Here is a 72,089-nt window from a genome sequence, read left to right on the forward strand (position 1 = left end):
GATCTCTAGGAAAGAAATTCAAACCCAAATACACACACAGAATGTTAGATTTCTATGGTCTCTGTTGCAAAAAGAGGAAGATGATGAAAAGCAATATATCTCAAAAAAAACCTACAAACATAAAATCTGTAAACAGGGCATAAAACACGGACCCCCGGAAATTCCAGAGGTAGGATCAGGTACCTAGGAGGAGTATGCATCTCCTGTCCACCAGGTCACACCCGCCGTTACCCCTATGTATTACTCAGACAGAATATTCAGTTGTCAAATCTCTATCTTATGTTTATATTTTTATACATTTTTTGCGAGGTTCATAATTCAGTAAAATAATTGTAGGCGATTGATTGCTAATCTATCATCGTATGTAAATAACAAAAGGTCAAACTATTGAGTGATCATCAATATTTTCCATCTGTTTTATACAAAAAAGTATTCTATATTAAACATATAATGTCCATATGGAGTGTCCAATCATATCTCAAATCGAACAAAATCAATAAATCCTCTGTTCCCTCTTTACTAATATCTTGCAGAATATGTTCCATTAAGCTAAAGCTTAAAAACGAGGGTAAAAATAAATGTTGAGTAAAAATAAATCAAGTTAAAGACAGTTGACACAACAACGATACATTTACAACATTGTATGTCAATTATTCCCTAAACAATTGTCTAATTCATCATTGTATACATTCTCGAAGGTAAAATACTGTAATTCCTTCAATGAATAAATTAAAGATATCGTAGAAATGAGCTATTTTCACGCTATGACTGAATACAATAAGTGTAATTTTAACATTGTCGGGAAAAAAGCAACTGAAACTACTCATTTAATAGGTCAAGGGGAAAACTTCAGAAAATGTTATTTACAGAAAAATATGTTTTGTAGTTGAATTAATTTCAATCGTGAGACAGACTTTTTTTATATTTTCTCCCGTGCTTCGTATTCATAAATAAGATGTGTTTTTGAAACTCTGATGCCCTCGTATGGCAGCTAATGGTGAAGGTTAAAGTTTCTCAAATGCAAGTCAAACTCCAAGGTCAAGAGATCAATAATGTTGTTACCCAGAGAAAGGACTTGTGTCAATGGATATACCTGGTAAATATGAAAGCCTAAGCACAAACCATTCAATACGTATGGCAAAGGTTAATGTTTTCTGAAAGTGGGTCAAACTCCAAGGTCAAAGGGTCAAAATTAATGGTACGCAGAAGAAGACGTTGTCATAAGAAATACATCTGCAAAATATAAAAGCCCTAGCTCCAACTGTTCAAAAGTTACGGCCAAGGTAGAAGTTTTTTTTTTCAAAAGTAGGTCAAACTCCAAGGTCAAAGGTCAAAATTGTTGGTTTCCAAGGGAAGGTGTTGTCACAAGGAATATACCTGTGTATTTGGAAAGCCCTAGTTCTAACTGTTCGAAAGCTATGGCCAAGGTTAAAGTTTTTTTTTTTTTTTTTTTTTTTTTAAAAGTGGGTCAGACTTCAAGGTCAAGATCAAAAGGTAAAAAAAATTATACCCATGGAAAGGTCTTGCCACGAGTAATACACATGTGAAATATAATAGCCCTAGCACCAACTCTTTAAAAGTTATAATGACGTGTATTTCTTATGACAAGCCTTTCCTTGGGTACCAGTACACATGTATTTGATTTGAACCTGGGCCAAAACTTTTGAATAATTGGAGCTAGGGCTTTTATATTTAACATGAATATTTCATGTTTTCTGACTTTTCTTTGGGTGCCAACATTTTTTACTTCTCGATCTTGACCTTCGACTTTGACCTACTTTTTAAAAACTTTAATCTTGGCCATACCTTTTGAACGGTTGGTGCTAAGACTTTCATATATCACATGTATATATCTTGTGACAAGCCCTTTCTCTGGATACCAATATTTTTTACCTTTGACCTTGGAGTTTGACCTAGATTTGAAAAAAGTTTGATATGTCTATAACTTCTGAACAGTTGCAGATAGTGCTTTCGTATTTCACTTATGCATTCCTTGTGACAAGACCTTTCCTCTACTACCGCTACGTGACATTGACCTTAGAGTATGACCTACTATTTGAAAAATTTAACCTTGGTCATACTTTTAGAATGGTTAGAACTAGGGTTTTTATATTTAATATACGCATTCCTTGCTATAAGATCATTCTTTGGGTATCAACATTTTTAAAACTCTTGACCTCGGAGTTTGACTTACATTTGAAAAACTTTAACCTTGGCCTCGAGCTTCTATATGGGGGCATCAGTGTTTCACAAACATCTTGTTTTCAAAAGGTTTATCATACATATGCTTAATTATTCAGTTAGTTATAATATATTTTTTCTAAATTTTGAAATACGATGGAATGGTATTCAAGATATAGGGAAAATACTCATTTAAATTTTGAAACGATCATTATTGTCATGCCAAGAAACTTGCTAAGAACTTATATTTTATTGGTTGAAAAATATTAATAATACTAGTACATTCAAATAGAGGCATTTATACATTTATACATTTAACCATACTTAGGATTTTTTCTTTCTACTCTAGTGAGTGTGGTTGGTGTGTGAATTACCAAGATTTCACAGACATATTTCATGAATCACGCTAGCAAATGTTAATATTTAATTTATCTTTTCATTATGAATATATAAATCGTAAAATTCTGATTAATTTCATCACTTACATGTGCTTTTCAATTTTTTCAAAGCATTTTCTTTTCTTGTAAATAACGCTAAAAAATTAAGTACAGATTGGATTTAAATTTAAGACTTCTTTCTTTACATTACAAGTGCAACGTACCAGAAAGTCCTTTGGAACACGAAAAACATAAGTTTTAACATAATTTGGACCCATTTGCGGGAAAAAGGATGAAAAAATTCAAAAGTAATTTTTAACCAAATAATTATAACTAGCTAGTATGGTTAGACAAAAGATGTCTGTTGGATCAAAATACCAGTGGATATTTTGGAATATTTATACTGCAAAACACATGATGAGATCAACAAGCATTTGTAATAATGACCAGCAAGAGTACAAAGACTCCCATGCAGCGAAGAAACTATCCGTGCGCACCGATCTTTCTTTATTTTATATTTAGTGTGATAAAAAATCAAAGCTTTTCTGACATTCCCTTCCTTTAAATACAAGTACCTTCTGCCATAAATCAATCGACTTTGAATTCTTTTTATAAACATGTGTGTAAAGATGTAATTTGCTGCACTCCTTTTATATAGCTTTTAAATGTCATCAATCATAATTTTCACATATAAAAAGCCTAATATTACCTAGGGTTTTTTTTATTTAGCCAAATCCTGTCTTTGTCCATTTTTAAACCCCTCTTTCTGAGTGGTCTCCGTAGATGCCTGAAAAATTTTAAAACTTTAAATTGGTCCATCATTGTTTGCATACTGGTCAAAATTTGGTTTTGCGAGGATTCGAACGCTTTTTTGACTTCAGAACTAATGACTCTCTGTATATCAGGATTAATACCGGCTTCCCCGAGATCTTCCATGATAAAGTTTGATGTGTCTTCTTCGAACACTTCTCATAGACTCATACCACGTGACTTTATACTCCAATTTCATTGGATAACTTATTTTCCAATCTATAAGACAATCATTTTCCGCTAATCTCCGTACCAAAGAAAATATTAATTATCCAGAGAAAAGTTTTGTCTCGGGGAAAATAACTATGAAAAATGAAAGCCCTAGCACCACACATTGAAAAGTTATGGCGAAGATTAAAGAAGGTTTAAGTTTTCTTTTAAAAGAAAGTTTAATGGCAAGGTCAAAGTCCAATGGTCAAAAATTAATGGTGCCCAAGGGACGGTCTTGTTACAAGAAATACACTTGTGAAATATGGAAGCCCCAAGTACACTTACCTACATATCCGTCATATATACTTATCTAAAAAAAAATAACGGCCTCGCATTCGTGCTCGGTCGATATCCTTATTTGTGAAGTCGATATATCTATGGATCGACCTCATTAAAGGGATAAATATATAAATATACATATATATATATATATATATATATATATATATATATATATATATATATATATAATATATATATATATATATATATATATATATATATATATATATATATATATATATGCAGGAAGTTTTTAAAACAACGCGTTCATGGTAGGACGAGAACCTAATATAGAACAATGCACTATTTATTATGGTTATGGTCTTCTCCATATGACCTGTGCAATATTTTTTTTTCGATTAATTGTCCATATTTGAAATATATCTTTAGCTTTTTTTTTAATATTTATATATATTCAAAATTTTGTGACTTTACAGCTGTTTGTGCAGAGATATATTTTGTAATATTATTTTATTTAAGGGGAAAAAAGTTTTACTTCCACACATATTGCTCCTACCTCGGAGGAAGAAAATATAAAACTCAGAATGTCCAAGATAGTTAAACATAATTTCATATTGTAAGTTTGCTCTATGACTAGAATGCTTATGAGCAAGTGAATGATACTGTAAATAAGTTCTCCATTCAGAAATACATAACTGTATTGTCTGCCCTGTAATGGTTAGCTTGGGATAAAGGTAGACTTTTATGACACGATTTTGAAATAGAAATCACTTTACATGAATTATTCCTTACTCTGCATTGCATATACAATTCTGAAATAATGCCAAAGTCTCCGAAAGCGTTCTCAAAAAATAACCATATTTGCTATTAATAGTGGACAATCGCATTATATATTCATAGACATAAAATTAATAAAGGGACAACAGGACTTGGGAGATGTAAGGTGCGTCATCGGTAAGAGTGAACTAGATGTAATGAAATTAATTGCCATAACAATGTATAGGTCAGCATCTAAGTCATAGTTAAGAAAAATACTCACGAAGATTGGACTGAATCAGTAGACCTCTCCGCCACAAACGATATACACCATGCTTTTGACAGGTTTGCTCATGGCCGTTACCATTGGTCTTTCATTTGGTGAACCAGCTGAATCGGAGAAACCAGTCAATTGTTTCCCAAAAAGATGGTTGTCCATGGAAGAGATTCTATTCCTGTCTGATGTGGTGGTTTGGGGAAAGGACACGGTTCACGCTAAATTGCGCCATCCAAAAGCTCTGGACAGCCGGTTTGAAGTTTTCTGTGTTCTAAAAGGTGAGAACTACCAAATACCCAGTGAACTTATAATTGAAGACATCGACGCCAAACATCCCTGTTCCGCAGTGACTTTGCAAACTGAGGTGGGCCAAGAATACATCATAGGTCTCACTCTCATGACCAGCGGCTTTATGACGTATGCCAACATCAATAAAATGCAGAAATCTGCTTTCCCACCTTCACCTGCAAATTTCGATCGTATGATGAAGAGTTGCGAGTTAGCCAACTGGAGACCACCGGAAAAATCACAAGAAGACATTTGTCCATTTATCCCAGCTAATCTGACGTGTGATAGCTTGACTACGACACCGGTGCCCCCTTCGGATGATAGGCCTTCTTTCTTTGATATGTTGTTCGGGGTATCTGAATCAAATGGAGGGAACGAAGCACTATCAGGGTGGATTACATTGGTGATAGGGGCGGGCATTTCTGTTTTCTATGTCATCGAAATTGAGTTAAATTAGCATGATTTGCAACAATTCAACAAAATACTGGTTTTGAATCCAGACATTCTGGAGAATGTACCCAGTAAATGGTTCAGGAACTAAAATATTTACAAAGCAATGAGTATACTTATATGATCCTCGATTGAATACGTTTAAGACATCGTCGGGAATTATATTTTACCAAGAATCAGAATGATATATTCATAGTTATAAAGTGTGAACACAGAATAAAAGATTGGACCATGGTGATCAAGTGATTAAACGATTTCTGAACGTTTATAGTATTTTCAGTATCGGAAAATTAACGAAAGTCAACAAACATTCTTGAAAACAAATTAAAACGCTTAACTTTATCAATGATGTTGTTTTCATCTTTTAATTTTGTTGAGATTTTTTTATTTCAGTGCAAGAATTTGTAAATTGATTTTGTTCTACTTAATTAACAAAATTAAGGTTTTACAATTTGTCAATTCATTCATGAGATGTTTGGAATGAAGATCGTATATCATTTTCAAAAAGAATGAGTGGACTTAACGCCCTATTTAGGATATTTCTGCGTTTCTGCGAATTCCTCTTCCAAGCTGTAAATGAAGTGAATCCAAAATAATTTACAAGTATATAATAGAAATATCTACAAATACATGATTATATTAGGTAGAACATTTGTTTAAAAAAAAAAAAGCAAAGCCTTGGTGACATGAACCAAAATTGAAGCGTTGTCGTCTTGAATTTGACATGTACCCGGAGTGGTTTTAGGTCACATAATCAATATTAATAGGAGGCTGGGATATCGATCTGCGTCTCTCTCTCTCTCTCTCTCTCTCTCTCTCTCTCCATTCGAATACGTGTATGGTATATTACAGCAATGTCAGTAAAAAAATTAAAAGATTTCTCTGGTATAAATTTTGTGAGGACACGCAAAACTATAAGATTTTAATTTTCTAAATTCTGCAAATGGAAGACCAACCAAACACGCTCTAAGATGTGATTTAGATTGAGGTCATGTTTAAGAATAATTGTTCCTACAGGTGTACACTCGCAGATGGATACCACGAGATGAATTGTAATATTCATCAGGTCAATCGCAATCAAATCAAGTTTAATACATAGAGATAACAGAGAGGTCACAGAGCCGGTAAGTCCTGTTGTTTTGGGCTCCGGTGAAAAAAAATTGAAAAAAAACTGTTTCCAAAATGTTTTGAAGAGGATTGAAGTAAGTGAATATTGAATAACGTGGTTTTAATACCCTTATCTATTGATATTCAAGAAATCTTCGGGCCCCATGCCTTCGATATTTATTTGGTTTTCCTCGAAAAGAGTGTTTTCTAAATTCATATCTGTAGCAAGAACACACAGTTAAGATATCGGTGATTTATATATCGTGGAAAGAAATAAACTTTTTATAAAACTTCAATTTACGTTTTAAGGACACTTCAGCCCAACCATTTTTTGGTAAATTCGTATACAGCTATGGGATAAAGTACTGTTGCAAAAATTAATATAAATTTATTTAGAAGATTTTAATGAATTCAGAAAATTCAAATTCAACAATTTTTCCTGGTGTTTACATTCATAATTTTCTTTCAAAAATACGTTATGGATAGACATTTGGTTTCTTTGTAGGATTGGTGAGCTTAGCTATTGATTGATAAAAAAATCCAATGTGTGTTTTGTGATTAGCTATACTTAAAGAATGCATGGGGATAATTTGGGTCAGGAAATGTCAGACTTGTGATAAATCCAAACATCTTAACAAAGAGGAATAACTTCTGAAAACAGATTTTTAAAATGTGACGTTTCTATGACATCGCCATTAGTTCTGTATCCATAAATTGGCTTCTGATGGAACAATGTTCCGAAAAAAGGCGGGCATTAATGTACATTTTCATTTTTTTTTTCCCAAAAAGAAATGTCATCTAATGTAAGGTTTGAATTACGTTCAACAGAAAGAATTTTAACACCTAAGCAAACAATTTAATCCCTATTTTAAATCTCTGTAAATTAGTGTAAAACATCCTCTATCAGGGCAGTAGCAGTCTAAGAAGGTCCGGTTTTGGCTTTATTATGCCCTAAAAATTTGATGTTTTCAAAAAGATTTGCAATTAATTTGCCTAAATATAATTTCAATAAATGAATGTGATAAATCATGAAAGAGAATTTATCATAAAGAAGGACCGTTCTGGAAATATGACACAATTAACTTGTTAATTTCTAAGTTTTAAACAGAAGAAGACTCAAATCGACTCGAATAAAGATTATTTTCGTTAAGAAAATAATGTCCAAAGTCGTCGCCACTACAATTTTCGGATATGTTTTGTAAAAATCTTTGAGAAATCACATTTCTTTATGTCTTTGTGGGCGATGCATGTGGACGATATTGTCTGAACGAAAATTCCACTGAAAAGTGATGTCTTCTGCAACTTTTAAAGAAAATACAGGAAAATACACAAGAATTGGCATTAGGAAGTCATTTAAGAAAAACGATTTGCATGGTACTGCATGAATTCAGAAAGCATGAGTTTTAATTTTTCACAACTTCATATTTCAAAATAAAAGGGGAGGCTAGATTTTTAGTTGAAACTGTACCCTCTTCTTTGAAGTTGGAAGCTTTAAGGGGCCAAAAAGTGGTGTGAAACATACTATTGGCTCAAAGGTCATAAATTATATCAGTTTTAGGAAAGTTGACGAAAAAATTGGGAGTACCCCCATCCCTCACTCACCGCCATCCCGCCGAGTACCAAGAACGAGTCTGTACTTGAATTCTACAAATTCAAATATCGAACTACATAATCGGATCAGGCAGATTGAAACAGAAGATGAGTTTTATTTCCTACACAGCAGTTTATGGACAATGTCATTTTATTATTTATAAACAAAAAGCACATATGTGGCATTAGTCATAGAGTACAAGTATATTCTATAAAATGATAAATAAATCATTCAACTTATTCATGTAATCATGCCAGTTGTTATCGAAATATGACTGACACAGCAGCAAATATTCTGTAAATGGTCAATTTTGTGTAAAATTAACACTATCGTAGTGTATAATCCAATTGCAAGTCATGAACTAGCTCGCAAATCAAATTACGTTTACTGATAAGATTTGTCGCAAAATGGACATCAAATAACATTTTTTTATGAAAGTAATCAACTCCTATACATGCAATAACTGTAATACCGCTAAATATTTAACGATAATCCTTTAGACATTTTGCTTACACACCTACTGTCGTCCTCGTGTGTTTTCCCGCCAAATGTCTAGCATTGGTTAACTACAGAAAATATCACTCGATCTTGGTTTCATTTGCATTAATGACATACTGACCACAACTTGACCTGGTTTTCTAAGGCCTATCGTTGGGTGAAGGTCCTTAAGTGCTCTTCATCGGATGAGCGAAACTCAGGAATGCTTGTGGGATTTTGCGTGATATTTCGCGCGGAACGAGGCTTTAGGAAGGTCTCTAGATTTTACTGCATTGTATACGATTCTGACCTATTTACGCATGGTTTATGTGGGTCGAATTCTACAGCTGACTTTAAAAAAATGTTTCATTCATAGATTTTTACAATGGTTTGATCATCGTGGGTGATTTCATGTGCATGGTAGCAAGTAAATGAAATATTGACGTTCTAAGGTGAAATCACGTGAGGTATTCTTTCTGGCATTTGTTTGAAGAATGGAGGGGGGAGAAGGTAGCAGTAAGGAGGATACAGCCACAGAAGAACCCCAGAAGAGGGGCCGAGGAAGACCCCGAAAGGAAAAGACAGAAGAGGTAAGGTTCTCTTCGTTATGTCTGATCCCCATGGATATCAATGGCGTTTAACGTGCTTACGCTCTGTACAACAAAGGCACCGAGAGATAGAAGATAACATTACCAATGAACCCGGGATATCTGTTTCGCTGGGTGGTCACATTGCCATACAGTTTTGTCGTCAGAGTTGTAACAAATACATTTATTCATATATTGCCGAGTTTCCAGTTTCCCTTCGTATCTTCCACGCAATGTGGACTTTATTGTAAATTAACATAAAAGAAAATATTTGTCTTCAATGGGAATTAATTAATTAGCTGTTTCTTATTATTTTACTGTACAATTAATTTTCTGACTTTTATTTTTACAAAAAAAGTACAATGATAAAGCACACCTATTTTGTTGTGCGTCCGGACATCTCCATGAAACAACAAAGCGCAGCAATGAGCACGCTGCAGTGTTGCAGCGTGGTCCTTTGTTCATGGGGAAATAGATTTTGTCTTTGTGTTTGCAGCCTGAAGACGCGGAACCCAAGCCCAAACGTCCAAGAGGGCGACCAAAAGGCAGCTTTAAAAAACCTCGATCCACGGTACGAAAGTAAAAGTTATTAAAAAAAGATTTTTAAAATTCCCCCACACATTTCGAAAAAATGGAATTTCTAGGTATTTGACCTACTGAACAAGCACTCAGAGATAAACATCCGTTGTTATCTGGGTCAGATTAACGGGGGCAAGTCTTTGTACTGCAATGCTTGTCAACACAGAAACTAAAGTTGTTTGTTATGAGTTCTATCATGTGCACACTGAGAGAGAGAGAAAACTTGTTCAAAGAACGGCTAGGAAGGAAATTTTCTTTTTTCATTTAATTATAAAGAAATGGTGGTAGCATTTGGTGGATATCTATATTCCTCTTTTTAAAAAAAAGTTTCACAGATGTACAGGGCAAGGAATGTGTGCAAGTGTCTTTCTTAAACAAAACTGCTTTGGATACCCCTCTTTTAAGTATGCCATAAAGCTCTCTCTCTCTCTCTCTCTCTCTCTCTCTCTCTCTCTCTCTCTGGTGTAGAGAATATATAAAACCTTTAGAAAATTAACTCAGACAAACTGAAAAAACACCTTTCACTGTTTTGATTTGTAAGAAAAATTTTTACATGGCACTCAATATTTCAGCTAATTTGTTTATGTATTTTCATGCTACAGGAGGAAAAACCCAAAGGGACCCGGGGAAGACCTCGAAAGGTGAGTTACATAAACTTTGTTTTACATTTATAAATCCATTATAAAATGGTAGCATAACATTTCAATTCAATAGACTCAAAATATACACATTTGTAATTGTTTAGTACAAAAGAGGGTACACTGAAATGGAGAGGGGGTATAAATATATTCTTATTTATACCGAGTTTTTTTTTAAAATTTATTAGATCCGCCATTTACTTTCACTTTTTCTTCTGTTGCAGACTCCTCCCTCATCTCCAACAAAGGAGGAAAAGAAATCAAAATGAGATCAGAGATTTAGGACATCAGTTCCTAAATAATGTACAGCATTGATATTCTTTGTGCTGCCGTTACTGTTTTAATGTGTTCAAAAACTGAATCTGAATTTTAGTCAATGTAGTTCAGTTTATTTTTTTTATTGGAAGATAGCACTTCCCACAATGCCTCAAACATTTACTTCCTGTATCCATGTATTCCCTGTTCATATTTCATTTTTACTGCATATTCCACTCGTCTGCACATATAGCCATTTCTCTCATTTCCATCATTTAATAAATATATACATTCTTTTGCCAAACTGATTTAGTGAGTCTTTTTATGCGTTTAATATAATCATTTGGGTTTATTCGCAGCAGTGTTAATTTGATCAAGCATTTAAATCTGACAAAAGCTTTGGCATTACTTTCGCATTGTCTGATAATCTTCAACATCATCATCATCCCTCGAAAAATAATACGTTGTCTTATTTTTGGAATGGGAAGTGGAAATGCTATAGGATGTTGACATGGCTTTACAGACCGACGACAGAAACCCAAGAAGTTGTCTTGATACATACAATTCAAAAGATCCGCCTACGAAGGATTTTACATATCGTCGGACGTCAGTCATCGGAACTTAGAGTACTTAAACACTATACTTCATAATTTTGAACTGCATTAAACATTTTTTGGGGGAAAAAGGTATTTTCAGTGTATTCAAGTTTGAAAAAATTGCCTTTGAAAAAAATAACCTTTTTGTCGTTGAAAGTTGAACTGTGTTGTATTATTTTGATCTGTACTATTCGATGGAACAACTGCGCAAATATGTGATGTACGAGCTACTATATCTTAGTTTTGACATCCTCAACTATATAATGATGTACATATATATAATGGTACATACGTATTTGCGTTGCAGAACAAGGGTGACATTCAACCTAATCTTTTTTTTTATAATACAGCCACATAGTAAATTCAAATTAATTTTACAACATGTTAGTAATAATTCATAATTTCTACAAAGTACTTATCTATTCATATATATATAACAAAATTGAACCAAAAATGTTTACTACTATATGATCAAGTATTTGGACTACTTTATATCGTTCCACAATTCAAATCCATTCTCAAAGCAGATGATTAGCTCTATTTTAAAACAATGTATACTTGTATATGATCAAAGAAACCACAATATGAAGATCTTCAGGTGCACATTTGCTTCGTATTGTTCCATTAATTTACTTGCTTTCCATTTTTTTTTTTTTTTTTTTTTTTTTTTTTTTTTTTTTTGGTCTCGCCATATTTGCTAATCTAGCTTTGATCTGACGATCGAAGTGCGCAATCTGCAAATAAAACGGATGATGTTGCGTTCGATATTCATACAATCTCTACGATAACTGAACTCACCCCTTTCCTCCTTGACACTATTTTTTGACATTCTGAGGAAACCACTTGGTGTGCAGATATATTTATGGAGGAAGGTTTTTTTTTTATGAATAAAAAGTTCCAAGAGGTACAATAAGTAGTTCTAAGCGTATCTTAATGTTCTTCGGTCTTCCAATTGTCTCCCAGATCTTAAAGGAAATTGATAACCCCCCACCCCACCCCACATAAATATATACATACATACATACATACATACATACATACATACATACATATATATATATATATATATATATATATATATATATATATATATATATATATATATATATATATATATATATATATATATATAAAAGAATAACGTGTCAATTTTAACCGAATAAACTATGTTGCAATTAATCATGGATCCGCTCCTATGAGACTCGATTTCACTCAGTTTTACTGATGCAGGTCCTCAACTTGGATGGTAACTCCAGCACATGAAGGAATCTACAGTTGACGAACCTTAAGCATTATGACTGTTTATAAGTTCAAATTCACAGCATATTTTTATCATTACCAGTCAGATAAAGTCAGTAAGGCGTTTGATGTTTTTGTTTCGCTTCAGATAGCAATATGACAGTGACGGTGGAAAGACCTTATCACATGCGAATAATTTTATACAATCCCCTTTTGAACACCTCTTCAAAATTCTTAATTTTGTGACCATCTTTGTGTCATCCAGTACTCTTGTGTGATTCTGTGTAAACTCTTTCACAGAAAATAAAAATTCAACGAAATTTCTTCAGTAATATATTATTTATTATATTGGTATACCAATAAACACATAATAGGTATCTTAATTTCTTTCAGGCAAGTTATATTTAATTATAAATAACGTTGACATTGTCATAGTTAAGTGCGTGTAGAACATTATAATTTACTTGAGGAAGCCAATTGAAAGTGGGCATATGTAGAAACTACAGACTCGTATGTGTAGGTTTTCAGTAGTTCAAAACTGTAGAGATTATTTTTCTTTTAATACAGCTGAAGTTCATATGATTGATATTTCCTCTATATTCTCATTAATTCGTGTTTTTCTGTTCTCTAGATTTTTCGAAGAGTCGGTGAATTTTAAGTTAAAGATGCGATGTAGAGAAAACTAAATAAAGAATCGATTAAATTTTTAAAATGAATGTAGAAATTATGAACGTGGTGGTGAAAGAAGGGGCAGGAAAAGTTGCACCATGGAGTAACAATGGCAAGAAATATAAAACCAGACACCAAACTTCAGTTTCTAAATTTTATAAAAACTTGTAGAAAAGTCAGCTTAATTCGTGACTAAGTCAGATGCTTTAGTTCAGAGGAAATATTTGATTTGACAATAAGTAAGTTTGGAGGATGGGGCCTATGCACAAAAGTAATTGACTAGACATCTTAGAAAATCTGCCACAAAAACAAACCAAAACAAGATGTGTTTGTGAAACACTGATGCCCTCGTATGGCAGCTTATGGCGAAGGTTAAAGTTTCTCAAATGCAAGTCAAACTCCAGGTCAAAAGATCAAAAATGTTGGTACCCAAAGAAAGGTCTTGTCTCGAGGAATATACCTGTGAAATATGAAAGCCTCAATACCAACCCTTAAAACGTTATGGCGAAGTTTAAAATTTTTCAAAAGTAAAACATCAAGGTCAAGGTCCAATGGTGCCCAACGGAAGGTCTTGTCACATGCATTTGATACACATGTACATGAAATATGAAAGCCCTAGAACCAGATGTTCAAATGTTATGGCCAAGGTTAAAGTTTTTTTTTTTTAAAGTAGGTCAAACTCCAAGGTCAATGGGCCAAAATTGTTGGTATCCAAAGGAAGGCCTTGTCACAAGGAATATACATGTGAAGAATGAAAGCCCTAGAACCAACTGTTCAAAAGTTGTGGCCAAGGTTAAAATTTTTCAAAAGTAGGTCAAACTCCAAGGTCAAGGATCAAAGTTATTGGTATCCATAAGAAGGTATTGTCACAAAGAATACACATGTGAAGTATGAAAGCCCTAACACCATCTGTTCAAACGTTACGGCCAAGGTTAAAGTTTTTACCAAAGTAGGACAAACTCCAAGGTCAAACGGTCAAAGTTGTTGATATACAAAGGAAGATCTTGTCACAAGGAATGCACATGTGAAGTTTGAAAGTCCTAGCACCAAATGTTCAAAAGTTATGGCCAAGGTTAAAGTTTGACAAAATTTAGCAAAAGTGGGTCAAACTCCAAGGTTAAGGTCAAAGGTCAAATAAGATGGTACCCAAAAGCTCTTGTCACAAGGAATACACATGTGAAATATTAAAGCCATAGCTCTAACCAATCAAATGAACAAGGTTAAAGTTTTTCCGGACAAACAGACAAACCGCCAGACAGATAGACAGCTAGACAGACGGACAGGGCAAAAACTATATGCCCCCGAATCTTCTATTACGGGGGCATAAAAGGGGGCGGTGATTGTTTAGACTCGTAAATCCTATTTCGGGAGGGGGGGGGCTTGTAACGTCCCCACTTTATTTTTTTTGACGCGAAAAAACTAGGATACATATAAAGGTGGGAGGATTTAAAAAAAAAACTGCAATAAAAATTCGGGGGGGGGGGTGCCTTTCATGCTATGAAAATTTAGAATACTAAATTAAAAGTAAAAGATTAAGAAGTTGGGGACCCCGTCCCATCCACCCCAGTATACTATGTACTTGCCTGTATATGGATTTTCAATTAATGTTTTTGGAGAAGGTCTGTCCTGAAACATGAATCAAAGATTTTGAAATTGATTCAATATATGATACAGATGCATGCTTGAATTATTTTTTCTTTTGAAGAACACACTTACAAGACAACTCGTGATTGTGTGTTTTTATGTAATAATTTATTCAGTTTGATGACTTCAGGTTACTTGTGATTACTTGGTAATGCGACAATGTATAGCTACACGGAATTAGATATCATAAGCTCAGGCGATGACAATGAAAAGAGTTTTGATCTAAAAAAAAATGTAAATTGTATTAGAATTTGCTTTTATTTACATGGAGGAATTCAATTCTAGTGAAATTTCCAGAATTTCTGTTTTTGTGAATTATTTGTTAATCGCACACAAATCAATTTTGTATCAATATGTATATATGAAAAAGAATACAGGTGTCCAAATTTTAATTTAATTAACTGCTTATTTTACACGAACAGGTAATTCACACGCATTTTTTGTCGTAGCAGACCCCCCCCCCTTTTAATTTAACTCGCTCAAACAGATACTCGCTAATCACGAATTAATATAATCTGTAACGTAAAGTGGTCATCCATGCAAGTACTCTCGATCCATACTCGCTTTAGCTTAACCTTTGTCTTGAGTGTTTCGGGCCTCTTCGGTAACGGCGTTCACGGGCGATGGTCTTTTCTGACATATTTCATCTTGTCAAATAAAATCTGTAACATGACTATTTTGTAGATAGTGACCCCCCTCTCCGGAAGACTGGTATATTGTGAGCCTTTCCCCGGAAGATTAGCTATATATTGAGCCTTCTCCCTGGGAAGTCTCATTATATAGCCATTCTCCCGGTAGGGAATTTAAGACTCACTCTATAGCCAGTCTCCCATCCCAACCCTACCCCCTTCCTAGCGAGGCTTCGATCCCTTCCTCTATAGTTTGCGGGGGAAAAAAAACATTTCGGTCTTCATTTTGTATATGAATACTTTTGCTGCCGCTCCTTAAGTTTTGCAAAATATCCTTCTCTAGATCTGGAAATAGCCTTTGAAAGGGAACAAAGATATTAGGCGTTAATTATAACTTTACATACAATATACATGTAGTACACAAACGTTATATTTCAGTTCAAAATTACATGTAAATGTCATTATGATATTGTTAGTTTTCATGCAGAATTCCATTCCCGATACAGCTAGAATAAATATAATTCAGGCCATCTTTAAAAACTTGCCTGTTTGCCCTCTTCCGACCGACTGAGTAAAAATGACCCGAGCTCCATTTTTATTTAAAACTTCTAGAAAAGGATCAATTTGTTTTATTCACTCTGGAATTTCCTCATCCCGTCAACAATTATTTTAATTAACTAATACCTTCAATTTCAATAAATTTTGAAAAGTAAACTTTGATTTTGAAAATTTCTGGAAAAAATATTTTACTTATCTACTTATTCTATTCTTTTATCTTGAGTCGGGAGACGGCAATTTTTTTTTTCTCGATCTGTAACGTAAGTCAAATGTGTCAACTAGAATTGATTCCCTCTCCATTTCAAAGTCATCAGATGTGATATATTTTAGCTACATTTCATTATGATGGAAATCTGAGGGTTTTTTCCAGACATCTACTAGTAATTCATTATTTTTTTTTCGTCAATTTATCCACGGATAAGTCCTAGCAATAGGACAAACCAAACACCAGTCACTGCCACCAATTTTGAACATGTAACATGAGTCTGTTATCCATCCAATGATACAAATTATGGACTTAATTATTATTTATTTATTTATTTATTTATTTATTTATTTATTTATTTATTTATTCATTTATTTATTTATTTATTTATTTTTCAGAAATGTTTGTGTTTTCGTGGCCCCATGCCAGCCCTAGGGCCATCGTTTTTACAAATTTTAATCTATGTACACTTTGAAGTGATGCTTGCATACTAATTTTAGCTAGACTCTAGTTAATTTTAAGGATTTTTTTTCTAATTATTCAAATGTTGACTTGATCCATATTGTGGCTACATCACACATGATTTGAATAAAAAATGAATCTACTTTATATTAGGAAGCTTGCATACCAAGGCGACTATAATTGCGGTTCTTTTTTTTTTCTTAAGAAGATTTCCATTTTGCTCCCCTATATATATATATATATATATATATATATATATATATATATATATATATATATATTCAAAACTTTAATCACCTATATTGACCTCACTCCAGGCCTGGGGACCATGTACGATCTGAAGAAATTGAAGTTGCACTAAATGGCAATGCTATTGATTTGACTTATCATGGTCCTGCTGTTCTAAAAAAAAGATTTCTGCGAAATCCTAATATATTTCGATGAATAACGTTGTTTCCTTACCTTCTTCAGAGGACCATGGTTTAAACAAACTTAACTACAATATAGGAGATGCTTCCATGACATTACAACCATTTATGGCCCTGCTGTCCAGGAGAAGAAATTTGAAGATTTTTTCTATATATATTGAAGATGAATTTCATTTTTTATTCATTTGTCCAGTTTTTCATGATTTAAGAGACAAATTCATCAAACATTACTACTCCTGAAGACCAAGTGTCTTTAAACTAATACAACTATTTTGTAGTACAAATACCAAAAAAGGGAAATATAAATATCATGCTAATAAATTACGATTAGAATGTTTAAAACAATTAGCTAAATAATAGAATGCATGTATCACAAGTTTGTAAGTGTATATCATGTTATACTATGTATGTAATTGTACAATATATAATATTGTACTGTAATGCTTATGGGATGTACGTTCCACGGAATAAAGAACTGAACAGAACATATACACCAGTATACTTATATGGTAAACTTTCACCTATACGATTGAGGTCCAGTCCCAAGGTCCATAATTTGAAGAAATTTGATTCTACACCTAAAAAGGAGGCCTCCCTGGGTAGTGTCTTTTCTGACTGGGTGGCTTTCGAGGAGAAGATTTTAAATCCCACCCTAATTTTACTAACTTCATAATCATCTCTCGATCCTTGAAAAGGGAAAGAGTCCTTCATTTAACAAATTTAACAAATAGTCGTTACGGTCTTACGTAACGTACCTTGTAATAACTGTACAATCTACCTTGCCAATTGCTAGTTTTTCAAGATTTTTTTCTAATATAAATTCATATACTACGGTCTGATGTTGTTCTTAGACAAAAATTAAGCATACATAACATAGGTTTTAAATAGATATCAAATGGTGAAAATTCTTGCGTTATTCATTTCCAAACGTATAGTTTTATTCTATTTATTGTTATTTCCTCAAAATTTTCTTTTATAAGAGGTGCACAACATCTTTAGGCACTATGAAACAGTCTCACAAAGTTCCTTCTATCATTGGAAGTCATCAATTATACAGGGAATAAAAAAATAAAGCTCAAAACTAATGTCCTGTATACGTATGTCCTTTGGTTCGGGGGTGCTGGGAAGAAGTAAAAAATGTGAAAGCTACGACAGATAAACAGACAGGCGACTGGCAAATTTCGATCAGTAATAGCTCACCTAAGCCTTAAACTCAGGAGAGCAAAATATTTAACATAATTTAATCAGAAGATACACATCAGGCATGTAGTACCCCCGAAACTACGTGCCTGCACATGTATGATTTTCTTGTTCCAGATTGAAAGATTATCCATCCTCTTTTTACCGAAACTGTGAAAACATATATTGATTTTTTTTCCTTTCCCAAAAGTTTTCCTCTTAAAGATTCAATGAAAACTGTAATAAAAAAAAACTTTTTTGAAATATCTTGTGGATAGCTGATAAAGGGAAAATGTATAATTTTAAGAATTGTTCCATGGCCGAGCTGGATAATTTGCAATCTAAACCACTTTGCATGGTGTCTTATGAAAACCTCAACGTAACCACTCTCTTTACAAAATATCAATCTATAATGGGAAAATTTAAAAGCAGGCACATCGTATCAGGGGGTCCCCCCTTTTTCCGTCATAACTTTTTACCATTGGAAATGTTCATTGAAAGGCTGGTTGCCCCTCTCCCCTTTTTTGTTAAATGACATCCCCCCCCCCCCCCCCCACGAAATAGAATTTTAACAATCCCTCCCTTAATTTCTTCAGGTAAGTTGTCAACCCCCCTTCCTACTTTCAGAAACGACATTATATTACAATGCAAAGTGAAAAAGCGTACATGTAATAACGCGAAAAAAAGGCGTAATTCTCAAATTGCTGGTAGCAAAACTGTGTACATGTATATGTAATACAGTGAGCTGTGTTTTTTTCCCCTGAAAAAGTCAATGTTAGCTATTAAAGGGGCTTGGACGCAGATCTGAAGTTAATATTTTCTAGAATTTTTAATATTCAATATCATGACTTATATGTTGCTAGAGCATTTCAAAATATAATAAAGGAGTGTTTAGAAACTTATTTTATCTGGATATTATTTAATGTACGAATTTCAGGACGCGTTTTATTGACACGTGTCCTTGCACTTACATGAAGTAAACTTTATCCTTAATTCTTAAAAAACTAAAAATTTTGTTGTGTATTAATGAAAAATATTAAAACTATAGTCAAGAAGATTCAAATTAGAAATGTGCGAAAGCAAAACCAAATCACCAGTATTGTCAGTTCGTGCTCAGTGATGTCTGCAGAATAACCAAATTAAACACACCTGGTAAAACGTAACTATTAACGATACATGTTCAAAGGCCGAGAGAGGCCAATGTGAGAGGTAATAATATGAGATTTAAAAAAGATATTTTGTTAATAGTCTACATGGTAATAGTGATAAAAAAACAGAGCTCGTGCCCTTTTTACGAATACAGATGTTTAACGCGATGTAAAGAAGAATGTCTTTGTCATGGAATTCTGAGAATATTCATGTAGGTTCAATTCATTACACTGAAGTTATTTTTTTTTTTAATAAACGTAGAAAATTAAAATGTAAACAATGCAACTATGACCAGGCCCCTTTAATGATGCTCAAATGACAACCATGCAGGGCCCTGAAATAATAGGACACATAAATTCTCGACAGCTAAGATTTAGCAATATTATGTCAGTGTTTTTATATATTTTTGGAAAGCTCAAGAGAATATTTAAAAAAGTAAGCAAATTACAGTACGTAGATGGTTGATATATACCCCCCCCCCCCCCCCCACACACACACACACAAACACAAAACTAGTACATGTAGTAATGATAGTAAATCTAAGCGGTCATTCATTTTTACCGGTACTTGTCTGGTAGAAAAAAATCTTTTGTTTTGAGGGAAAATAACAAAGAAAATAAAAACACGTGAGCATTATGGTCCTTAGGCCTATATTTGTACCATTTGATCCGCGCACTGAACATGCTGAACATGGATCCACCCATTCAAATATTAATGTTTTTATATTGAATAGAGTTCAGAATCAGTGAAAGTATCTCATTGTTTTTGTAATAACAAACACGGTATAATATGGTGGAAGTATTTAGAAAATAACTGGCAGATTTCGAGGATTATGTTTTACGACAACTATGAGGTTGGTGGCATTTTGCGCATGCGCAGTTCATTGTATACTTCGTAATGTTTTGAATGTAGGGCGGAAGATTAAGTGATTTTTATCCCCTTTCCTATTATTTTTTGTATTCCTCACAGGTGTTTATGATTTTTTAATAAGTACTTTGATTTTCCTTGTTGTTTGTTACGCCATTTTTGGTAAGAAATATGTGATATTTAAATGCTTATCTTTGGACGATGTACCCCCTATGCAGTTTTCATGGAGAAAATCCGAGTGCTAGCTGTCAAAGGTATTTCATCTTATTATGATGCTTCGGTACTTAGAGGGCGATTGTGCATGCTGAAAAAATGTCTTATCCTAATTCCAACGCCTATACAAATAAGCCTCCTCCTGTAGCAATACCACCGAAAATACGAAGAGAGCAGAGGCATTGGTCTCAAAGTATTAATGAGACCGTAGTGTCCACGGGGACAGGACAGGAGGATGGATTAGGGATCACGTTGTGCGGTGGGGCGGATAATGGACAGTTCGTGTGGATAGAGACTATAAAGTCTGACCAGCTTACATATCATAGTGGAAAACTTTACACCGATGATCTGATATTAGAAATACAGGGACAGAAAATTGCAGGATACACCTTGAGAGATGCTAATATTTGGTTAAAACAGGTCAGCCAGAATGGTGCACCTGTAATGATAAAAAGTATTAAAATAGGTAAGACTTTGCTTGATGATATAGCATTGTGTTTTGTTTACAAAAATGTACTGTTATATGTTTCATTAAAATGATATTGTCCTGTGGACCTGGTTTAAGGTTAGAATTAGTTAGAATAATCTAACTGTGTCTTGGGACAAGCCCTCACCACAGTCAGAATATGTCCCATATAGTTGCAGTGTAGAAATTGGAGCAGATCCGCTCCAAAATAATTTTGAAGAATACAAAAAGGAGTTGCACTGAAAATAACTACCAAATTAATCATAAAGAACCTTTTTGAGATTGTATATGCCTTTTCACCTAAAAAATAATCCATATTAAGATGAAAATTCAACTCATTTTCTCAACGTTTTTTCTCGCTTCAAATTTACATGCCATGGCAGGGTTTTTTTTAGGGGTCGTAGGGGGCCTGAAATAGACCCCATTCCCAATGGTAAAAAGTGTGTGTTTTTCTCAATTTCATCAAAGAAAATTCCCAAAAGATGATTTGAAGCATGACATTAAAGTCAAATAATTCTAAATATTATAGAAAGAAAAGCAATTTCAAGTTAAACTGATTTTCAATAAGATTTATTAAATGTAAATAAGTCAATAAATGCCTTACAAGTAAGGAAATGGCTCTTATTTGAATTTTTTCTAGAAAAATGTGAATTATGATATTTTTCCCAATTTTAATTAAATGTTGCTAATTTTTCCCTAATGGAAAGGCCCAGGCCCTTGATTTTAAGACCTAAAAAAAACCTGCATGGTGACATTCCTCACTCTCTGACTTGTTCATAGTAAATGCACTGAGTTAGAGTTATCGCCCGTGTTTATTTTGCTACATTTCCAATACACGGAACAAATTCTATAGTTAAACCGAGCCTGTAGGACAATATCATTTTAATGTAAGATAGAATGTTCTGTCTACATGGTCTAGGTTAGAATTTGTTCGGTGTATTGGCAGTGTAGCAAAGTAAAGGGCAGATAATTCTAATTTACAAGTATACTATGAACAGTGCAGAAAGGTCCAAATGTCAACATGGTTATAATTTGAAGTGAGAAAAAAAACATAACAATGTGTTGAATTTTTCCTAGTGGTGTTCCGATCATCGATTATAATCCAAAATCGTCTGATTGCTGGCATAATCCAAGTGCTCGATTACAAAATTTTTATTCCGATTAATCAGGTTATATTTTTTTAGTTTACAAACGTAATAGTTTTTAAGCCGAATATTCCAGCCGCGACGTATCTATTAACTTATTTGCATATCATAATGGCACAGACAAACAGCATTCATACCTGGGTAACAACGCTCATTCCCGGGTATGGATGAACTATGGATTCTTCAAATTGAAAGAAGAACCATCTGGACAACCACAGAAAGTAGTTATTCTCCCATTCTTACCATTTGATAAACTTTAATAATTGAAAGACTTTGTAAATGTCCAATTATAATTGATAATTAGTTAGTCACAGCAGCCGATTATCGATTATGAAATTCTTACTGATTCCTATCACTAATTTTTCCTTTATATCGATAAAATTTTGAGGTGGAAGGTATATACAAACTCAAAAGTATTTGTTATGATTAATTTGATCACTGTTATCCCCTTGCAACAAAGTTGGAGGTGATATAGTAACATGCTTGTGAGTAAGCTTCTGGATCAATGTGCTCTTTTGCGAGGGGATGCTCTGCATTGCAGTGCCCTTGTTTTCATTGCAACTCCATTTGCATTTTCCAAAATTGTGCCTGAGCAGATCCACTCCATTCTGATAAAATGAATCCATATAAGACATATTCAAACTGTGGTGAGAGCCAATCTCGAGACTCAGATTATTCTAATTAATCTGTTTGCTGTGATAGTGAAAATCATTTGGAATACATATTCAAAGAGATTGGCAAAGGAGACATCTTTGTGTTTAGTACAGTATATATTTTGGAATGTGTACAATAAAGTCATAATATTATATAAGAAGGTTATTTTATTAATTATCATTGGCTGAAAGGACGTCACATGATAATCGTCCTTTTGTGATATGGACGCAAAAGTGTGTCCGTTGAATATGATATCACATGACTCACATTTGACTGCACCAAAGTTACGTAGAATTTGGCGTCATAATGTAAGAAGCATGTTTTTATCATTGTGATGTAATGACTGCCAAGTCTTTTCAGTTAGAATTGTTTTAGATTATTCTGATTGAGTGATTATATAATATAAATAATTGATTATGGACTTCAGTGAATGGTCAGTATGTGGTTATAAGGACCCATGTCGAGTGATATTGACCTCAGACACGGAAAATTATAGCATCCTTGCAAGCTTGGTTGCTATCACTTACTGTGTCTTTGGTCAATAACCTAGGGGTTTTTTTTAATGATTTTCCACCAGATTTACTAGTCAGGTTTTTCAGGTTTACTGCCAAAAGATCTACGTCAGTTTTTGACATCAAGATTTCCAAAGGGTTCTGTTGACCATGAACTACAGCAGACAATTCGTGATAATTTGTATCTTAGAACTGTTCCTTGTAAGTACTATAAAAAGCATTTCTAAATTCTAATGAAAGTTTATAATTGCCAAGAAACTTTCTATGATCATAGTGCATTTATGTACAAAATGTACCTGTATATTGCAGCAACGTGAATTTATAGAGTAAGACATTGTAGATTTATCCCTTCCATGATAACTGGGGTTCTGCTCTTTAGTGATGTTTTAGTTGGCAGATAATTAAATGATATTTACGAATCAATTGCTGTTACATCATTTTCACCATCAGTCTATAGCACATAAATGAACTAATTTAGAAGTTAATGAACATGTCAGAGGAACTGTAGTACAAATTTTGATTGTTTCCATCAGGTACCACTAGACAACCAAGGCCAGGGGAGGTTAATGGAGTGGACTACACATTCCTGTCTATGGAAGAGTTTAATCAGCTGGAGAAGAGTGGCTGCCTGCTAGAGAGTGGATTGTATGATGGTAAGTCAACTGTATGGGTTTGAATACACACGCTAACTCTGTCCTGAAATGAGTACACTAGAAAGGAAAACCTTGCTTGTTGTTCTCTGTACAATGTGTTTATGCAGTATTTGTACATATAAAACAGACTTTTCCCCCATAATTTTGTGTTTTAGCCAAAAGAATGACAATCAATATGTGATATAAGCAGGTGTGCTCATTCAGCAATCTTTCATTAAAGGTTTAATACAGATGTTGAGAAAACGAATTTTTCGTCTTTTTTTTTTTTTTTAAGATATTGTGACGTGATTTTTACTTTCTGATCATAAAAAGAAATTCATTTTATCACTTCTCAAGAGAAAGAAATCGTGACATGAATTCATGTGGAAGTGATAATGAGTTGACGTTCAGTGTTGCTGATCAATCCCTATTTTGCATGTAAATGTCTTCTATCTTAATTATGAGTCTGGTCAATGACCTCAGAGACTCACTGAAAAGAGGATACAACTCTCTGATTGACTGACAATGTCTTTTGAATATCAAGAAAGGTTTATTTCCATATTGAAGTAAAGAGGAAGAAAAAGCAGGAAAAAAAATCTTCTGTTTGTCTGATAAAAAAAAAGTAATTGAAAGACTTTAGATAATGTTATTTCTTTCAACATGTCAACAGGATTATTCATGTTATTATCTTTGTACAAATTCATACTTCTGGCATAGGTACTAAGGTAGCTTCAGAGCAAATAGATTGAAAATAAAATTGTTTATTTCCATAGCAAATAATTTGGGTGTGCATTAGGTGCCCAGTTTGTTTTTATCTTTTCATCATCATTTTTATGTGAGGAGATAAAGCTTAATTTTTACATAAATTGAGGGTGATTGATAGAGCTTCCTATTGATTTTTGGGTAACTTGGTCATCAATATCAAGGTCAAAAGGTCAAGATTTTGATATGAGAATGCTGATAGGCCTTGGCTTGTGATGTCTTACATGAAAACTCTATCAAAGGAAATTGATTCTAATGTTTCTTAATTACTGTTTTTTAATGTTGCATTTTTGCAGATTAGGTAGAATTTAAACCTTGCATTTTAAATGTATAAAATCAATGTTATATTTTAGGTGTTTTAAAAGTTTTTACATAAGTTTATTCACAATCTGAACAAGGAAAAGACAAAGATTGTAGATTTCATAGACATAGCAGTTTGTAATTTTATATTTTGTGGATTAAACTCTTCAAAAAGTTTTCTTCGTATCCTAAGTATAAGAAGTCTTGTTTTAGTAAAATTAAATGGCTCATACTGGTAATCATTCTGTTTTTGCTTATATAGGAAACCACTATGGTACCCCCAAGCCCCCTAGTGAACCAAAGGGAGCTAATCTTAGGAGGTCCACTTCAATGGGAGCACCATTGCCGACTAGTGGTGATGGCAAACGTCGCAGAAACAGAAGCAATACCGAGGGTGGCTCGGCTCGTACTTCACCAGTTCCCTTCCAGTTTGATGGGGAACGCAAGAAGTCCATGGAGAAATTGCAGCTTGATGCTTCATTAGGTGTATTACCTCACAACTGGGAGAAGGCATACACAGAAGATGGCACTGCTTATTATATTGAGTAAGTTTATCAGTATTAGTCTACCCTTGTTTATTAATGTGAAGGCCTATTATTTGTAAAGTACACTAAGATCAAAATTATGCCTGTATGAAATGGTATTTTACGTCAGTTAATATACATTTATTGCATGATAAAGAGGGAGACATGAAGATTTCTTCACCCATGAAAAATCATATTGCCCGAGGGGAATATGATTTTTCATGGGCGAAGAAATCTTAATGTCTCCTGAAAATTCTTGCAATAAATTGTTTATTATATCGAATCAAGCACAGGAAATATAAAGAAGATCCAATGAATAAAGTAAACATTTGATAAGAACAATACGAAACAGATGCAAGTTACACCACTAGCTGCGCTTCATAAAAAAATCTGTCGTGACAAGTCAATGTGATTTACACACTAGTAACATTCAAACCCCACCCATGAAACTCTATTCTGAATATTTTTATTTTACATGTTTGAATGGACTCAATCAATCAACGATATAAACAATCTAACTCAGTATTAACCATCTCAGTCACCGCATTGTGACATCACAATTGTGAGACACGACATGAAACACGATGTTTTGTTGAAGGGCAAACACGATGGTTATGTGACTGACTCAGCCGATCAGATTATACATGTATTTTACTAGAGATTATTTATTTGAGGTATAATAATTGGGTACAGTGCGGACTCGTTATTACGATGTTCATTTTATCATGGTAAAATATCGTAATATCGAGGGCAACGTAATAAAAGTTCCCAGTAAAATCCAGTAAAACATCGTTTTGAAAGCTTCTTGTTGTATTAGGAGGTGTATTTTTCTCCTTTTGTTTCCTTCTTCTGTTCAAATTCTTCATTAAAACGCTATATACATATAATTTATTAATAACTTATCTTGAATAGATATCTTGATGATGCTATTTCTTCTATTTCCTTCATTTTAAAAGAAATGTGCACATTTTTTATAAGAACTTCGGCAATCTTCATTTATCTGCCGCCATTTCCGTTTACTTTTACTTTCGTTTCTGTCTAGATAATGCGTTCGTAAAATTTTCAATGTCTTCGTATCGTTACTACATAAACAACAACAATACATCACTGGGCGGTTTTGGGTGTTCAATGAGCTTAGAGCTGCAGTGAACAACTCATGAAAGTGGGCAGTGTGATAGGCATATTCATGGACAGGATTTGAAAACACACAAGCTAAATGTCAAAATAAATTTGAATTTTTAAATTACTGAACAGAGTTCAATTAGCAATTTAGCAATTATCGATTTGTATTTCTGCTGACACCTGTGAGGTAGTCCAAGCCACTATCCAAGCTGTTAAAACGTTATTGGAGTTCAAATTTTGCCAAAATTATGTTTGATACCCAAGCTGTCCATTCCGCAGTTTAACTGCAAACGAAATTACACATTACGTATTTAACATACATGCATATGATTAAATGTAACCTTTTATTTAATAAATTAATTTTACTTATTAACCATAGTAAAAAAAATAAAATAAACTTAACAGAGATAGATAAACTAGAGACTTCATTTATAAATAAACAGTTTAATTGTTTAACAATGGCTTTGACACTTCTCCAATTCTGCTGACCTCGCTAGAACAGTCAAGGTGTGTGCAGTCAAGCGTCACTAATCACCTAACGGCCCTGCAAATTAACACTCTGTCAGAGCACAGGTGTTTCAATGTTTATTTAGCATCTCCTTAAGTGTCTACCGTCGATCAACACTGAATAAACACGGAGTGAAAAAAAATTTTGGACAGAATTTTTACATCGTAATACCGAGTCCTGGCATTTAAGGACATCGTAATAAACAGTTCTATTTTGTATAGATTTGTTAAGAAATGGTTTTGTGCTTTGAATTTACAACGTAATAAGCGTTCTATCTTATAAAACCGTCACCGTAAAAACGAGTCCGCACTGTATGTTAATTAGGTTGTCATTGTATTGATATTTGTTGCCTTGTTGGGAGACACAACATGGTCCCCAATAGGGGTGCAATGATACGCCTACCCCATGATATGTATCACGGTATTCATTTCACGATACAATGTGTATCACGATACATGACATATTAGGTTAAGAAGTCTGATGTTTTTCATCATACATTTTTTTTTAAACTTAACAATTTTATCAATGTTCAAACTTTTTTTAAAAAAAAAAAAAAAATATCAAAAGGGTACTAGTTGACTGGATACACTGGATTCAGACTTCCAATAATTTATAAAAAGAAGACCTTTCTTAATATTTTTTTCTTTTTGACTGGAATGAAAAAGGAAAACAGGCATTCTTTTATTCCTTTTATTTACATATAAAACCAGTTGTAATAATTCGTGTTCACACATTCTCTAGTCAGCAAATTTTCATCGAAACAAGTACACACATGATGAGATATTGTGTATTACCGTATAAGGCTATTGGATCTAAAGACTTTATCACTTGCCTTAACATCTATAACTTTTAATAACACTAGGAAAGTGAAAACATCCTTCACCCTGTTAAATATGAGGTATATAATATGCTGGAGACAAGTTTAACTGCCGTTTCTGCAATTTCATCGACCTCATGTTTTGTGCGGAAGCCATTTTAAAATTGTAAACAAGGAACCAAAACGGTCAATTCTGATAATTATGGACCGATTGAACCGAACCGTGATATCAGTTTAACGTATCGTGAATTGAACCGTGGAAAAATTAACCACGATATACCGTAAAACGGTTTATCGTTGCACTCTTAGTGGCCAATACCGACCAATAATGTATAGTAAATTTTTGGTTGGTGATGGTAATTCAGTATCATGAGCTTAATTTTTATAATGGGAAAATTTTCATATAACTGTCCACCAAAAATGGTTCCCCACTAAATTTGTCAGTTACATAAGACATTTACAGTGATAATGGTATCTGTGGCAAGTAAACAAATGTAAATTGTTTGTTTTATTTCTCAAAGGAAATGTACATTTAGTAGTGCATTTGCACTATTGGCAATATAATGTGTTTAAATCATGGTGACAGACTCTTATGTTCTCTAATATCACAGTAATAGTTGTGATTTTTATTCTTTCAGTCACAGCTCAGAAACAACTCACTGGTTGGATCCCCGTCTAGCAAAGCTACAGAAACAACAGGCAGGGGATTGTCAGGATAATGGTATGTCTAGGGGGATTTTTATTAGGGGTCAAACATTGGGCATAAGTACTATTACCGTTGTAGAGTCGTAAGCTATATTCTCAGCCTAAAGTGGAAGACAATTTTCAGGAACTCAAAGCAGGGATATGAAATTGAGAGGGAATTACAGCAAGATTTACTTGACATGATTAAGTTTCTAAGAATGATATATACTTGTGATGAATGAAAAATAAAATTAAAAATAAAATCAATATGAAATTCAAGGCAAAAGCATTTAGGAAGGTGTGAAATAAGATACCAGTGTATATTGTATAATATACAGTGTACGATATGTTACTGTACAAGCCAATAAAGTTAAGAATTTTCTTTGAAGACTTACCCTTTAAAGGGATGTATATGTGTTTGTTTTGTTTTTTGTGACAAAACTTATATTTTTTTATTACATGTATGTGTATCGTATTCCCTAGGTTTGATCCTGGAGTAATTTTTGTTTTATAATTGGCCTTGGTCACTGCATAGTTTGTGGGTCACGTCTGTGTGTATTTTCCTTTTTTTTTTTTTTTTTTTTTTTTTTTTTTTTTTTTTGGGCATTTAGCCCATTTGAGAACTGTGGAAATCTTACAAGAATTTGATGACCTTGATCTGTTGACCTTAAATCCACACTCATCCAACTTACTACATTTCATCCATTTTCTTGAAAGAAAGAATACCTTAGATTATCTTATACTCTGCGGGGCTTTCAAAAAGATTAGAAACAGGTGTTACTTTTACAAAAATGGGAGGTACCTTGTAATTTTAAGTAATACTATCAATTTTTCTCCAAATATTTGGCTGGTACAATCATGATTTCAGCTGGGTAAAAGTACTGGGTACACGCAGATTTTGAAAGGCCTGTATACTCGTAGTGTTACCCTGTTTCGTCATTCCGTCATCATTCACTTTCGGTTCATTATCTCTGCAACAGTTGCACACATTCAACTCAAATTTGACATACGGATACATCTTAGGAATACGCATTTGGTTGAGATTTTTGACAGAGTTATCCCTCTTGAACTTAGAAAAAAACAAGAAATTTTCAGTTTCCGCTCTCTTACTTTTGTAGGGATGTATATTGCATATGTAGGTATTTTACTAGAAAATACAGGTCAAGCTCAAATTTGGTCATGGTCTGATGATTTTTGACAGAGTTTTCCCTCTTGAACTTAGAAAAAAAAAAGAAGAAATTTTCAGTATCAGCTCTCTAAACTTCTGTAGGGATGAATGTATACAGTTGATATTGCATATGCAGGTATTTTACCAGAAAATACAGGTCAAGTTTGAATATGGTCATGGTCAGATGATTTTTGACAGAGTTATTCCTCTTGAACTTAGAAAAAAAAAAAGAAATTTTCAGTATCCGCTCTCTAACTTTTGTAGGGATGTATGTATAAGGTTGAAATTGCATATGCAGGTATTTTACCAGAAAATACAGGTTTGAATATAGACATGGACCGATGATTTTTGACAGAGTTATCCCTCTTGAGCTTAGAAAAAAAATAAGAAAATTTCAGTTGTCGGGATGTATGTATAAGGTTGAAATTGAATGTGCAGATATTTTACCAGAGTTTGAATTTGGTCCTGGTCCGATGACTTCCTGCTAGAACTTAGAAAAGATTTCAAGATTCACAATTTCTAATCATTATCTCAATAACAAATATGCAACTTGCAATTTGTAGCGTTTCTACACATCTATTTTTTTTTTTTTTTTTTTTTTTTGAAAAAGGCAAGTAATTTCCTAGGTCTAGAAGATCATGAGCAGGGCTTGCAACTTTTACTAGCAGTCAGCCCTGCATGTCTAGCTAATTTTATCGACTGTTCCTAACAATGTCAACTTACAGTTATTCCAAACAGTGATTAGGTGGGTGTAAGAATGTTTTGCATTATGAGAAGAAAATGCCTCAGATCTTAGATTAAACATACTTTGTCAACTACATCAGATGGAAAATAATTGTGATTCATTATTGATGTTGATGATGTAAACAGCCACTGTGTATAGTGCTAATTTTACAGCATACATGCACTTTGTGTGATTAACTGAACATGATATTATAAAAATACCCTGTGGGGGAGGTTTTGCAATAGACAGTGGGGGAGGTTTTGAAATAGACAGATATTGGTGAATAATTGGTCAAACAGTAATGAGCTTTTTCTTGGGTGGGAAACAGGGAAAGAACACTAGTTTTATGCAAAATAAACACTCATTTTACAGTTTCATGATAAAATTTGTGGTTTTATAATGAAACTCTACCAATCATTTCATTTTGTTTGCTGTAGACCAATAATCATTATTAACAAAATCAAATTTCTTTGTAGGTAGAAATCATGATTACGTAATCCGTCATATTTTAAAATTTTAATCTAGAGTGTACTAGGATCAATAATGTTTCAGTCAATTTCCTAATGATATCCAGATGCATATGAAATTTCGATATAACAAATTCAGGTTTTAAATTAGATATGAAAGTTAAAGTTTCATTGTTTAAATATAGGTACTCATACATATCCGCGCTACAAGCGAACAGGTAAGGATTTTTCTCTGAACACCTTAAACTGCCGACTGCGCCTTTTCTCACTGCGTCCCACAGTCACTGTGTATTTCATGATTCAGTTCATTTTCCTCCTCACTGCGACCCACTGTGTATAAAAATAATTTTTCATTCAGTGCATGTTCACCCTCCTTTTTGTTAACAAAGCACATAATTTTTTGGAAATAGTGGAGAGAAAATACATGCACCAAGACTGTCTCGTTTTGAAGGAAGAGTTATTCCTCTTTGTCTAGCTTTGAAAAAAAAAAGGTTACCAATATAATGTTGCTTTTCTCAGCTGTATTTTCCTTTTTCTGAAAATTTATACTTTTATTTAACATGAAGATTACAACCTTGCATGAAACTTAAAGATGCATTGCCTTTTAATTATGCTGCAGTTTTAATTTAACCCTAAAAAAAATTGACTTGGAAAATAAATCTTTGAGTCTTTATCATGTTTACACTGATTACCTTTTGGATAAACACTAATTATGATATTTGACCATTGAATAATACAGTTTAAACTTGCGCTGCACTGTGTATCATCCGTGTTTACACCTCAGTCCTGTTATCCAAGCATACACTATCTACCTTTCATACCTGTATTATGTAATTTATATGACAGTCTGTAATACTGAGTCTGTGATCAGATGATTGAAGTTGTATTGAATATGTATTTTATCTCTTTTACCTTTGTCTTTGTCCATTTTATCAGCTTTTATTACATAAATCTATCCGTAAACTTACTTGTATCATGATGGGAATTTAAGTAAAGGTATAGTTAAAAGGGGGGAAGGAGGGAGGATATTAATGTCTTAAACAGGGGTACTTATTTACAAGCTCATGTTTTTCTGAATCAGATATATTTCACCTTTTAATTAGTTGATTCTCTCTTTATTTTGTCATCTCATTTAGAATTCATAGATTTTTTCCCCCTATAATTAATTCTTTCTGTGGAGGAACATTCTTCGTGTGTCATGCAAATATGACAGCATATATAGATAATTGGAATACTGTGGCATACTCTGTGTGTTGTTTTTATCTTTGTCATCTGGGCTTCTGGGAGAAAAGCTTGCATGTGATCTCTGTTTTTGTGATGTGATGAGTATTGCCACACTGTCATGCATGTAAAACTAGAATTCAGCTGTGTTCTCTTACACATATGGTTGGTGTCTGTTTTTGAGGATTTTGTCACAATCAATTTATTGACTGATGTTCCTTTGGCAGGATGAAACACAGATATTTTTTTACAGTGTTAATTAAGCTGTCATATTAACAAGAATGGTCCAATACACAGAAGTTTCAGTTTATCAATTAGATGGCTTTGATCTACAGAGATCATTAGCAGTGTAAATTTAATTAATTGAATGAACAATTGAGGGAGAATGGGGGCAACTTATTATACTTAAAAGTTTTTATTGAGAAATTAAGCTCAAATTTATAATTCAAAAGGAAACAATGAAAACTTTTACAGTGAAGTATCTTGTATATATAGTTGAACTTTGGTATCTCCAACACGGATATCTCAAATACATTGGATATGTTGAAGTGATTTTCTTTAAGTATTTTACCCTCAATACCTTGAATCCAAGGATATCTTGAAGTTTTTTCTCAGTCTCATCAAGTTTGAGATAACGAGGTTTGACTGTATATGCATTTCTCAGCCCTCATTCCATCTTCAGAAAATCAAGGAATAAATGCTGTCCGCGTCTCCAAGTTGTCATGATGTGTACTAGACATCATTTAGTGTTTCTGAAAGTTTGCAAACTTTCACAGACATAAATGACATAATGAAATACTAATGGTAGTGGTTTGTGATGACATGAAAGATTATCTTTACCATATGTGTAAAAAATGCAACTTTTTTCTTGTTTGGGAGGCGGGAGAGGGAGTCTTATTTTGAATAATGTATATTTCAAACATTAAAGAATCAAACTAGAAAATAAATAATTAGCAACATAATCTTTTGAAGTAAATAAATTCTAACATAACATTTCTTAAAGTTAATTATTTTTGTTTATTGACTCAATAATCCAGGTTTACCTTTGTCGGGACCTATGTTTACATTGGCTTGAGACTTTAAGGCATTTTCTTTTAAAACTCCTCACAAAGAGAAGGATGTTTAAGTCATTGATTTTGACATAATCAATGAGCAACTCTCTCCCTCCGCTATTAAAATTCATAGATCCCCAAGTCCTGCCTTATAGGGAGACAAAAAAAACCTAGTGGTTCATGTATAGATTTTTTAGAGATATCGAGTGGGTCACATTGGTGTTTTCTATTGTCAAGGGACAGATGCTGAGTGGCCTGGATGGGAAGGTTTTCTCATTTGTTTTAATTGAATGAACCTGACTGAAATGTTATGAGTGGATACACTTTTGTGGGCTTGAAGAGGAAAAGGGTCATTAAGACTATGAATTTGAAACATGTGAAAGGCCCCCCAATATTGATGAGGAGATGTTTGGATATGCAATGCTTAACAATGAGCTGAACTGAATGTAAATGTAAACAAATTTCCCATATTGTATACACCTTCAACTTGCCATTTGGAGCTTGGATTTTATTTGATAACCCCAGAAGATGGTTGTCATACAGACTACTGCCATGTTGAAAAGAAGCCAACCAAATTTACACTTAGATTTGAAAAAAGTTTATGAATCCAAAGAGTCGCTCATTAAGTCTCCAGTTTTGCCTATGTTTCCACACGGGGGATGTGAGAAGCATCGGAATAATGAAGATTGTAGGTGTCAAGTGGTTTTCAGGGCTTGTAAAGGTAGGAAAATAAACAGTTTTGGAACTGTTTCTTTTTCAGATGTTAAACAAATGTAAATTTTTTTTTTTTTTTTTTTTTTTCATAGAAATGATGTATAAATCTTAACATTTCTAATTTGAATTTTGTTTAAAAAAAATTGAGTAGGGAGGGTGGGGAGGGGGGGGACAAAATATTATTTAATTATTTACTAAAGCAATTCTATCTGTAATCTTTATATTTACATGTAAAATTGCTGCATGTTTTCTGTCCATTTTTCGTTTTTGGGATGATTTGACTCTGCAGATATCTGCCTTCAGTATGTTGCTCACTTGTTTCAAAAAGAAATATTTTGGACAGTTCATTTTTGTGTTTTAACCTTCAGAGTGAATAACCTATCTTCTTTTTAACTGAAAATTGTGTTTTCAAATTGTCTTCAAATTTAATGTTACTGTAATCATAGTACATAATGGGAGGAGAAATTGCTTGTAAATGTAGCAATTTTCTGAAAAATTTGTATGACTGCCACAGCAAAAAAAAAAAGTTGATTATATATGAGTTGTAATAGACATTATCTAAGGCTACATCTCTGCCAGTTTTTCTAGCTGCTGTTTATCTCAATATACAATCCCCCATGTGTTGTACTCCTCCCCAAGTCATTCTTACAGTGAGGATGTTTTAAGTTTTCCTCCAGTGAGAGAGGGAAAATAAACCTTTATTTTTGTGAATTTTTTGCTTGGTCTGAAAATTTGTGAGGAAATTGAAAACAATTGGTAAGTTTTTTTTACTAGCCTGCAAGACTTCTTGTTTAATTCTTTTTTTTATGCCATTTATCTTGTGGTGTGTTTACTTTCATCAAGTATTTGGAGGTGATAAAAATGGAAACCAGCTAGCTCAACATCTTGAGCAAATGTTCCATATGTTTTAAGCTTAGAGAAAAGAAAAAGAAAAATAATCCTGGATAATGTTTCTTAATACATGTACATAGATTTAGTTTTTATAATCTGACCTAATAATATGAATGTGATGGGCAGCTACAAGACAATGTTTTCACTTCTATTAATATGTTATGTATACATATGTCAATATGAGATCAAACAAGGGTAATGTTAGATTATAGCCTAGAGTGACGCCTCATTATAGGATGATGGCTGAGAAAAGCCTAGCCCTGACTAATTGGACAATTTGAACTGGTGGGGCTAATTACCCCCTGCTACAGATTAAGGTGACCCTGAAGCCAGTGATAAATCAGTTGGTGGTCATTGATTTTCCTTTGTGTGGTTGCTTCATGGTCACTCCACTGCAGATGGTTATAGAAAAAATTTCCAATTTTCTTGCGTCCTCTGTGTGTTTTGTGTGTATGATGGTTCCTACAGCACATATTGCTGTCTCTCTTTTGAAGATGCTCTGTTTGTTAGGATTATTTTACCATGGAGGCCATCTGATTCTATTTTGAGAGGAAATCAGTTTAATTCAAAGAGATAAAGGATTTTTTTCCCTCTCCTATCTATGTGTGCAAGAGAGGATGTGGGTTTTATGTGCAGGGATTTAGACTAGCTAGCGGCATGGATAGAAGGTTGAAAAAGTTCTTTGTCAGACGCTTTGTTAACCAGCTTCGCCAGCTTCTGTATGTGTCTACAAGGCTATTGCAGGAAGGTGACACAAATTCTGGAAGTATGTACTAACACTGAGTCAGGATGTTTATAAGGAGCCATTCTGCTTCAATCTCTTTAGATTTTCATCTTTGAGGGCACTTTGCCGCCTTCAAAAAAAAACCACATGTCAAGTAATAATTTGTGAAAATGATTGATTTTTTAAGAAGATAAGCCCCAACAGGATATTATAAAAAAGAGGTCATTACAGCCATCAAATGCTTTGTTTACAGAGTAAGGCTTTGCATTTTGCAGGTGTACCCCAAGAAATGAAAATACATTATCGCATTGTTGAGCTTTTAGAAAATCTTTTAATGATAAAAATATAGATTATAATATCTGCAAAGGAAATTGGATTGGCTCCAGGTACAAAAGCTGCCCGGCAAATCGGCAGCATTTTTTGTACTCAGAATTCTGATGTGTGTGTTTATATATTCAGAAAATTTTTGTTCATTGTTTTAGAGCTTCCATATGGCTGGGAGAAAGTGGAGGACCCCCACTATGGAACTTATTACATAGAGTGAGTATAACTGAACTTCATTCATGTTTCCTAATCATTTTCTTTTGCCGGAAAGAATTTTGCATGTGTGGAAGGGTAAGTTCTATATTCTAAAATATCACTGATAACCTATCAGCAATTTTCTTCAGAATCGTTCCCTGATATTCAGTAATTTTAGTTATGAACAATGAACTTCTTAAAACTTATCTAGTTTAAATCTTGACCAACCAACCCTGGATTATTTGTTGACCTCAGAGATGGAGTTCAGCAGATGCTGGGGAGGATGTTTATTATGTGTGAGGCTGATGGCATTGTGAAACTCCACTGCTTCATCTAAATGTTTTTCTGGCAGATTTCTGGCAGTGCACTACACATGTGTATTAATCAGTCAGATTATTCACACATACATCAAATTTTTTTCTCACACTGGCATTCTCATCTCTTTTGCAGCCATGTAAACAGAAGAACTCAGTATGAAAATCCTGTGGCACAGGCTAAACGACAAAACCAGGGTAAGTATGGAAAGGTGGTGATAATCAGGTTAAGAGATAAGAATGCATGTTAAACTGTTTACATGGTTTAGGTTAAGTGCTCTCAAAAACAGACAGGACAAATTTTGAATGCATTAGTGCAGGCCAGGCAGGTCAAAGTTTTAGAATGACTTTTGGTTGGCCAAGCTTGAAATATCTGCTTCCTCCTTGCTTGTATTTATTTAGAATATCTTTTGATTATAATACCTACATCATTGATAATTAATAGGTAATAAAAGTCAATGGCTTAGGATAATTGTAAACAAAAACAGACAGAACATGTTAGTATACTTTGTAGTGTTGGCTTCTTGGCCAAATATGTGGCCCTGTAGATGCCATTTACTTGAAACCAAAAGATATTCACACTGATTTGAGTTAAGCCATGAAGCTAATAAAGTTAATCTTATACCCAATTTTTGTGGATGAGAATCAAAATTTCTACCATGATGAAGATCATTTTAGTGCAGGTCAAACCCAGACTTTGGAGCTTTTACCCAGTTTTTGACTGTGCTTATAAATCTACTTCTTTATTTAAAAACATTATAAATTATTTTAGATCATCTTTTGTTGTTTTGAATTATGGTAGTACTATTGCTAAATCAAGTGTATTAATATATTGTTCATGTTACCGGTACTTTAAAATTACCCCCCCCCCCCCCCCAAAAAAAAAAATTGTTAGGAGTATAAGTCTTATGACCTCTTAACCAAAAACTTCTGATACTGGGCATTTCAATTAAATCATGAATTTTATTACGAAGAATGCCAAGGATATTATTGTGTGGTGGATTATCTTCCCAGCATGCTAATTTTTAGGGTTCATTCTAGATAATATTCCAAAATTAATATCTAAAGAACCTTACACTTGCTAAAAGAAAGAATTGCCAAAATTGAGACTCAATTTTTATGTACCAGATTGTATTTAGCAAAATCCTATCTATGAAATTGATAATATCTATCCAACTGTTGGCATCAATAGTTGTATTTTTATCTGTCAGGCTGTTATGGGTGACCCAATCAAAGTAGATTCAGATTTACACATTTGTAAAGCAGGGTAAATATGCCATTAAAGTTGACCTTGGCATTGAGTTTTACTGTGAGATTACATGGATTAGTTAATGAAAAATCTTTATATCAGTGTTAAGATGGCATCTGCTTACCAATTCCGTCTAATGTCACAGTGGAATGAATTATATGTACTATACAATTAGAAACTGGTGAGGTGTTTGTTACATTGTCATCAGAGTTGTCTTAGGCCTTGAACTTTGACCTTAAAAAAATGGGAAATTGTGTGCTTTAACCTCTGTTGTGGGTTACCTTTAATAAAAATCAACAAATTTTATGGATAAAGATGCAATGTTGATGATACAGAGGTGGATGCTGTCTTCACCCTGACTTTTGAATTGGTGAAATTTATTTAATTCTTAGTGTAATGAGCGGAAAATTAAGAATTATATGGTCATGTTGACTTAAGTGAATTCTAATTCTACTACCCAAAATATCTTTGCTCTGTAGTAACTTGAAACTAGCTTGTGAGAAGTTTTTAAACAGTAAACTTTGATAAGATTGACAACTGTTCTATATTATGGGATTTCAATTCTTCACAGGCACTGATGTGATCAGCACACTACCTCGAACCAAGAAAAGCCAGGATACAGCTAACACCACGAAACGCTCCATCAGCGACAACAACATGAATGGGAGAGCACCGCCTGGTAATGTATCCCACAATTCACTGGATTCCCTCCCTTGCCTACTGTGATTTACAAGAGCTTTGTTCGTGTCATAATTGCAAAAGCAAAAAAAAAAACTTGCTTAGTTTGACTGCATTTTCTAATCAGGAGATTTACTATGTGAAGCAGATGTAGTGAATTAATCCAAAAATATTAAATATACTGGTAATATTTTTAATCCAGATAATGATTGTTGTTTTTCTGTTAAAAGTTTGGACCATATTTCATTTTTAACCAAACAAAAAAAATCACAATGAATGTGAAGAAAAGATATCACAAAGCAGTTGCATGTGTAGAGATTGACATAAACCATGATCAAACCTTTGTCAAAATGGACAATTGAGACAACTGAATTAAATGCAGATTAATTTTAAGAAAATAATTTATTATGGTCACTTTTAACCTGCTGCATTTTAGAGCCATTGGATAATGGGTATTGTCAGTGTAGGTCATTAGTGAGTGTTCTGTTGTGTTTTGCATGGTGAATTCCACTTATGCCTTCTCTAGACTAGTGTGTGTAATTTGGCATGTGTTTGTTTACAGACTACCATCAGCTGGGCAGGGGAAACAGAAAAAGAGGTTGGATTTGTTTACTAATACTCCACACTCTGCACATAGATAATGTGGTGCCATATTTTATGTGAATTCAGGCACATTTATTCTCCCAAAGTAATAATTTACATGATTACACTAATAGAAAAATGAAACTATAGCAAATTTAAGATAATCATGATAATGGGAAACTGTTTTCCACTATTCTCAGATTTATTTTAATTGTGAGAAAATGTTTGCATGTAAATGTATATCCAGTCATTTACAGAATAATAAACCAACAAGCCTGCCCTTCCCTATAATGCTAGTAGCTTATGTATGATTAAGTCAACCCAGAAACCAGCATGTTTGTTAACATACATCTGTCATCAAAAATGGCTAATTTACTTTAATGAAGGCAGCAGAATCTAATTTATTAAAGCTGAATGACTCTAGAATGGGCTCCAATGTTCAATGTTGAATGTTGATTTTTGAAGAGAGACGGGTCTTTACCAAGAACCCTGCTGAGTTGAAAGGGGAGATAATCACTACAACGTTAGTAAAAAGCACCAGGGGCTTTGGGTTCACCATTATTGGGGGAGATCACACAGATGAAGAATTCCTACAAATCAAAAAAGTGGTAGAAAATGGACCAGCGCATCTTGACGGCACCTTACAGACGGGTAAGGAGTTAGGGTGATGTTTAATATGTACCCGTGTATGCCTTTGGCATCGAAAACTTAGATTACAGACTTGTTGTACAGTTTATGTCAGTTAATTGTCAGCTCTGCTGAGAAAATTTTATATAGCTAGGTTACTGGTAATAGGTTAGTAGTCTGAGGTCATAGATATTTAGCAGGATCAAGGACAATTGTAAAAATAAAAGTTTTATACTGGATTAATGAAGGAAAAATGCAGGTACACTGTATATTATTTTCAAAGAAATCATAACAGTTTGTTTTTTTTACTTTAAAAAAAAATTTGGAGGGGGGAGGGCATTTTGTATTAATAGATTAGTATAATTTTAAATAGAAGATCTAAAAAAAAAAATTAAAACATCAGACATTTTCTTTATGTACTCCACAGTATGGAGGAGTGTTTTACAGTCTTTTAATTGGCACTTAAGTCTGCAGTGCATGTATTTTGTAATCTGTAGCAGGTGTCTGCTTTCATTGAGGCATGTGTCATGGATTTCAGATTAACTTACATGGCTCAATAACATCTCAACATACACCTTGTTTTCCTTCATATGTATATTGCAGCTGTTGAAGGATATATAAATGTCAGTCTTTTTTTAAAATGTACAATTTTTATGAAGAAATGGAAATCTTTGTTTGATTATGGAGGTCTGATTTTTTATTGTAATATAAATATTACAAAGTCTTTTTCAAATCTAAAATATACTTGCACTTTGATTTATCAAATGTTGATAAAATATTTTTGCAAGCCTTTATCTCAGATGTGAACTTTAAGAGATAAAAATGCTTTGCCGTAAGCAGATTGAGTCACTGACAAAAGATTATCTTCTTAAAAACACCTGCACTCCATTGAATATTATCATTACATATTATAAAATATTATTTCTGAATATGCAGATATACGTATGTAGACTTACTCCTATTTATATAACTTCTAGATATGCAGGATTGTGATATCGCATTGAATTCTGTTTCAATAATTGCATTTCAGGTGATGTTCTGGTGAATGTGTGTGATCGTTGTGTGTTAGGATATTCTCATCAGGACATTGTTAATCTGTTTCAAACAATCCCCGCGGGACAGAGTGTTACATTAACTGTGTGTCGAGGTTATCCCTTGCCATTTGACCCCGACGACCCCAACACAGAGATCATTGTGACTGTGGCAGTGACCTTACCTAATGATTCTAATGTTAATCAGTCTCCGCCAAGTTACTCCTATTTTCAGGAGACACACGGACATCATGATCAGCACAACACGTCAGCGAAGAGCATGAAATCTTTGCCCGATCTGACACGATCAGCTAATATACCGCTAAGTCCTAATTCCCAGAGTCAACCCAATGGAACCGGAGATGCACCGGATGTGCTGGGTATTCAGAAACCAGAAATTCTTTCTATTAATATTGTGAGGGGGGAGATGGGGTTTGGGTTTACAATAGCAGACAGTGTGTATGGACAGAAAGTGAAACAAATTCTGGATAAACCCCGCTGTAAAAACCTCCAGGAGGGGGACATTTTAGTGAAGATTAATGACACGAATGTTCAAGAAATGGTACATTCGGATATTGTACAGGTGTTAAAGGAGTGTCCTAAAAGTGTAGAGTCCAGGATAACTATCCAAAGAGGAGGTAGGCAGTTTGAGATGAACTTGCTCCTATATTTGTGGTTTTTGCTGCTCAAATATATCTTAACCGTTTTTAAGTGTGCTTTATGATTAATGTCATCATGCAAGAGTAATTATGATAAGATTAGAATATGCACAGCATACATCTTTAAGGAACTGTGAATGAACAAGTTTGTGCTATACCTTAAATGATCAGAACTTTTTAAGTTTTGAAAGTTCAGAGTTCTGCTTGTGTTTGCCAAAGCCAAATGTAGAGTCTGAAAAGTCAGTGTTTGTGTACTTTAATAGTCCTTTTCAAAATTTTCAATAAAGGCAAAAAAATGCTCAATACAATTTGAAAAGTTGAAAATCCTCTCTGTTTGGAGATTTGGTTACGATAAGAGAGAGGTTACAATATACATGGTATAAGAAATAACATGTTTGCTGTACTTTGTTTTACACTAATATACAACATACCAAATCCTATGTTATTGAACAAGTTTTATAGCACTACAGAAGGCTATCTCTGTGAAATAAAAAATATAAGTTTACCTGAAAAAATATTAAAGTGTAAGAAAATTTAGTGTTAGTTTCATGTCATTTGATTTGAAAAAAAAGGTATATTAAAAGTTCTATAATTTATTTAATACACATTGTTAGAACTTGTTGTTGAGCTAGTGATTATAAGTAAAATCTTAAATGTATTTCTTCCATTTTAGGACTTCCCGCTAAAGTGAAGAAAGCGTCACGATCTTCAGTAAGTAGGACCTTTTCCCTACCTTTATCTAAACTACTTAATGTGTCAACTAAGCAGAGTAAATCTTCCTTTGTTAGCATCACAAGCCAGCATTTCATTTCCTCTGTAACTTACATCACTTACGGTTTTGGCAACAATGTGCCAGCAATATGTGTGTGAAATCTCTTATTCTTATATTCTAGCCTCGTTCATTGGAGGAAAGCAAGGCAAATAATGCTTCAGACACAAGTTTTAGCAGCAATAACCCACCCGGACATTACTTCTTCGAAAACCATTCCCACAATACAGGTAAGAGCAATTGTGCATGTAAGACAGAACATCTCCTTATATAATACTTGATTCAGTGAAAGAGATCTAAAGGTTGAGGAATGAAAGTATGAAATAATCGTATGATTGACACAGGTTATTTCTCTTTAGAGCTTACACTGTTCTTGTTTTTGGAGGTTTTATGTGGTGAAAATCTTGTAGAAATACTTGAAAAAGATGATTATACATTTTAGATGAAAGAGCACTTCCTTATTCAACAAGTAGATGCTTTCTTTCTTTTCTTTTTTTTTTTTTTGTTTAAATTGGGAAGAACTGTTGCAACATTGCAGAAAAATTGCATAACCTGCATAAGTGGATTCTGCAATTTTTTTCTGCAATGATTGCAACCATTCATCCCCATTTAAACGAAGAAAGAAAGCATTTTATTGTTCATTTCATATCTGTATAAATTATTCATTAAAAGTGGATGATAGTATTTTAAATTGTGGTATGATTAAACTGAAGTTATACTGATGGAGGAATCATGAATTAGTTGACCTTTTACACTTCTGTAGAAATCTGTCATACAAATGAATTTTAAAAACCAGATTTAAGTACAGGTACTTAGAAGTTGGTAGTATTTTATTGATTGATCAAATCCAATCAGTTTTCATATAAATTAAAAGGGGAAAATATTCAGTGGATTTAAATAGTATCATGTGAAAGTGCTTTGTACTGCTCGTGACTGCTTAATTAGAATTGTATGTTGATGTTTTTTTTTTGTTATTTTTTTTTTTTTTTTTTTTTTTAACATCCATGATGGTTTGCAAAGGAGAACTCAAATCAATAACAGGGAATTGAAATTAAAAAAAAAAAAATCACCAGTTCCAACCAGAACAATTCAAATGCAATGTACTACCCTGTTTCCATGGCATTTGGATTTGATATTGCATTGAGGTAGTGAAGATCTAATAAGTTGTTTCAGATCTCTAGTAGCTGTTGAGTAATGGTTTATACTGTGAGGTTATTGCTAGCTTGTCTTACATACGGATGAAGTGCGAATTCATTTTAAATTGTGTATTTTAAGTATGGTAAGTTCAGTTTTACTTATTGTTTGCATTTAAAGGTGCATGTTAACATGGTTAACAAATATGTTTATAACGAATTTATGTACATGTATGATGTATTATATATGGGTCCGTAGATATACATAATAAGCCTAACAAAAAAGGAGTAAAAAAAAAAATTTTTTATCTGTCAGTGAAGATTTTCAAATTTATCAAGATGGAGCCTCATTTTGAAAAATCCTATTAAAATCAATAATCAAGCTCCTTTTCTACAATACCAGATGGTATAAAAGTTTTCAGATTCAAACCTCTGTATAAGAAAAACAAGTACATGTTTCTTAGATATAGGCAACTATAGGCCTGTTAGTGTTTTGAGAATTGTCTCAAAATCTTGAAAGATCTGCACATAATATGCAGCTTGTATGTGTTTCAGATATTTAAGCCTGAAATCTGTTATATTTGTGTTTGTTTTATGTTTCTTTTTTCATAGGATTTAATTCAGATCTTTAAAGGGATAGAAATAAAATTTGAAATTGTCATTAATTTGCTCTATTTCTGATTAATTCTGATATATTAATGTTGAATTCAGGTTTCATTTCAACAATGTAAAATTTTGTATGAACAGGTGATCTGAAGTTTTTGTAATCGTGAACCATTCACTATTTGAAAGTCCATGATCCTGTCTCATGCACAAGTTTCGTGTAAAAAAAAAAAAAAAAAAGTAGTTGATGTATAGTGATATATTAAAAAGAAGTTTTTTGTGCATGTACTTTAATAGTGTAGTAAAAACATATTCTTGCTTACAGATAAACGTGATGCTTTTGATGGAATGGAACCACCTCCTCGACCCAAAACGCCCTCCTCAGAATCTCGACCCAAAACACCATCATATTTCGAAAATCGTCCAAAAACACCAACAAGAAATACAGGAATGTTTGTGAATGACCAACGAGCAAAACCCCCAATCGCTAGGCCACCACCTAGGAATGAGGATTACAACAAAAATTCAGCCAATCAGGATTTAAATATAAGTCACGGATCATCAGAATTTTACTTACCGCCTTCAAATAATGATATGTCTCGTCCTCCAACAGGGTCAAGATTTGACCCCAGATCTGATCATAGACCTTATAGTAGATATCACGATTCAGGGAACAGTCGCAGTAATTTTCATGACAGAGACAGAGAAGGAGGGGCAAAACCTGGAATGTTTAGGAGTCGGACTCCAGGGCCTGAAATGATTAACCGGGGGTCAGATTATAGGAATGAATTTCAGAGACCAAAAACTCCAACTGCTCAAGACATGAGAAGTAAGACTCCATTACCAGGTCACAGTTATGGGTATTCAAACTCAAACCATGATTTTGGTGGTGGGCATTATCAAAATGTTATGAATGGACGACCAGGATACGGAAACAATCAAAGGTCATGGGGACAGAATCCTAATTTACCAACTTCCCCTCCACCATTACGGCGAGGGGATACAGTGAATAGGAATAATGTGAACAATGTCTCTCAGTGGAGGGACGGACTACCACCCCCTCCCCGACAGAGCACATCTTTTGAGGATGTGAACCCCTTCCCAAGTAACATTACACAGGTCCCTAAACGATTCCCCATGCAGTCTCATTCCTCTTTTGGGAGTGCGGGACAGTCAAGATTTGGGACCAGGTTCCCCGACTCAGATGATCCGATTCATAGTATGGAGTTCACTATCACACTCCAGAAACAAGAGGCAGGGTTTGGTTTCCGAATTATTGGGGGCACAGAGGAAGGCTCACAGGTAAGAACATTTGATGTAGACTTAATTTAGATATGTGAAGGATAATGAAACACGGCTGTATGACATCATTCATGCTTATCATTACTATAGTATACTTGTGAGATGTACAAATAGACCATTCGGAATCATGGCATCTCGTCAACAAATGGTAGTATATTTTTTTTAAAAAATCCAATTTAGGTTTCTGTGGGACATATTGTACCAGATGGATCAGCCGATTTGGATGGTCGTTTGCGGACAGGTGATGAAATCACACATGTCGATGGTCAGAACGTCATTAATTCCTCACATCATAGGGTGGTCACTTTGATGACTCAGGCAGGTCAGCGAGGTCATGTGACACTTGGGGTCAGGAGGCGGGTATTAGGAGGTAAGCATTCCTCATTATTTAAAAAAGTAGACATCAGAATGCAAGTACAACAACACTGTCATTTCATGAGTAATGATTCAGCAAATGAAATACACTTAATTATGGATATATTTGATATAAAAATCTTAATTGAGCTAGCGTCAAACTGGTTAAGTTTTTTGAATATTGAAATAAGACCCAGCTAGACAAGACCTTACTGTTGATTTTATTCTGTTATTAGATTCTGGCTATCTATCCTTAGGACACTCAGATATCTATCCATATGACGTCCTGGTGACGCGAAGGGAAACAGAAGGGTTTGGATTTGTCATTATCTCCTCCATTTCCAAGATGGGCTCTGTGATAGGTGAGTGTATCGGTACGTACCAAGGGTTTGTATTATACTTTTATTGAACATTGACATTTGTATTCAATAAAACATAGATCCAAGGGAGAAGAAAGTATTAAATACATGCAGTGGAATTTTTTTCAGAATTTTTTCAGTCTTGTCTGAATTTCACTATTTTAAGTGCATTGAAATAAAAATTCGTCATGTTTTTTTCATTTTGATAAAAAGTATTTGTTGACAAATTTGTGACTGTTATCATATTACCATGATTACTAGTGTTGTTAAAATCAATTACCGGTACTTTATAAGTAGAATTCATTCATGCTAAATTGATATAAAATACTCATGTTTTCTCCCAGAGTAAAAATGTAAACATTTTGATGAACAATATGAAAAAAATTGGTATTGATGCCCCTCATAATTGGTTCTTACAGACCGAGTCAATGACTGGTTAGATAGGAAAAATCTTTATCCATGGATTGGTGAGGCATTCATATGTTTTGCCTGGATATTTCCCAGAATGCAATATTCCTTCCTGTCTGTCCTGGCTTGCACCTCTGTTGACATGATTGCAGTTTTGTCACTGTCAATGAAAATGGTTTTAGTAATTATATTGACTGCAGTTTGTAGATTTTTTTGGTTAAGTTTAAAAGAAATGTTTTTTCCTTAGAAATTTCTATGCTATAAGCATGATAGAGAGTAGAAGCAGTGAGATAAAAATGATGATCTTAGTGTAGAAGAAAAATTTCTGAATGTTAGGGCATCTTAACTCACTGCATGATGACCTTTACAAACAAATTGAAATTAATTGGTTTAATGCAGTGCTTCATGTATGTAGAACTATTGTATTTATGTCTTTCTATGCAGGTGATATATCTTTTTGAAGTTTTCATAATAATTGCATGGCTGAAAAAAAGTTGTTTTGGTGACAGAATGGTAGCCGCTTAAAGGAGTATTGTCTTGTGAAAGCATATTGTTTGTTTGAATAGTTTGTTCAGTGATGACGTTAGTACATGGTTGCAGTGAGGGGCTTTACCAACATCAGAAATTTGTCAAATACCATAATTATGAAGACATTTTTCATATATTCATGATATTCATTCTGACCCATTATAGTCCTAGATTCTGACAGGTTTCCATTACATTAATAAAAGCCACTCAAAATAATTACATTGAAATGGAAGCCCTTGTGTTGTGCAAAAAAGATGTTCAATGAATCATACTTTCATTTTTCCCCTCATCTGTAAACCTATTGTTACACCAGCAACCCTTTAAACCATATATTCCTAGTGCTATATGTACCATACCCATAAACCTTTCTACCGTGTACACTTTTGCATAAAAGCATTTTAAATCTAAAGAGATTATAAGTTAAGGTAGTATTCATATTTGTATTTTTTGGAGCTGATGTCACTGAGGGTTCCTCTGATGTTTTAATCAGTTATGTCAACAGTAAACCAGTTGTATTCTCTGTAGTGCTGTTAGTGTATACAGTATAACCAGATGCATCATGCAAGCAACTTGATCCAACTATTGAATTCTGTCTCTTGCACACAGTTGCACATTTCATGAAACATGCCATTTCTTAATCACACAGTTCATTAGTTTATATGAGTATTCTGTTATGAGTCATCTGGCAAAATGAAACAGGCTTTTGCAGTATTGATCTTCGTTATTACAATGTGGCCAAGAAGCACTTTGCCATCAGTTAAATGTTGAGTGTTTTGATATCACAGGTAAAATCATAGAGAACAGTCCAGCAGAGAGATGTGGCAGGCTTCACATAGGGGACAGAATCCTGGCCGTAAACGGCGTGGACATCTCACACATGCATCATGAAGACATCGTTAATCTCATCAAAGATTCGGGCTACTCTGTCACTCTGACAGTGGGGCCTCCCATAGGTAATTCATTCAAATTGATGTGGGGGGAAATAGGGAAAGTCCCTCAGGTGACTTTTTGGGCCTCCCATTGGTAATTTGTCATCCGTAGTAATTCATCACTCAAAAAGTTGGGGTGTCCTTTAGGGTAATTCAACACTCCTACCTCGGACCTTCAAAAGATAGTTTGTCATTTAGACAGAGAGTGCATCCAAAAGGTAATTTATCAGGAGCAATTAGGCCTTTCACAGGTTACGTGTAATTTACAGATAGGAGCTACAGTTTCATTACTGATTTGAGTTGAGAGTGAGTTTCTTCAGAGGGTCCATATTTTTTTTTTCGATAATATATGAACACAATGTATAATATTGAATGCTACTTGAAAATTTCATCCAGTTTTATATAGAGGTTGGGAATTCTGCATTTTGTAACAAAGCAGGGCAAAATTTTTGTATTTTTTGCTGTTACATCTACTATATTATTGTATGTTATTCTGTGTCCTTTATTTTTACAGATGATGCTGCAAGTAACTCATCAAATTCTCAAAAGGTAACATTGATATTTGATTGACAGTATGAAATGTGCCAAGGTAAAATTCATTCTGACTGAAGTTCTCTAAGATAATTATACTTAATTTCAGAGTCCTCAGGGGTCCTTGGTAAATGCCATGGCTTATCCAGCTGTCCCTGACAGTGAACTGAGAAGGTAATTTGCAAGAACTTCATATAATGTCTATCATGGATAAATAAAGTTCAGTTATATGACATTTCTGTTACTTATAACTACTTATCACCAGCATATTAATTGATCTTTGTGGCAATTTCTTGTTCAATAGCCAAAAATTACATGTAGATCAACATCGGCTTGGCCAAGATCAGGTGCCCATTTCCAACTAAATGATGTTATATAGATGTAACTCTTTATAGTTACATCTAATCTAAATGTCTTTTGTTGCATTGCAAAGAACAGAATGAGAGCTTTCCATTGGTATATAATATCATATATATAGTATCTGCGTCTTTGAAAAAACAACAGAATAAAGTCAAAGATTCATAATTTTTGAAGCGTTATGCTGTTGCACTTGATTTTTTACATTTTAAAAAATGGTTAATTAAAATTATTCTGAATGAAACATTTAAAAATAAATATACTTAATTATAGAAAAATCACTCTGGTTTAGTTTATTTTTTACAGAAAAGAAAAAGGATAAAAATTGTGGAAATTATGAATAAATGTGTGCAGATATACCTTTGTTATATAATTTAAGATTTTTTAATGTTTGAATAAATGCGTAATTTTAGCAAAAAAGAGCAAATATAATGTGTTTAATTTTTTTTTTATTTTACTGAAGAAAAAAAGTACTATGAGAAAAATATAGTAGTTATATGGTAAAATGCCTACACATTTTGTAATTTTTTTCCCATACTGGTCAAAGTTTTTGTATAGTCCGTAGCCCCATATTTTATTATAGTTTGTGTTCAACAAAAGAATGTAGAATTAATCATGCTCTTGTTTGATATTTTCACAGTTACCAGTCAAATTAAAAAACAGTAATGTATAGCTTTTGCGCTAACACTAAAAGAAGTTATTAAAGAATGATTGGTGTCCGTAGCCCTGTATAGTCCGTAGCCCTAATAAAATAACTTCCAGAAAAAGTCATATACATTATTGATACAATAACTACAATACAATAATATTTTTATTCAAACAAGAGCAATGTTTTTTAAATACAAATACCACTGTAATTAAAGATAAAATGTCTGAAAATAAACATTTTTTAACTAAAGGCTTGCTTCTTTAGTCTGTCCTGTTATGTTTGTGGTCACAACATATTTCTAAATATACATGATAAAGTTTTCCTTCTTGTGATACATACTATCATTCCATTTAGAATAATTTGCATTGTAATATTCTTAAAAGGATATTTAGCCACAAAAATCCTACTTACAAAAGGGCTACGGACTCTACAAATAAATTTAGCAAATTTACAGACCATATAATCGTACTTCTGTATTGGCAAGATTTTTTTTCCTGCCTGCATCTACTGCAAAATTGGGCTTCAATGGTTTATTACTTCTCATCAACCAGTCTTAACATTCCATAGTGCGATTTGATCCCAAAACATAAGGATCAACTCCTTACTTTGCAATTTAGTACAAAGTGAGACCTTCACTTTTATAATTGTGCCACCCAATCTACTTTTCACTGAATTGTTAATTTTAAAAAAAAGCATTGATTTTCGATGGATAAATATTGTACTAATCATGTTTTTACTTCAAATGATCAATCATGTTTTGTAACTTTCTTATGAATTACACCATATGATCATGAGAAATTATATACCGATACACCTTTTGAATGACCACCTTGAGCTCCATATATTACATTAAAATAAAAAAAAATATGAAGTTATATTGTCTGTAACCCCCCCCCCCCCCAAAAAAAAATCATGCCTTGATTTAAATACAGCTCCTTTTGCTTTTATTCATTATAGTTTGAACACCAATAATGCATTAATTAGTTGAACTGGAATTTCATTTGGCATTGAAAGTACACAGTACATTAGACACTTGATTTTTAAATATGGTACAGGTGACTCTCGATGGCTCGAACTCCGATCTCTCGAAGTTCTCGATCTCTCGAAGTGAACCTCCGGTCCCGTTTTTTTCCTCTATATAACTAAGCAAATTTACTTCCGATCTCTCGAACTTCCAATCTCTCGAAGTTCTCTATCTCTTGAACCAAGACCTGGGTCCCGTTACACACATTTCATTGTTTTTATTGGGTGTTTACATAGATGTCACTATACCTGTGAGCATCTGAGTGTTGATATAAATAATTGGTTATAATTGGTAAATTGTAAACGAATTGCTTCACAACTTATTTTTTGACTTGACAGCGCGACGAAAATTTTTAGAGAATAATTTAAGAGGCGTGTCAATAATTTTCCATAGATTATGAAGTTTTTATTAGAATGTACATAATCCCAGTATGACAAACATTGCACAAGAAATCCTATCTCAAGAATTAAATACCGATTTAATACGAGAAATCTGTTAAAGTACCCGATCAGGCCCGTGGGTTAGCCACACCGACGATTGATATTCAGATTTTATGTAATCGTGAAATGGGAACAAATAAATATTGAAACTTAAAGAGATCGTTTTATTTATTCAAAATACGATCATTGTTGTTGAAATCAAGTGAATTATCTGTAAACTACGAATGAAAACGTGCAATGCTATTATCAACATATACTTCCGGTATTTATAATAGTGGAACAATGATGATCGGAACTGAAAATTCCGGATTTTATTCACTTTCTATCTCTCGAACCCCTCGATCTCTCGAACTTTTCTTGCGGTCCCTTGAACTTCGAGAGATCGAGAGTCACCTGTATTTTGAATACTCAAACTCAGTAGCGTGAACTTTTATAGAATGCCAAATAATAAAAAAAAATTGCCCAAAATTTAATTATACAATCATATTTTCTTTAAGTTGATTGTCCACAATAGAGATGATTAACGGTATAGTCCGTAGCCCCAGTGCTCAGATGAAATCCAGCCTTCATAGATGCTAAATTAAAGCCCATTCTTGGTCTCCAGATGATACAATTACATGTAATTCTGACGTGTATTATTTTTTTCTGACAATTTATATTTTACTCGTGAATTTATTTGAAGTTTTTCGTTTTATTTTGCTAAATTGCACGTGATTTTTGTATAAATTGATTTAATATCCAAATGAAAGGATTTATTAAACATGTGTGAACTCCATGATGACAATTTTAACAAATATATACTGATACAAACAGGTATTTCTCTATGGCCTCTCAATAAATGAAAAATACTATATGTATAGTCCGTAGCCCGAGGTTTCAAAATAGTCAATCAAAAAATGTTTGACACAGTTTTTCTCTGAATATTACCAAATAAGTTTGTAATTTTCATCCCCACATACAATATCTTTAAAAAATTGAAAGTACTTTAATGTATTTTTACTTCAGATGTCCAAATAATAAGAGTAGAAAAACTCCCAAAGATTAACAAATTTACCCATGTCCTTATATACTGTAACATTTTAAAGGAAATGAGTTAGGTGACTTTTCTTGCTCAGACAATGTTTTGTGAAGAGTTTGTATTTGAATTATACTTTTTTTGTTTAGTTGAATATAATAAAGATAAATGTTATGCCTGAATATGTATAGTCCGTAGCCCACTTGGGTCTCTGCTATATTAAGAGTGAAATCTTTTTAACCGCTTGACAGAAATGGACAGAAATTTCAGACAATCTGCCAAAAGGATGTAGTGTTACATAGAACATATTTGTAAGATATTTCGTTTGACTTCATTTTTTTGTTAATCTGCAACCAACATGGGCACCTGATCTTGGCCAAGCCGACAAGCTTTCATAATTTCATGAGTTATGTCCTGATGACCTTAACATATTTCTGTTTTTTCCTAGGTTCCCCCCTCCTCCCTCCCCAGCAGACAGGGGCTATAAGGACATAAACAGACAGCACATGTTCCCCAAACATCAAAGTTCAGATGAAGGGGAGTACTATGTAGAATTGCCAAGGGGCTCCCGAGGGTTTGGTTTCTCAATACGAGGAGGACAGGAATTTAACTGCATGCCTCTGTTTGTTCTGAGGATCGCTGAAGGAGGATCCGCGGATCTAGACGGAAGACTCCGGGTGAGTCCAGATCTTTAAACTGGAAAGTTAATGTGCCTTTGAAAGGCAGTTGGTTTTTTTATGGTATTTAGCTAAATTTGTATTTTCTATATTCTTTGGAGAGAAAAAAGCAAAATCAGCTTTGTAATTGGTATACTACTACTAATAATTTTGTAAACTAATAAGGGATATGAATGAATATTAGATAGGTTGAGCAAGCTTAAGAGGGAGCTCTTTTCTATATTATTGACTTTTAAGTGATAAGTATTGAAAATACAAAAGTGTAAGTGAATAGATCAGGACCTAGATATATAAAATTTTAGGAGATGACAATGTATCGTTGAATGCCCTTTATTTCAGGTGGGTGACCAGATACTCGAAATTAATGGCTACAAAACAGAAAGTATGACACACTCTGATGCTATAGATATTATACAAAATGGCGGCCAAACAGTTCGTCTGCTGGTCAGGAGAACAGGAAAACTGCCACCTGCATTTGGTAAAATATTGTTTTAAAAAATAATTCTAGTTTACATTATGACATGCAACTGAATGAATGTTAAACAGTCCAGAAGAATATCTTTAAAGATACATTTAGTATTCCGAAAGTGTTTTTAAAAAAATTTGCAATAAAAAATGTAGAAAAAATCAGAAAACAAAATTTTCATCACATACATGAGCTTGATAAAATCAATCTGATCAATTAACTGTGAAACGAGGCATTTTTCATAAATTTTGTTTGCTCATTGAGTTACATTGTATCTCAATACAGAGCCTAGTCCAGTGGGTGGAGGGTATTCACCTTCAAACAACGTACCAATGACAAATGGTCCTATAGGTCAAAGTTCACCATATCTTGGTCGCCGCAACATTGACATGAGAGAACCAAACTATTTTGGTTACCAAGGAAATAGGCAGTATTCAGGTTGAAGGTAGAGAAAGGTGTACATTTGTAATATGGTGCCAAAACCAAAAACAGTGACCAGCCGGGGAAAGAAAATGGCCAGATGATTCTTGACTGCGCACACCCTGGACAAGAGATGGAGATTGTTAAGTGTGATACATGGTTGATATTACTGTATGTGATATTTCTTAGGTTGTTCTTTTGACGATATAAAAAAAAAACCCATCTGCGGAGATGATTAACTGTGTAAGCTATTAACAAGGAGGATTTTTTTTTTGCATTTCTTTAATACAGTTCTTTCGTATTTTGCCATTGATTATACATACTAGCATTGTTGTTAATTGACATTTACATTACATTAATCAAATTCTTGTCAGTTGAGTTGCATTTACGTCTGTCAGATTTTTGTTGGATTGCATTTGATGGGAGAGCACATTGTATACAGTAAAGCAAAGATTAGCTGCAGCATTATCTTCAGGGTTGATGATTGCAACTAGCATCTTTTTTGTCGTTGGAAGCTCACAGTTTTCGTTTAATTGTTTTGTTACTAATTCTGTTGTTTCTATAAGCTCTAATGTCCATGCAGAATATCTGAAATCTGTTTAATGTATTTTGTGTGAAACAGAGTGTGAAAATTTTAAAGCAATATCTCCAGTTATTTAATATTTACTAACTTCTTTCTCGCTTTTGCAGTTTGGGACATATTTCTTGAGATTTTTTTTAAAAACTAGGGTATTAAACTTATTAACTTGAATGAATTAATTTTAATTAATATTAATTGTCATCAGATGCAAGTTTTGACAGAACAGTGATACAAAAGGCTCTTTTAATGTAGCCTCAATTAACATTATCTTTAAAGTTGTAAATATATCTATCTATTACGATTAACATACTGATGGGGCCAGTTTTAAATCTGTGTATATAAAGATGTGTATTCCGAGATGGGGTAGTAATTTATAGTATCTTGGTATTTCTTATTTAAATATAAAACATATCAGCAGGGCATACAGTTGTAATGGTAAATGCCCTTCAGTATGCAAAGACTAAATTGAGATTTTTTTTTTTAGGTATCTGTGAATGGTCTTGAATATGCACTCTGATACATATTGTGGTATTGTGAAATGCCATATTTTTTGGTGGCTTCAGTTTTTTTTTTTTATCTTTTAAGTACTTATTTTGCCGTTCCTAGAACACTTTTTTCGTTTTGCTGCTGATTAAGTATTTTTGCAATAATATCTCTTTTAACAAAATCAGTTGTTGTGTAAGCCTTTTGAAGGCCTTCATTTTTTTTTTTCAGAAGTTTGCTTCGATATACCAGTAAAACTTGTTCAGCTATTAATAGTGCTTAAATGTACATGTGTATATATATATATATTTTATACTTTTACAGTACAATCTATATTATAACAATATGAAGGAAATGATTGAAATCAAATGAAAACTTGAAACATCTTGGATACACACTCTTAAGTGATATCAAATCTTGCAATCATTTTGCTGCTCGACCCAAGTAGAAATTGGAACTTATACTTCACACATTTATGTCATACCCCTAACTACATAGAAATTGTATATACCTTAAAAAAACAGTTCATTGATTTTTATTTGTGTATTTTTTTTCTCCAAAGACAAACCTAACATATATTTATATCCATTGAATTTTTAATGAAATCTGAAATACATGTATTATTGCAATACATATACATTTTCTGAACAATATTGTTAGTAAACAGTGTTCTTAATTATTCAATTAATCATTACATGAATGAGAGAACAACTTAGACATAGATTTCCTTTCAGACAGTGCAAGTTGTTCCATTGATTGTCAGTTGTAAATTTATCATATATGAATGTTATATCATTAATTTATCAGTGATGTTGCTTATCTACATTATACATATATAAGTCTTGTTTTAATGCAGTATAAAATATATAGATTTTTACACAATATATACAATGTTTATTTCATTATTGGTAAATATTAAGATAAAAGTGTAAGGTTGTCATTGTTATAGGGCTTTAGTTAAGGTTGTATGAAATTTATTTATAGTATTTTGCCTTCAAATTGAAAAAAAAAAAAATGTCAAATTATCGACCATCTATTTCAGATTGTTAATGTATTTTTACATAATCATTATATTGAGAAGAGACATTTTGTTATTTGATCAAAATTTTCAAATATCATCGTAATTTTTTTTTCCAGTAACTTTATGCAATGACTTTTGTCGTATTTAGTTTTATTTTTTACCTTATTTAATCATACAGTATAATCCCTGTTTTCTAATTTGGTCATTGTTAACGGCAGCACTGTGTCATTGCTAGATAAATCGTACAGCAGTTGATGTTATACAGGTAGTGATGTAAATATATAATACAGTATGTACAGTTAACTAGATCATAATGTACAAAATTAATTTCACTTGTACAGGTCAAAAAATAAATTTGTTATAATGTGGAATCCTGTCTTTGTCACTTTCTATGCAAGAACTTCATCACTCGACCTTTAGCCATATCAACAATTTGTCAGTTAGCAAGGATGTGTTGAATTGAATTCATGGATATCATCAAGTCAAGCATTGGCATCTCAACATCCATATATAAAAGACTTTGATATATGAAAGTTTATTTAGAGTCCTATCAAGTTTCAAAGGTATGAATGTATTGAGGCACAGATGAACATGGAAATATTTTCAGTTTTCATATCAGAAAAGAAGAATATTACAATTACATATATGTACCAACTTGATATAATTAATCCTCTTTGACAGCTGTTTGTAGATTCCTATTGTTTTTCAAGGTTAAAGGTCAAGGTTCCATGAAATGGATAGAAAGTTCATTTCCTGATAAAACATGACTTAAATTGATTAGTTGATGTGAAGATCTGCTTACTTAATGCTGACTCAATGAGGATGATCTATTCATTTTCAAGGTCATAGCTCAAAGGTCAAGGTCTCTACAGTAAAATATGCTTATACCAAAATGCCAGGGACAAACAATTCTGATTCTTCGTAAACATAATTCATAATACTCAATTGGTTTGTAATGCACTTTTGAAACAAGAAATGAAAATTGCTTATCTGTATTAAAGCATGAATTCATTCTAAGTGTGTTTACTGTATTGCAGATCAAATATATAGTACTTGAAAGTTAGAATTGAAGGAAAATGAATAGTATAATATGAAATTGATACTTTAAAAATTCATATCAATTTAAAAAGGTGAAGGTATCATCAAATTCCATGGTAGATTTATGCAGTTGAATGATCTGTCTTTAGATATAAGGCGGAATAAATAAAAAGCTACAGTGATTGTCACAATTTAAAGTACAGTCAAACCTCATAACCTTGAATTCAATGGGACCAAGGAAAAAACTTCGGGATATCCAAGGATTCACGATATTGAGGGCAAAATACTTAGAGAATAAGTGGGTGGGACTTCAAAAAAAAAAAAGTTTGATATTTCCATGGTATTTGAGATATCTGTGTTCGAGATATCGACATTCAACTGAAGTTAAAAAATTCCTTAACATTTATAAGACCAAGATAAATTGAAAATATTATTTGCAATTATTTTCCCAAAGTTAAATTAACAACAGTGATTCCTGTTCATCGTCTCTAAATATATTTTTGTTTGGGAAATATGGCTACATATACTCTATGTTGAAAATGAACTATGTAGTTAAACTCTTATGTGCACCTTTAGTCGATATAATTTTCTCAAAGTCCAAAAAAATCATTTTTTATTTTATATGTGCTTAAAGCTTCCTTGAAGAAATTTTATTTAGAAAATTTTAAGGTAATTGTGTACTTGATTTTAGGTGTGAGTGGGTCTGTGTGCATTTTTCCAATATTCTGTTGATTTACTAACACTTAATTAATTTCAGAACTATGCAATGATTATATAATTATACTTCATGAAATTGACATATTATATCATTCTTTAAACAGTGCTGTAGGCTTTAAATTCTGCTATACGGTAATATTATCTATAAAGTGGGCTATTTTGCAATTGTAGCTCTTGAGCACATTCTAAGGGAGCTAAATCTTGTATCGTTTGACATTAGCAAAGAGAAAAGAATAACATTTTATTGTTAAAATGTACATATCTCAACATACATGTAAATTGTTAACAGTAGTAATTATTGAATTATTTATTGACTATTATCACAGACAGTTTACAGATTTCAGCTAATGATTAATTTATCTACCTCCTATAATAAATTCAGAAGTAATATTGAGCAATTGTGATATTTCTTTTTAAAAAAAAATTACAAAGACTACTTTTTATTTAACTTCTTAAGGACCAAATAAGAAAACTAAATGAAATATATAATGGAATAAAAAGCGGGGGAAAAAATCTAGTTCATCAAAACAGTACATAGTTTACAATTCAATCAACTAAATTATTTTTATAATTTTTGCAAGGAAGAAAATCAACATCTGATCTTTGGCACATTTTTGTTAACTTTGACACATCACAGCAAATAATTGAACACTACAAACACATATACCTCCATACAAAATAATTCTGTTGTACATATTTTGTTAAAAATATCTGCTTCGTATGATTATATAATTATCTAAAATGTATATTAGTATATTTAAAAAAAAAAGGCAATAAAGAATTGGTGAATTATTTCAGTCTATAAAAATATCCAATCACAGTACTTGACTTGAAATATATCACTAAATAAAGGCACCCTGCATCAAATCTAGTTTTTTATAGAGACCCTGTGATAATTAAGTCAGGGAGAATTAAAAGCAAGTTATTATATTTGTAAACCCTGGTTTCAACTGTTGAAACTGTAACCCTGCAGAACAGTACAAATATAAAATGCTGATCTAGTATATGTATAGTCTGTTAATGTTATTAATGTAATGTAAGTAGACAGATTAATTCTTTATGCACACATATTGCAATTCTTAGACACATTTATATGTAGCCTGTAAAACTCAAGCCACAGTTGTTTACTCATATGCACCTACATTTTCATATGAGAAAAAGATGCCATATTCGAAGATATCAAAACAAGAAAGCTGGATAAGCTATCTTGAAACATTGTGTAGAATTTGTGCTAGTAATATTGACTTGATAATAAACAAAGCATAAGAAAATAATTTGTTATGAATTAATGTAAGTCTACAAAAATACAACTACTCCTTTTTTACAATCTTAAATTGGTCAAATGGGGACAATATGAGGGTTTGGGTTGGCATTTTTTCAATTACTTATAGCAAGTTTAATTATGTCTTTTACATACATGAATCGTAACAAAATTTAAGTTCTATGACTCTACAGATTATACCCGTCACCAAAAACCACAGTTGAATTAATTACTTCTAACATGCAGTCCAGTAATGTTAGAGAAATTAACACAATATGAATTCTTCTAAACAAAATATGCACTCATTTCAGTGTCATTATATGTATATAAACAGCACCAATATTCTAGAATTTATGCTTATTATAAGTGCCCAACAAAGACAACAATTTCATGAAAGTAAAATCATTCCAATGCTTTCACAATTTCTGCAGCAAAAACAGAATACACAATGATATACCTTAATTGATCAGAACATAATGCACCTAAGTGTCACAATTTCTGCCATGTTTCTGAAATATTTCAAATTAATGTGCATACATATCTTTTAATTGAGACATGGTGCTATTTTATCAAGTTTGACCCAAAGAACTGATTCTTTGTACAGTTTTATAGATCATATACATGTGTATTTTGTACATCACTCACTCTTTCAGTTCATTTGGAAAATAGAAATATGGGTGTATTTTACTGAATGAAATATAAGCTATCTGTAGTTCATTTCAAGGCTATAAAATGCAGAGTGAACTTACAGAATAGTTCTTTCATAATAACCCATAATCTAGATACCAGTACTTGATTCAGTCATTGTTAGCAGGAATGAGTGCAGTACATCTAATAAAATTGTTGCAGTATTTGGCACAGCTACATATTTCATTGCATACATACAATGAGATCATGATTATCTAAATGGCCACTTCTACATGCATCACAAAAACACTTCATAAATACACCTAATCTATGATTGATAATGAATCCTAAGAGAAATTTTCATTATTTTTTCTTCTTTTTCCCTTTTCCTTTTTTCCCTTTCTTTTTCCCAGCATCAGGCCAACCAAACCCTCGCTTGTCTAGAGCATCTGGAGCATCATGTGCAATGTAGTACAGATTTTCCATTGCTGCTGGACTCATTATGTCAGGGGCAGATTTATCTCCCTTTTCAGACTTTGCTGACTGACTCCTCGACTTGGCCGATTTTTTTCCTCCTTTCTTCCCCCCTTTCTTCCCAGATTTTTTCCCAGACTTCTTTCCTCCTTTTTTCTTTCCAGGCTATAAAGGAAAGTGTAGTAAAAAAAATCTGTTATTTAAAACAAAATCGTTGACTTAATAAACAATAAATTAACAGAAAATTATGTAACAATTCATTTATTTAATTCTATACATAATTGGAACTGAGGATATAATGAGACTTGCATCAGAAATTTTTTTCTTCCTTTCATGATTTGCAGCTGTTCATATTCTGTATTTAGTAACACCATGATATGTTTACTTGGATAATATATATTTTATTTTTACCATATCTGGGTGTATTCCTGTCATCAGAGTGTACTGGAATTACTGCATAGTCTTCCTTCTATTCTTTTAAGTTACCAGGTCATTGTCAGCAACAAGGTCACTTAACTATCATTTTGTTCATTTATCCTTTGAAAAGAAAAACAGAATTATACCATTTACAATATTTGGTTGTATATAATAATCAAGCCCTTCTCTGTTTCTCCCATTACATTTTATTTGCTGTACTTACTTGTGATAGTTATATAAGTGCATTACAATTTATGCTGTTTTTTTTTTAAATTTCAGTCTTTTTTGTATTTGCTAGTATATGTGCTTATTTCCTATGATTCATTTAAATTATGCTTTTTTACTAACTATGTATATATTTTTACTAACTTTTATCTGTGTAAATTTGTTAAAGTTGGTTAAAGAGCTATCATAGCTCATATTATTATGTTACACTGTATATTCATGCCGACTATAAATAAAATTTACTTGAACTTGAACGCAAGCTTATCTCCTTTGTAAACTAAATGTATAGATTAAACTATTAAACCAGGTTGGAATCTACATTTAATTTATAACAATGACTGCATATTGCAGCCAAACGATATAATGATAGATTTAAAAAAAAAATGACCTTTATTTTTTATTTATTTATTTTTTTTTTCACTAAGATATGGTATATCACATATATCATATCTTTCTTTGGATAATGTTTATTACAAGTCCATATCAGTTCTATTTCGCTGTTTAATAAGTTTTCCTTATTCTGTGACTTTAAATATTTATTTTTATTGACCCATCGTGAAAGTGCTAGCAGTATTTTTGAGAGAACGCAGCAAAAGCAACATCCATTCGTAATTTTTCCTTTAGGGTGGGAGATTCATCTTGCAAGATTACGTGACAGAAAGCGCTTAGAAGAATTTTTCTTCATAAAATGCGTGAATGGCTATGGATTGGATGATTTAACAAGTTAGCGAAGATAATTATCCCTTACCTTAGTAAATTATTTATTTATTCTTGCATACCTATCAGTGAGAGACGCCGTCGTCATTGGTGACAATAAAACTTCCGGCAGTCAGGACATCAGTAGATCGTACCTATTTTATTCGTGAGTAAAATGTTTCGGTCCTGACAGTAGAAAAAATAGCTTGTCTTGTTGAACTAAATCGCGTTTTTGGTAGGGTTCCGCTCTGTGTCATATAGTGATCAGTGTGTCCATCCGAACTATAGCTGTCCGTCCAAATTAATTTTTCTCTCCTCTTGTCCCGATCCCGTGTGTAGATAATGTGCAGTGACCTTGAACCAATTTTCTAGATCAAAAGTCAAGGACAAAATCCTCTCTGTATAAAATCCTTGTCCAGAGCATTTTTTTTTTATCCCTTGGCCCATTTGGGCTCATATTTCAAGATGAAATGTCAGGGCCAGGAATAATCGCAGGTGTTTATGCAACATATAATATATACGATTACAGTGTGATACATATGTTATTTTTGAGATTCAGAGATGTTTAGAAGAAGGGGGATGGTGAGATTTCAGCAGTTAGATCATAGGCGTAGTAATAGGGGGGCTTATGTCCCCACCACCACTTTTGAAAAGGGGGCCGTCAAGAGTATCTCTGTGCCCCTTCCTCCAGATTTTTTTTACCTGAGTAAATATCTCCCGAAAATAATCTCGAATACTCATAGTTGGAATATCAAATCTCTTTTCTTTTCCTTGTCAAGCTTATGCAGATTGTCCACGATGATGAGGAAGGACGAAGCAAAAATGATATTACATTCTTCTAAGTAATAAGACGTTAGATCTGATCTGCTGATATTGACATTTTATCTAATATTCTGTCATGATTCACTGTTTATATATTATGCGGGTTTGTGTGTGTGTGTGTGTGGGGGGGGGGGGGGGTCCAAGCTGTGGAGATTCACGAAGACCTATTTGAGATTCACGTCGGTGGATCCTATGTTTACCACATGGTGACAAAACATCAAACCATAGTTTACAAAACAAAAAAAAAGTTTACAGAGTTTACAAAGCCAGTTCACTTTTATAATCTTTTTACTTAGGATTGATCAACGAATAGGCCAAATACAGTTAATACAACATTGAAGCAATGTCGTTAATTATTTTCCTCATCACAATATTTATTATGCATACTTTACAAGCATATAATTTTTATTTCAAAAAGAGATTGATGTTTGTTTGTTTTTTGTTGTTTTTTTTTTTTTTTTTTTTTTGGGGGGGGGGGGGTACTAAATAGAGGATATTCAATGTTTTGTAGTTGATATGGAATTTATTTCACGAGTGGGACAGGATTTTTTTTTATATTTTCATGAGTATGAGTGCGAAGCACGAGTGAAAGTATCAAAAATCCTGTCTCACGATACAATACACATTTCTAGGCATAATTTATGCTTGAAATACGCCTTAATTAATGCGTATCATATTGTAAACTTCAGATATTAAACTTTCATTCTATACCCAAAAAGGATCACAAACATATCAACTGTTTTTACTACTGTCAAAGTGAGGCATGTGAATTTCCTACATGCACTACATTTCAGCCTGCTGACCTTCACCTTTTTATTGTGGCTTCCGTAGAATAAAGAGCCCCAAAAGTTTTTTACTCTACCACATTGATAATAACGCAAAAAATACATATTGTATCTGAGATTTCATGCCAAATTGGTAAATCAAAATGTTTCTTTCTTTTAATAAACAAAAGAAATATATAAATTATTAAGTGATAAGTACAGTATTAGTTCTTGAAATTCATCATATTTATTATTGAGAGGAAGGAGGGATTGGTGATAAAAACAACGTGAATTTAGTTTTTTGTCAGACATTGAATTTTGATCTTGCCCCTTTAAGACGATAAAATTGAACTGGTATTCCCTGTCAACAGACAAGGAATTATCAAAATATGGACGTTTAAAGCCTAACAAATGGTATCATATCGGCATTATTAATTCGGAATATATAAAATAATGGGATTATTTCTATGCATTTTTTATTGCGACAAATATTACGCAAAAATTATCATAATTTTAACAAAGTCAAGAAAGCTTGAACAGGGCAGATAAATCAGCCAGAGTATATCATTTTTTCTGATCTCCTTGTACAAGTTGACAAAATTTTGTCGTTGTATACATTCCATTTGAAGATGACACTAATTCTATTTTGCAATTTTAAGGTATAACACAACAACATGAGGCGGTCATAAGTTTCCGTATATTTGTCTTCAATCTTTTCAATAAACAATATACTAATCAAAGGCATAGCACAAAAAACTAGTATGCTGTTGTTCCATAAAATCTTTATCACGCAAACTTCAAAAAAATTTGATCGACTCGCTTCTGTATATTTCCTATAATAAATGATCTATTCTTTACTAAGATATATTAACTCTTTAGATAAATTTTTATCTCGTTATAACGAGATAACTAACTCGTTATAACGAGATATTAACTCGTTATAATGAAATAACTAACTCGTTATAACGAGATAATTATGTCGTTATAACGAGATAACTAACTCGTTATAACGAGATAACTAACTCATTTTAACGAGATAACTTACTCGTTATAACAAAATACTAACCCGTTATAACGAGATACTTACTCGTTATAACGAGATACTAACTCGTTATAGCGAGATAACTAACTCTTTATAACGAGATAATTATGTCGTTATAACGAGATAACTAACTCGTTATAACGAGATACTAACTCGTTATAACGAGATACTAACTCGTTAAAACGCGATAATTATCTCGTTATAACGAGTTTATTTTTATTTTGTCTTGTCAAAAATGAGCCTAGCCGGCTTTCGTAACATTGTTACAGTATGTAAGGTTATTATTCACATTTAATTGCTGTTAAAAATGAAGAAACAACTGTTACAGTACAGAACAAGCTGTATTTTAAGTTATATTTACAGTACTTTCTTTCGTTTGTAAGGGATTTATTGTACAGAGAGGCGTGGGCAGTCGAGTCGCGAATCGACGAGACTGTCACGCCTCTCTGTACAATAAATTCCTTACAAACGAAAGAAAGTGTCTGTAAATGTCTTGTGTCATGGTCATTTGCATAGTCACTCCTTCAGCACCAAACTGCACGCGACATTACGTCATAGGCATAGGTCCATCGTAAGTGAACAGGCCCGGTGTTCAAACAAAGCAGAAAGTACGAAGAAGATGGTTGCATTGAAAAATCAAGCAATGTTAAACGAGTTTAAATTGTATTTGATGGATTAATTTAAGCAGTATGAGTATTTCAAAAACCATAACAAACACAGGCACAATACTGGAAACCTGGATCCGCCCGCACTTTGACCCGCTACATTATTGTTACTAGGGATACGCTTGCATGTCCCGAGGAAATCCGAGTCAAGTACTGTAGCCACAGGTATCAAAATTATGGAATGTAGTGTGAAATAGTCCAGATACAATTATATACGAACATGTATCAGTTTGCATGTAACTGAAAGAACTCAGAAAACAGTTGCCATTACGGGAATCATCGAACTGCGCGTTTTCAATATTGTTAGATTTCAGTTATCTGTTTTAATTTGAATACATGTATTTCAAGAAAGTCTGTGTATTTTTAAAATATTTGTTTAAATTATTTAACTAATGAGTTTACATGTAATCCTCATGAAAATGGTTTTCACGTATGCATTTTCAGATCGAAAGGGGGTGTGTGTGAATTTTGTGAGGTTTCTCATTTTTCCTCTGGATAGGTTGTATATGCTTACAGAAATTGAAGAAAAAAAATTTCAAAAGTATTGAGTTCCTTTGGAAGTTATTGTACAGTACATTGGAAGTTATTGTACGGCTAAGCTCCGCCCCCTAGAAGTTATAGTACGTTGGAATTCAGCCAAAGGTTTTCTATCTGATTTAAAGTATGGCTAACATCAAAAGAAAAAGTACCGCACCATGACACAATAATTTTAATTGAGCAATACAGAACAGGACTACAGTGGGCAGAGCTGATTTCCATTCTGTATTAACCCTATATACTGTCTTGTATTAGCCAACTATTCAGTTTCTGTATCTAAAATACAGCACAGTCTAAAAATAAATCTAATTCAATTTATCAAAAGCAAGTACAAATAGTAAATGCTGAGTTTTTTCTTATTATAAAATTTGGAGAAATATATCCCTAGCAATGTAAAATATCAAAATTTCTCAATTTTTAAAAAATTATTCCACACAGAATCTACACGTTATTTCGATCCAAACAAAAAGGAAAATTCGCAGTTATGGAAAGCATCCCATGTTTAATAAATTTCTGAAAACCTGTTTGCTTTCCCTGCTTTTTTGGGGTCCCCTTCAAAATAGTTAAGCCAATGGGTTCATGGGTGCAGCATACATTATGTGAACTTCACACAGTCACCCCCCCCCCCCCCATTTTCCACTCTTCTCGTGCAAACTCATTCAAGTCCATTTTGAGCATTTTTTTTAACATTTCATCTTAAATTCTTATCGCTGACGACTGCTGCACATCTCTTTCTCTTCGTTTTTAAATTTAAAGGCCGGATCTGACCTAGATAAATATCCACACGGACAGCAATTAAGCATATTAGGGAGCAGGTCACACCTCCCCACTGATAAGACTGCAGTGTAATGCTATTAATAGACAGCAGCATACCACTAACACGTGCTAAAACTAAGACAACAGAGACTGTGCAAATACATAAATGTTTTAATTATTTTTACGTTTAGAAAAGACATGTTTTATGTAACGCCTCCAAATGTTATTCCTGAACTGAAATTTTTGTTTTTTATAATTCTTTTTCCCAAGTTGCTTTCGTGGGGTTTTGGGGTTACGTGTATAGGTAATGGAAGTAATGTCTCTACCCACATTTTCATTCCAGTGACAGGTTCCCAGGAATGCTCGCACTTTATACTGTTCACTGCCAAAAGCGATTCTTTTATCCTCATATATATTTAAAGTGTTATTAAAACTCTCAACAAAACAAGTATCACGTCCTAATCGAAAATCATCCGGATTTTTATAAATCACCGAATTAACATTATCACACCGTTTAATAGTTTTTCTGCGACAGGGTTTTGAATCACCACTCGGGAAGATTCGTAGTTTGGATCCACTTTACATCTTGAGGAAGGATGGCATCTTTCATGATTGTTTTTATAGTGGTCTACAATATTTTCCAACATCTCTCTGAGCGTACTTATGTCTCCACCGCAGTGCTTGATGGCCCAATAGAAATGTGTAGACACGGCCTCCGGTTTATCGTACAGCTCCTCGGACCACGTTTTACCTTCTCTGTACCGTGGTCCACTTGAAATGACAGACATGGCCTTCTTAATATTTTTTATGCCATGCCAAATGTCGTTTTGGTTGCAGGTAAATCCATTTTCACGTTCCCTGACTAGTTTGTTAATTGACATATTTCTGTCATGTGTGTGGACGTTGACAGAAACTTGTTTGTTGTCAAGATCCTCGTAAATTTTTTCAGTTCCAATTTTTTCCCAATCTCTGGGTAACTGGATCGTCAGTGGTTGCAATGTGCACACAGTTGAGAACTTTGTGCGTTTTTTCACGTATTGCCACCACACTGGTGTCCTGGGCATTTTTCCGCCACCCATGCCGTGCGTCAGTTATGATATCAATTCCATCTAGATTGTCATATAGTCCAACTTCCTCTAGTAAAGCAGTGTTAATAGAATCTTCGTACTCTTGTTGGACAAATGTCTTGTACATTTTAAAAAACGAATTCCGTTTTTCTACAGAAAGTACACCGAATCCTGCTTCTCTGCAAAATCTAGAATAACAGGATGGTAGCATACCACTACACAAGAAAGCATGATTAATTTTTTCATTGATGAGATATTTCCCATTCGGAAGGTAGGGTGAAGATGCCCAAATATACCTGTGTTTAGGCCGATCAGTTCTTGAACAACACAGTTTCAAAGAGGTGACATGTCCCCGTTTTGTTGCTTTTTTTACCTCCAATTTTCCTCCACAATGTTTTCCATGTATAGCAGCAACATCCATGAGTTTTTTCACGGAAGGCAACGATGTCACAAAGAAGTCCTGGTTAACCTGACTTCTCTTAACATTAATATACGTTCCAGGTGTTTTTGGATGATCATCTTCAGCCACTGACTTCTTCCAGGTAGAAAGCAAATTTTCCATGATGTCGGCATTGTTAACAGGTCTACCTAGTTGTTTGACTAACATTTCCCTGACTTCCTGAAGATTTTGCAAGATGTTAATTTTCTTGTCTTCGTTAGCTGGTATTTCTAACTTAAAAGTTGGAGGACGCTTTCGTTTGTTTTCAGCCATGATATAATTTCTTAGTAATAATTAATAAAGCTTAGTTAATGACGATTATTCTTTGAATTTACTCCTGGTTGTATCTTATATAATATATCTAAACTATCTATACAACAGGGATCATATTTCAGTGGACTGTACCATTTTTGATAAGTTGTAATTAAAAAAAAAAAAGACAAACAACAATTACCTTTTTGTGAATAATATTGTTATAAATTTAATAGCACTTCTAACTTTTATTTGATAAAATGATTTTAATAATTTTATGGGGAAGAATTATATTCATATTATGATAGAAATTGACACATGGTTGCCCCCACTACCCCTGTTTAGGTTTCAGATGGAATTGACCAACTTCCACAGGCACATGGAGGGACCTCCCGCCAAATGTCGATAAATCAGCCTAGCTGTGATACAGAGAAGGATAAGAGGGCTCAGTGGGGAACATCCATAATATATGTGCATCAAATAAATACAAGCAGTATCCAAAATATATACATATATATTTCTTAAAACCAGTCATCTACTTTTATAATTTCCAGTTTTATCAATAAATAGAGTTTATAGTAAATTAAATGAAATCCTGAGTCCCTTAATATACCTCTCCCCTGAAAAACTTCCCTCCAAAACAAAACGCGGTCTCATTGTAGCAAAATGGAGGAAAAAGAAGAGAAAAGTGTTATTTCATTGAGAGTTAATTCCGAACAAAGAGAAGCCATTATACAATTCTTTAATTTTAATAACTGGGATTTAGAAGAGATGAATGAAGATACAATTGAAAATGATAGAAATGAAGAGGAAGGCATGAATTTTGAAAGGACATACCTTATCCCGCAAAATGAAAACTGTGAGGAATGTCAGAATTGTTTATGTAAACCTTGCATAACTGACGAACGCAAATAAACAAATGTGGTGGGCATCGGAGCCTGTGCCACCAAACACACGGAACAGTTCTCTTAGAAAAGAAAGGTACAAATTCTTTTGGACTATGCTTTTTCATAGAGGTGTGTTTTTGGATGAGAGATATATAGCGAAGAAAAGAACTGCTTTACTCAATGATCCAAGATTACGAAACGTTGTGTGCCATCGTAGGGATATTTTACCAGAATGCGTTTTAGAACTTGTTAGGTATTGGTTTCCGAATCCAAAAAATAAGCCATACATGGGACATCGTTGGAACTAAAAAATATTTTGAAGATTTCTTTTTTAATAGTGTGACTTTATAATGATTTTCTTGTTTTCATTTCCACTTGATTGTTTTCTGGATCTAACCCTGCTGACAGCCACAGACACGTGTCACGCTGATAATCTTTGTTATCTCGCCGATGTGATCGCTTCACTACAGTGACTAAAACAGCATGACTGACCCACAGTGATAATTGTTTACACTCTCTGTGTTCTAAGCATGGGCTTTGTTTCTAATTTACAACTTGATGAAAGGATAATAAAAAGTATTGAGGATTATTTTCGGAGTATTTTCGTCTTTTCTTTTGAGGTGAGAATATGGCGGCCATTAGCATGCGTCAATAGCGACGGGCATTTCCGGTGTAAATGTAAACATTCTAAAGCTGTCCATCAAACTCCAAAGAAGTTTGAAATTTCGATCGCCTCAGAATTTAAAATGAATATTATAGGCTGTATATATATTTTTTACTCTGTATTGTAAACACCCAAACACACTTGATAGATTAGTTAGATTGCTCAACAACTTTCGGAAGATGTTTATTGACGGTATAGATATAATTTCAAAAAAATCTCCTGCGAAGTGAAGAGTGGCAAGAAAGTTGAAATTTCCTCCATTTTTCTCATTGGCTGCTATTTATACCCCAGACCCGCACTTTAATGTCGCATTTCAATAAGAAAATAAAAATTTGTGACATCAAAGTTCATTGAAGAACTGTTTGTATCGCCTGCATGTGTATCTAGTTAAACTGAGATTTTAAGACCCCTGAAATAAATTAGGATCAGTCTCCATCTACAGCAAGGTTAAATTGTCCACCTTATCAATTAAGACAACGTCTCCCCCGTTGTCAAAACTAATCTGACTAAATCTTACATTGTCCATGGAAATATATATCTACTGCGGAGGCATACTCCCCATCAAGGCCTCATCTACAGAGAGAACAAACAAACACTGGCAGAAGTTTGAATGCTGCACAGCTATAAAGTGGGCGATGCTTTTTCTTGATTGATCATGTCACAAATCATTTAGAGAACTCGACAGGTTCTGTATCGTAGATACAAATCTGGGGGCGGAGACTAGTGCTATGCACTTGTCCACCCCCAAATTTGTATCTACGATACAGAACCCGTCTCATTCTCTAAATAATACTTATTGCCTGGTTTGTTTTGCTACATAACATTGCTAATACACATTCTTTCATTAAACCGGGTCTGTAGGAGAATATCATCTTAACAATAGAACATTTTATCATCATATAAGTATGGAACATTGTCTGTGCTCTCATCATTAATCAATACATGTCCCATACAACAACCATTATTTAACATGGCCAAATTTAAGGGATTCAGTGGGAAGGCCCGGGCCATTAGCTTAAAAAATTCTTTGTTTGCAGTTGCCAACCTATAATTTTTAGAGTGGATACATAGGTTTTTTTGTTTTGTTTTTTTTTTTTTAAAATAAGTTATTTTTCAGACTTTTATTAGATAACAAATTATAGATATATTCATACTTCAAGGCTTACTTAACATAAATAAGCTTCACTTGATAAAAACAAAAATAAAAAATAGAACATTTTCAATATCCTGAAAAACTGAAACTTAACAAAAAATAATAATACAAAATGGCTGAAAAAAAAAGTTTGGGTCGGGTGCATTTTCAGTGCATGGGTAGGCAACTGCAAACAAATTAATTTTTATTTTAGGCCCCAGGTTTATGGTAATTCAAATTGAAAATGAACATGTAAATTTTACTAATTAAAAGAAGTAAATGCTTTATGTGATAGGTTTTGATTTTTTAGCTCACCTGAGCCAAAGGCTCCAGTAAGCTTTTCTGATCACACTTTGTCAATTGTCTGTTGTTGTTCCAGGTGTCATTGTCATCTTTGTTTAAAACTTTTCACATTTTCATCTTCTTCCAGAACTGCATGGCAAATTTCAACCATATTTGCCACAAAGCATCCTTGGATGAAGGAGATTCAATGTTGTTCAAATGAAGAGCCTTGCCCTCTTTCAAGGGGAGATAATTAAAAATTAGTTAAAATTTAATGAATCTTTCAAAAATCTTCCTCTCAAGAAGCACTGGAACAGAAAAGATGAAACTTATGTGAAAGCTTTATTACATAATGTAGTGGGAAGTTTGTTCGGATCATGACCCCAAGGGAAATGGATTGGTCGCAATAAGCAATCAAAGTTTTACATATAGAAATATATATGTAAAAAACTTTATCAATCTTTTTCTCATGAAAAACTGGGCCAAAAGGGTTGAAACTTTTGTGAAAAGTAGCGTTAGCATGGGGTTTTAATGGGTGGTCTAAATTTTACTTTAAAAAAATGTAGATACTAGGTAACAATCTTTAGAAATCTTCTTCTCAAGAACTAGACATACTGGTAGTATAGGGCCACAATGGGGGATCAAAGTTTCACACTATATAGTGATAATTCTTCTTTTTAAGAATAGTAAAGCCATGATTAGTTGTACAGATACATGTATATATTGAAGAATCCTCAAATCTGTTGAAATCATGAACCCCTGGGATAGGGTAGGACCACAATGGGGATCAAAGTTTTACATAAGAACATATATTAGAAAAATCTGCTGATGAAGATATTGACTCAGGTGAGCATTGTGGCCAATAGGCCTCTTGTTTGCTCTACCCATGTCAACATGGCACTAGTCAGAAATGATAACTAAATAACAAAATCAAGTATGGACAGAAAAAAAAATCAACCAAGATATAAAAACCACCAAAAAGCTTGATTTATTTAATAAATATATAATTTTTCAGACAAGGCTGTTTATGCACATTTTTTAACATTACTGATGGTATAATTTGTAAAAGATATATCACTGAAAATTCTATTAGTCTTGTCGAGCTATTGCTGACTTACATTTTACTGGCCCAACATTTTTAATCAGGCTAGTGTATTTGGAAAACAGTGTACTGTGCTTTGGAATCACCAGGTAAATTTAATTTAGAGTTGTTAAATAGGTATATTTAGTTGTCTTTATACCTACTCTCTCTCTCTCTCTCTCTCTGTATGTCATATTGCATATAAATCTAGATGAAAAATATTCCTTGTTGTTTTTCAGAATGATCAAGAACTTGTTTGACTGAAGAGATAGAATGAAAAGGGAAGACCCAAAAGTGTTTTATAACAGGTACTGTGAGAGTACCGGGTATTTCATTTTGTAGTTTTAATTTAATCAGTAGCAAGATTACAGAATTCATAACTGGTTACAGTTTAAATTGTAATATGGTTAAAACCTGAGACATAAATGATAGAAAATATGGTAAAGATATTTTACATATTTCATAAGTTAGTAATTTGAATTATATACTTTTGAAATGAAACCCTATATCATTTTCACAGAATGCGCAAGATGGTTTGCATCATGGTTATGAAGGAAAAGCTGACAGTATTTTTGAGACAGCAAGAAAAACATCATTGCACACGACCAACTAATAAGACTCCAAAGGTGGGGGACCACATGCCATGCACATGCAACCATTTGAGATTTTACATGAAATTACTGCATTACATAAACTTGAGATTCCATGTAAAGTAATTTATAAATTTAAAAAAACCCTTTAATACCTTTAAATCAATGTAGAATAATGAGTTTTAATGTGGTAAAT

At 33.2% G+C, this 72,089-nt stretch overlaps 2 protein-coding genes across 11 annotated transcripts; both read left to right on the forward strand.

Moving 5' to 3' along the window:
* Nucleotides 1-8,984: 8,984 nt before the first annotated feature.
* On the forward strand, nucleotides 8,985-11,134 carry LOC133184917 (high mobility group protein HMGI-C-like). Its single transcript, XM_061319985.1, has 4 exons — nucleotides 8,985-9,357; nucleotides 9,851-9,925; nucleotides 10,536-10,574; nucleotides 10,796-11,134. The coding sequence occupies exons 1-4, from the start codon at nucleotides 9,262-9,264 to the stop codon at nucleotides 10,838-10,840; spliced, it is 255 nt and encodes an 84-aa protein (XP_061175969.1). The 5' UTR covers nucleotides 8,985-9,261; the 3' UTR covers nucleotides 10,841-11,134.
* A 9,329-nt stretch (nucleotides 11,135-20,463) lies between these two features.
* LOC133184794 (membrane-associated guanylate kinase, WW and PDZ domain-containing protein 3-like) lies at nucleotides 20,464-55,829 on the forward strand. Of its 10 annotated transcripts, none has more exons than XM_061319857.1 (24): nucleotides 20,464-21,130; nucleotides 23,529-23,642; nucleotides 23,975-24,094; nucleotides 25,398-25,680; nucleotides 28,745-28,827; nucleotides 31,335-31,367; nucleotides 36,234-36,291; nucleotides 36,721-36,782; nucleotides 38,405-38,512; nucleotides 39,074-39,109; nucleotides 39,559-39,744; nucleotides 40,751-41,389; nucleotides 42,084-42,121; nucleotides 42,304-42,409; nucleotides 44,241-45,217; nucleotides 45,398-45,587; nucleotides 45,808-45,945; nucleotides 46,350-46,397; nucleotides 47,652-47,819; nucleotides 48,310-48,344; nucleotides 48,436-48,500; nucleotides 52,260-52,488; nucleotides 52,828-52,966; nucleotides 53,240-55,829. In XM_061319857.1, exons 1-24 carry the CDS (start codon nucleotides 20,764-20,766, stop codon nucleotides 53,395-53,397), a joined length of 4,380 nt encoding a protein of 1,459 aa, XP_061175841.1. In that variant the 5' UTR covers nucleotides 20,464-20,763; the 3' UTR covers nucleotides 53,398-55,829. The 10 variants fall into 10 exon arrangements, with proteins under 10 accessions (XP_061175841.1, XP_061175842.1, XP_061175843.1 ...); XM_061319858.1 differs by having other exon boundaries at nucleotides 45,808-45,933; XM_061319859.1 differs by having other exon boundaries at nucleotides 45,829-45,945.
* The last annotated feature ends 16,260 nt before the right edge of the window (nucleotides 55,830-72,089 follow it).

The sequence above is a fragment of the Saccostrea echinata genome, unplaced genomic scaffold (genome assembly GCF_033153115.1).
Source record: "Saccostrea echinata isolate AGI-Se365-2 ecotype Australia unplaced genomic scaffold, CSIRO_AGI_Sech_v1 ptg000011l, whole genome shotgun sequence".
NCBI classification, from domain to species: Eukaryota; Metazoa; Mollusca; class Bivalvia; order Ostreida; family Ostreidae; genus Saccostrea; species Saccostrea echinata.

Excerpts from the sequence above, each read along its gene's own strand:
- LOC133184794 (XM_061319857.1), top strand. The coding sequence starts at position 20,764 with ATGTCTTATCCTAATTCCAACGCCTATACAAATAAGCCTCCTCCTGTA. Across the intron at positions 25,681-28,744 it reads GGCACTGCTTATTATATTGA|TCACAGCTCAGAAACAACTC; the intron begins GTAAGTTTATCA and ends TTATTCTTTCAG. Across the intron at positions 31,368-36,233 it reads TCCGCGCTACAAGCGAACAG|AGCTTCCATATGGCTGGGAG; the intron begins GTAAGGATTTTT and ends TCATTGTTTTAG.
- LOC133184917 (XM_061319985.1), top strand. The coding sequence starts at position 9,262 with ATGGAGGGGGGAGAAGGTAGCAGTAAGGAGGATACAGCCACAGAAGAA. Across the intron at positions 9,358-9,850 it reads GAAAGGAAAAGACAGAAGAG|CCTGAAGACGCGGAACCCAA; the intron begins GTAAGGTTCTCT and ends TTGTGTTTGCAG. Across the intron at positions 9,926-10,535 it reads TTAAAAAACCTCGATCCACG|GAGGAAAAACCCAAAGGGAC; the intron begins GTACGAAAGTAA and ends TTCATGCTACAG.